This window comes from Saccostrea cucullata, unplaced genomic scaffold, assembly GCF_032062105.1.
Source record: "Saccostrea cucullata isolate Sc308-1 unplaced genomic scaffold, CSIRO_AGI_Scuc_v1 ctg321, whole genome shotgun sequence".
Classification (NCBI taxonomy): domain Eukaryota; kingdom Metazoa; phylum Mollusca; class Bivalvia; order Ostreida; family Ostreidae; genus Saccostrea; species Saccostrea cuccullata.
Genome location: NW_026931624.1, coordinates 325,940 through 398,028, shown reverse-complemented (window position 1 = coordinate 398,028; position 72,089 = coordinate 325,940). Strand labels below are relative to the sequence as shown.

At 34.4% G+C, this 72,089-nt stretch overlaps 1 protein-coding gene and 1 long non-coding RNA gene across 2 annotated transcripts; both read right to left on the bottom strand.

Moving 5' to 3' along the window:
- Positions 1 to 5,402: 5,402 nt before the first annotated feature.
- LOC134233158 (uncharacterized) lies at positions 5,403 to 6,851 on the bottom strand. The gene is made up of 3 exons (XR_009984926.1): positions 5,820 to 6,851; positions 5,602 to 5,673; positions 5,403 to 5,459 (listed from the first exon to the last, which is right to left on the bottom strand). It is a non-coding gene; the product is annotated as an uncharacterized LOC134233158 (long non-coding RNA).
- Positions 6,852 to 15,367: 8,516 nt separating this feature from the next.
- LOC134233152 (fibrinogen beta chain-like) lies at positions 15,368 to 48,549 on the bottom strand. Its single transcript, XM_062715147.1, has 9 exons — positions 48,435 to 48,549; positions 46,934 to 47,101; positions 44,400 to 44,570; positions 25,454 to 25,567; positions 21,371 to 21,471; positions 20,917 to 21,042; positions 17,386 to 17,527; positions 16,901 to 17,062; positions 15,368 to 15,703 (listed from the first exon to the last, which is right to left on the bottom strand). The coding sequence occupies exons 1-9, from the start codon at positions 48,547 to 48,549 to the stop codon at positions 15,540 to 15,542; spliced, it is 1,263 nt and encodes a 420-aa protein (XP_062571131.1). The 3' UTR covers positions 15,368 to 15,539.
- Between the last annotated feature and the right edge of the window lie 23,540 nt (positions 48,550 to 72,089).

Below are 72,089 nucleotides of genomic sequence, written 5' to 3'. Positions count from 1 at the left end.
TTTTAAATAATAGATTAATCACAGCTCGTTATCTTCTCTCTTTTCATTACAAATTAAGAGGAAATTCGAACAATAATTGTTTCATTTCTTTCAGTGCATTGTGTAGATTGTATCTACATGTATATCTAAAATGATAAAACATGTAAGAAAGGAGTTTTTTAATTTATGCCGTTAGTGCTAAATATCTTTTCTTATTTATTCTATTCGATTTCGTTATCACTTTTGTTGTTGGAGAGGGGGTCTTCCGATTACGGCAAATTGATTTTCTGTGTACCTATACCCAACTTCAGATCGACTGATGATGCGGCATTTTGGACATTCTTAAAATCTACAGCTGAAATTTTGAATTTAAAAAAGGAGAAAATTGTCGGTCTTAGCTGCTACAGAAACTTCTTCCCTCTCCTGATCAAAGTCCCAGTTACGGAAGAGAGAAAGGGCTCTAAAAACCGCTATTTCTTAATCGAAAACTCTACAGTTTTAATATCTTGGACGTTATATCGCTTACAAGTACTAAACAGCCGTGGAGAAATCAATTACTTCTTTAAAAATAAATTTGCCCGCTAATATAACAGTGACTTGATAATAATTTTTAATTTTCATTAACCACTGTGTATACATAGCAACTTCTACGCGGTACATGAAAGCGCTTGACGCAGACCAGGTAAATGTTGCAAATTCATATTATTTGGTAGCACAGGTAGGTGGCCTGTCAATCAAATCAGAAGCTATAGTTTTTTGTAATGATTGACAGGCGGTATATTTTTAATCTTGTGTCAGGTAAAATTTGGGGGCGTTAACGTAAAATTGGGTGTTTAAGAGAGAGAGAGAGAGAGAGAGAGAGAGAGAGAGAGAGAGAGATTTGTGTTTGTTTTTAAATCGATGTCAAACAATTAATGTGAAAACTGTCAGTCAGTATTTCACTTGCATGGATTGTATTTGCTGACAGGGTCATTATAGCGAACATAGAACTTCCTTACGAAATAATGGTCGCCTGCGTGGTGCAGTGGTTATAGCGTATGCTCTAGAGTCGCAAAGTAAGGAGTTAATCCTTACGTCAAGGATTCGAATTCGACTGTGGGACGTGGAGACCGGTCCTTTGGATGAGACTGTATAAACCGAGGTCCCGTAATGCAATAGAAGCTGGCACGATAAAGATCCCTCCCTGCTCGGTGGCCCCGAGTGCTGAGTATAGGAAACAATTTGCAGCTCTCCACCGGCAAATGGTGGCGTCTCCATATGAGTGACAAATTCTCGACAGAGATGTTAAATAACATACAAACAAACGAAATAATGATTTCAAAATACCGGTAGGCTGTTGCGATCCTTGTTTTATTTACTTCATGGTCAATAGCTTACACCTCTTAAAAATGATCATGCGTAACATATGCCCAACATTAATTAATAAGACTTCACGTATATTGCTACATAAGTAAGGAAAGTCGACGACAGAAAATTTAAAATCTTTATGCTTATTATTGATTTATTTTGTTTAGGTCTTTTAGTAAAATATTCAAATATGAAACAGATGTGCGAGACTCTGTGGTGTCTGTTATTCTAGAATCATTGGAATATATCGAATCGAAATAAGAATAAAGTGAACAAAACTTCATTGGTAATATGTAGTCAAAATATCTCAGTTGGCCTTGAACACAAAAAAGCTTTTTTTTCCATTTTCACACGTATGAGATGCTTTATTATTTTTATCTTTACAAGATTTTTTTTAAATGAGTATGTTTATAAAAAAAGGCGCAAGTTGCATCTATCAAAATTAAGATAGATGCAATTCTTGGAATACCTGATTCTCAATTCAAATATTGCACAACAGAATGTCTTTGATCCTCTTTTACAGCAATAAATTCATTTGTAATCAATCTAGAAAAAAAAATAAAGTATATGGAAATAAACATATCCAATGCTTCTTTAATTCAATAGGCGACAGTATGTTAAATACAGGGGATCCTAACAAAGACCTATCCGGTATGTTCTTTAGTACACCGGAGCGAGACAATGACCCTGTTAGGTATATAAACTGTGCCGCTCTCAGAAGAGGAGGATGGTGGTTCAATACGTGCAACCGAGCCTTTCTCAATGGTCCCTGGGATGGAGGAGTCGCCTGGATGGCTCCATGGTATCCGCTGCTCACTGGGTCGAATGTAAAGGCTACGATGATGATGGTAAAACGTGTCTAGGACATACAATTTTCTATTCTATCTGGTATAGATGTGATGCGGAAGTTGATGATTTAAGTTTTCGTTCATGAATTTTTTTTAAAGAGACAGATGAGTTAGGATATGGATGAGATATTTGTGAAAGAGATATAAAATGATCAAGCTATATGATAATTTATTCTGTATTCTAAGGGATTTCTTTAAGGAATAATTGTCTTATTTTTCGATTTCACGAAGTGATCAATCGATTGGCCATATCATAGCCGAGTCATTGAATCAAACTATTACAAATATTTCTTCTTAATATATTTTTCGCTGGGACTGCTTCATGTAAAAGCAGCAATTTGAATTCAATTATTATTTTATATTCATATGTTGATACTTTAAAATATCTAAAACATTTTTTTTTCTGCTGGGGTATAATCATGTTACTTTGTCACAGCTAGCTTCAGTCAGCTTTTTGAGCATTATTGTATTTCATGATTCATATTACATTTTTTTTTAAACTGACGTAATTTTATTCTTATCAATGTCATTATTAAGTATGTTCCATAAGTGAAAATTGTACACAGTGCACATGTACCATGTACCTGACCCGTTTTTCATTGCACCTAGCTATAGATCTATTTTTTCTTCAAAAACGGGTTTGTCATGAACATGTATAATATCATATTATCATTATTTTGTTCATATTTCCGGAGAAGCATAAAAACCTTGCATCTATTTTTTTTTTGGTGAGTTAGGTGTAGAATTGTGTTCTTGACAAGTTTGATGTAAATTTTAACAACTTTTTACGTTCGATTTGTTAAATAAAATGTAAATTGCCCATCAGCATCTCTTTTTTAATTTGAAAACATTTACGTAAGCTTCATTTACAATAATTGATAAACATCAACTCATAAAATAGATTCTTTGGTTATTAATTAAAATTCAATATTACAATTGCACATTATGGTTAAAATAAAAAAAAATAATTATCGTTTATATTTTGAAAGGGCATCTGTTCTGATTATTATCATTAATAGAATAAATTACTCTATAATAACTTAAAGAACGAGTGCACTTATGGGCCCCGGTAAAATGTGAAAAAATAAACAATCAAATCAAGCAAAAATTTTCATCTCAAATCATTACTTGATATCTAAACCATACGATTCAACAAATTTTACCGCTGAAATCCACGAATATACAAAAAACAAAACTATACAATGTGGTAGGGGTCAGACGACATTGGCGATTTTCTATAGTAAATCGAGAACGGTCATTCATTTCAAAGCCTTCGTTAACTATGAGCCTAACGTTGTGCAAACTTGTGCGAATAACAAAAGACGCATATTACATATATAAAACTTGTGTGAAAGTATGAAATTTGCACACGATTAGGCTCGTACTTAAAATATTAAAAATGTATAAAAAGTACAATGTTTTTCCTATAGCAAGTGAGAGCTATTTACCTGTATGACCCATGCTGAACCCACGTGTGGAATAAATTATTTAAAATACTGATAGTCACGTGAGTTCTTCCCAGGTAAGCATTCCTCAAAAGTGCTCATTGTAAAACATAGGCAGGTTTTGTTTCAGTAATCAAAGTCGTGCCGCTTAGAGATGTTTGTATGTATATGTTTTTAAGAACACGGGAGGGTAAGGAGACCTAAGTTTCGTTCACAAAGTGTCAAATATTTTTAACCTTCATGCAAGACAATGAAACAGGTATTAAAAGCCGCCTATAACACTCCTTTTCAATTTCAAATTCAATGAAACTATTATTGTAATTTTTCAAATGCAAGAGTACCAATTTCTTAGTTTATTCATTTTAGATACAGGCAATTACACAACTTAATTCCATATTTTTAAAAACAGGTTTGGCGCAAGAAATATCATTCCGCAAACGCGCCCGACTTTGATCCACCATCAGCTTGTTCAAGTATCGATTTAATTATCTATTCTATTGATTTACATAAACGACACTAAAAGAAGGTACGGTACGACTTTTCCGGATTTAGGGTATCCATAGGCCTATCAAAATATTCTATTGTTTCAAATCCATGCTGATTTAAGCGGCGCTTAACATGCTTTTTGATTAGAAATATCCAGTACTATCTAACTATTACCAATAGAGAACGATTTGGAAATATATATTGAAGTAAAATGGCACATAAAGGGCCCATTAAGTATTGCTTAAGTGCACTTGTCCTTTAAATAATAATTTATCCACTGATGTTATTGTGAATGGGATTTGACAGCAGGCTTAGCCTATTTTAGCGTTCTCCTTGATTTTTGGGATGGAAATCTTTAGCAACATTTTCACAATAAGGGGTGTCAATTTAATATATATTTTAATATGTTGCCTTAGGATCAAGATAAAATTATTTCCGAACGCATTTCTAAAGAATAACCCAGATAGCATGAGGACATTGGCCCAACGTTGGCCCAAAAATGTCGGTTATGTTGGGCCAATGTTGGCAGTTTTACGTTGGCCCAATGTCTTACTGCTCATTGGCGCGCCGTTGGCCCAACATGTTCGGCCAATGTTGGTACAATACTGTTTGTTCATTTGTCAACGTTCGTACAACGTTATTCCAACATACCAATGCCAACGCAATATTTTTTAACGTTGGCCCAACGTTGGACCTCGGTTCAAAATATAATCATGACATTGGTCCGACGTTGGTCCAACGTTGGTACAACGCTTTTGTTGAAATGCCAACGTTGGTACAACGCTATTCCAACGTACGGATGCTAACCAAATATTTTGTAACGTTGGCCCTACATTGGACCTCAGTTCAAAATATAGTTATTACGTTGGTTCAACGTTGATACAAAGCTGTTTCTTGAAATATCAATGACACAATTATTCCTCAATACAAATATCTTACAAAATTAATTAAATTATGTAATTTTTATTTCCCAGATTATACGACACAATTAATTTCACCATGTTTGGTCAAATACTTTTTTCCTCCTAAAATGTATCACAATATATTCTTTGCCACTTTCACTTTCATTAAAGTATTCCATGAAATGTAACTAAAAGAGGGAAGAGGTAGAAAGTTCAATGTTTCTCAAGTACACTCCACATCACTATGTCCACTACTAAATATCACTTTGATATAAGAGTCTTCAAGTTCTAACTGTAGAGTTTTGAAAGGTCATATTTGCATCACTTATCACTTTTTCTGTTGTTTATCTGTTCTTAGAATCCATGAACACATATAAATCAGAGCCTTCCATATACAGAAATGCCACATCAATAGTTTCAGAGTGAAGAGGGTTTTTCCATCCCGGCAATTCCTGCAAACGTTAAGATTGTCATCAATTAAAATAGTATTTTCAAATGTTAATCAGCATCACACATATTTTTAAACTAAAGCAATCCTTAAAATTGAATTTCACATTAGTAATTATTAATAACAAATACAAAATAGTTACTTACATTTCACTGGTTAACATTCTTGCGTTCACTTACAGATCCGGACATATCTGCTCTGTTCAAGCCCGCCAATTCCTATAAAAGTTAAGGTCGTCATCAATTACAATTGTTTAATCAGCTACCTGGTACCAATAATTTGAAAGCTTACATGCAGGCCATTACAATGTTGTGTATTTCACATTATTAATTATTTCAATAACAAAAACAAAAGCTATACTTACATTGAAAGGATTAAAATTCTTGCTTTCACTTAAAAAGACACATACGCTTTGGATTGTTAAAGTGCGCGGTTAAAAAAAACTGATTTAAAGATGACGGTTTCCTTGGAGACCTATGAGTCACCTGCCGAGCCAGTGAATTTCACCAGTGACCTATTTATTTTGGAGCCCAAAACTTGCAAAACACAGCACTTTAAATTTGATTCAATGATGCTAAATATAGAATCTACCAAGATATAAAATTACTATATGTATTTCACAGACTTATAAGGATTGTCTCATAATTTCCATTCAATATATAATATAGATCACATGTTTATAATGAGTTGCTTATTACATTACCATCGATTTACAATAGATAAATCTAAATTGATGAATACTTTTCGCAACATTGGGCCAACGTTGGACCAGCATTTCATCTCAAACATTACAGGCTACCTGTACATGTACTAGTAATCCCAGTATTCCTACTATTGGACCAACTCCAGTTCAGTCAAGCACGCCCAACACAGAGCAATGCATCATTATATTGTCAACATTTATTAAGCTGGGCCAACGTTGGGCCAACATTGAATAACCAACAATAAGTGGCAATGTTTTGCCACTAACGTGTACTCAGTTAGACCTACGTTGGGCCAACATTTCATATTTAACACACAAAGGTCTTAATCCATGTCAACATTTACTCGGTTGGACCTATGTTGGGCCAACATCTTAATGTCCAACACCAAATCGCGTACCTTGTCAACATGTAACTACAATGGGCCAATATTGGGCCAACATCACATGCCCAACACCGTTGGTTTAGCTTTCATGCCAACGTAAATGAATGTTGGACCAACGTTGGGCCAATATCACATGCCCAACACCGTTGGTTTAGCTTTCATGCCAACGTAAATGAACGTTGGACCAACGTTTGGCCAATATCACATGTCCGACACCGTTGGTTTAGCTTTCATGCCAACGTAAATGAACGTTGGACCAACGTTGGGCCTACATCTGTTCCCCAACGCCAACACTCCACCAACCATACAACCAAAAGCCAACGTTGGCCCAACGAAGTCATGCTATCTGGGAATCCCCCCTCCCCTGTAAGCGTAATGAGCTTTGCATGTTCACATCTTTGGAGGTCAGTGTTTTCTCTGCGCTTTATCTATGATCATACACTTGAGAGAAAAATCTAAATATTTTTTTTTATAAAATGAAAAGGGGATTTAACTTAATACATTGTTATTTTGTTGCCCTAAAATCACTTCTTACTAGTACAAAAATGTATTGACTAAGTAGTGTAACTTTGTTGATCACATAACAAAAACAAGTATGAATTGCTTAATGTTGCACTAGAGAAAATAGAATCATTTTTAAATTACTAATAATAAAGAAAATGTTTTTAGCAATTTATACAAAATGGGATAAAATACATAAATGTACCGTCCCTCAGTGAAATGCAATCAGAGGTCACACGTCTCTAGAAGATAGAGTTATCGTCGATTTATAACTATAAATCACTAGTGCTTGGCATATATAAATGTATATACGATTTCGGAATCCTAACTTCATTATAATATATATGTGCTCAAAAAGTGTTGACATTCTTATCATTATTTTTCCGATTATTTGAATATCGGAAACGGGAAAGGAATATCAATATTAAATTTCAAATAGTCAGCATCAGAACACCACTTTGATGAAGCTGGAATAAACAACAAGAGGCCCAGGAATCACGACGCTCACTTAAGAAACCGGCTAGGTAAAAGCAAAAATATTTTCAGCTTCTAAAATTTTAATATATACTGAAACGCAAAAGAAACGCAACATCCTTTTTTGGGAGAAATAATGATACATAGTAATGAATTCTGATTCTTAAAAGTATTCATATCATCTATTTTATAATGATCGGTAATTTTACGGTTGAACGATTTTCATACAATAACTGGAAGTAAAGTTTGAGTCTGCTTAACAGAAATAAAAATCTGCATGTTTAACAAAACATTCGACAATATCATAGAGTTTAAGCCTTAGGATTTTTAACTGTTCATCATAAGTATTCAAGTAATGTTTCTTAAAATAAACGCTCCTTTCGATTCCTGTGGCAATGCTAAGGCTTCCTGAATATGACGTAAGTACGCAGAATAAAGGTGATGGAGAGTTGCCGATTCAGAAATACAATGCATAACACCTCAGCAAGCTCTAATTACGTATCAAGTAATTAAATTAAATGACATTCCCAGGACCATAAGTTCAAGTGTTTCTCCAGAGCGCTAGGTTAGAGAAAATCCCTCCTTATCATCTGAAAAACAGGCACTTAAAAATGCCAAAGAATCTTACCTTTGCTAAGAACTCTCTATATTGATGAACCTATTGCATCGGAGAAATTAAGCTGCAGTTGTTGTGTAGGACAGCCATGCACGCCTTAATTGAATGTCTTGAAGGGGGTGTTTTAACAGTCATATTGTACTTTTTAATGTCAAAATATAATTATTTAACATTTTTTATCAAATTTTTCATGATTTGAAAAGATAGTTAAGCCTTACTGAATTCATTTTATAAAATAATTAGATAAAAATCAAACATTTGTAGATTACTGCATGTTGCGTTTCTTTTGCGTTTCAGTATAATAGTAAAAATAGGTTGAGGAGATAACGGAGGGAGTGGGGATTTGAACAAACTTAATCTATATTTCCTACGGAATCCTTTAAATAAACATGATATTAAACGGCTTTGCTGTTTATAAGATGCAAATTTATTGATGTAGCCTTTATAAACCTTTGTATTACTATGATCTACTTTAATGTCTCCTCTATTCCCCTAGTTGTTCATAATTTGAACACATTTAAATTTACATTACCTTTTCCGATGCTGTTCTCGAGAAGATTTTTAAAGACTTTTTCTATGTAATCTTTTTAAAACTTTGATAACCCATTATGGCCCACCCTTGCCCCAGGGGTCATAATTTGAACAAACTTGAATCTACACTATTAGAGGATACTTCCATTTAAGTATGACCAATCCTGAATTTGTTGTTATTGAGAAGATTTTTGAAGATTTTTCTATGTATTCCTATGTGAAACGTTGATCTCCCATCACTGCTCCACCACACCCCGGGGATCATGTTTTGTACAAAATTGAATCTATGCTACCTTAGGATGCTTTCCTATAACTATGATGAATCATGGTTTTGCTGTTCTTGAAAAGAATATTTTATAAGATTTTTCCTATGCATTCCTATTTACTTTGATCCCCAATTGTGGCTGACACTATCACCAGGGGGTCATGGTTTGAACACACTGGAATCTACACTACAAGAGGATACTTCCATTTAACTATGACCAATCAAGTCTTTGCTGTTCTTGAGAAGAAAATTTGAAAAAAAAAAATCCTATTTATTCCTATGTAAAATTTTAAACCCCAATTGTGGCCCCATCCTACCCCAAGGGGTCATGAATTAAACAACATTGAATCTTTACTACCAAACGATACTTCCATTTAACTACAACCAATTATGGATTTGCTATTCTTTAGAAGATTTTAAAAGATTTGTTCTATATATTCCTATGTTAAAACTTGATACCCAGCTGTGGCCCCACCCTACCCCCGGGGGTCATGATTTGAAAAAACTTGAATCTTCATTACCTGAGGATGTTTATAAATGAGTCTTATCTTTCCTAACCCAGTGGTTTTAGAGAAGACGATTTTGAAAATATGCCATTGATGTTTCTACAGATTCATAATTATCTTCCCTTAGAATAAGGTCAGGCCTTTCATTTGAAAAAAATTGCATCCCCTACACCTTAAATAACTTTTTGGCAAGTTTGATTGAAATTGACCCAATGGTTCTTGAGAAGAAGATGAAAACCTGTAGAGTTTACAACTACAACGACAACGACGACAGACAACGGAAATACTTTGTTTAGAAAAGCAAGCTCACTTGAGCCTTCGGCTAAGGTGAGCTTATAGAATACACATAAATTTACTTTAAATGCTATAAGTTCGTCATATTTAGGCTACTTATTAAGAAATAAACAAAGTTATTCAGTTAATGTGACGTAATATATAGCAGTTGCTCTGGTGGCATACTCTATGATGGGCTCAATCTAATCTTGGAAAAATATCCTAGCATGGCTTTTACGATTTATAATGCAGTGATCACTGAATAATTGTTATTTATGACTTTTATTTGCATTCTTCCCTGTAGAAATTCTGACTTAAATAAGAAAATGGCCGATTGTCTCCAGTGAAGAAAAGCACCCTACCATGAAATCAGTAGATCTAATTAATGCATTTTTTTCCTAATAAATCACAATTTGTTAAATATTTTCCTCTCAGTCATAGTAAGTATCTGAATTAAAAACTGCACCATCTTTACATTACTTTAATATATCTTCTAATGAAGTTGAGACGTCATCATTCAAAGTAACCCTTTGGGGAACCAATAGTTAGACAGTTAGACAAAGAAAGAGAATGCTTCACTTTTGGTTATGAGCCAAAGATGTCTTTCCATGATTTGTGAAGTCCTTAAATATATTTCTTTAAGTTAAAAGCGTTTTTGAAATAAATACCCAAGCGTGAAAAGTTATTTTTCTTTTAAAACATATACGTCAATATTAGTAGAAAATAAAAAAAAAATGATTTTTCAATTAGTAAAAAAAAAATTTATTATGCGATTAAATACTCTGCCCAAAATTATTGATTTTAAAGCAAAAAATCAAAAATTCTTCTTATTTTGAACTGTTTTATATTAAAAACTAAGATTAGTTCATTTTCCAAAAAAATGAGACCTCTAAACGCCTTAGAGAGCAATGTTGTGTAGCTTGTACAATGCGAGTGTGGAAAATGAATTTGCACTCATAGCAGGCGAATTTATGTCTTTTGTCCTATGAATGAGATTGTTTAGTGCAGGCCTAACGCTGGGGAAAACAGAGAGAATGCAAATATAGTAGCGAGTATTGGAACTCTAAAATTGTGGAACTCTTTTAAAAAGAAGTCACAAAAAAGACATGTAATTTGGGCTACCTTTGTAGACAAATCGGATGGGTTATTTAATCTGATCAATGTCTCGGGGGCACGCACAAAGTAAAGGCCGATTTCTTCCGATATACATGTTTATTATTGATTTGTAAAAATAAAATCTACTTGATATGAAAAATGCCAATATCCCTCAATCACTTTAAAATTAAATTACAATTCCACATAGAATCTATAGATATGTTCTTGATCGATAGGGAAAGGAAAAAAAATCAAAGTGAGATAAACTAGTCCAACAGAAGTTACTGAAGATCTAAAGCAACAAACAAAACGACCGATCTCAAGGTAGAGAATGTAATGTAGTGAACTAATCTGTTGTTAATGAACAATTTTATACAGGTATACGTATCAGCACGGTACCCTTTGGTTGCTGTAGGGACATAGGGTCTCCACAATAGTCCTCCATTATATCAATTTTGAGCAGTACTTTTCAAATGTCCCCAGCTTTGCCCACATGTATATGTAACCATGCAAAAATTCTTTTGAAAAGTTAGAATTGTAAAAATATCTGAAACAAGTGGTTTAATTTTGCTTATTTTTACACAGTTTATTTTGGAACATATTTGAAGCATTCTGTTGACTTTTTTCATAAATAAGAAAAATGAATCGTTCATTTTCATTTAGGAAGACTTAAAGTGTAGCATATTCAATATGAAATTTCAATTCTGACGCTATGCATATTCTTAATTTTTTTTACATAATATTTAATTCAAACTTATAAGAATCAATATAGCTTACTGAATTGAACAGATTATGAAAAAACGTAAACTGACTCAAATCAGGTTGTACAATTATACAACCAATGTAACAGACGATGGAAAAACGAGGGGAGGTAATAACAGATGCATGACGAATCATAATTTTGCTGTTCTTGAAAAGAAGATTTTATAAGAATTTTCCTATGCATTCCTATGTTCTTTGATTCCCCATTGTGGCCGACACTACTACCAGGGGGTCTTGATTTGGAAATGATGAGATTGCATGAATACCGATGATTCAGCTTGTTGTAAAGGGGGGGGGGACATGCCAAACCATAATCATGATCCAACCTCTGATGTTTCCGAGGTCGGTGTTTGCTCTGCTCCTATTTTGTATTGTTTAATGGACTTTGAGATTGAATACTGTTCGTTATCTCCATATCATTATATGAATAAATAACTTGCTAATCTTATTTTTGGAAAATGAGATTCTAACAAACAAACAAAATTAAATTATTTATTGTCAATGATGCTTACGTAAATGTTAAATCTATTAGAATATTAAAAAAAATGTTGATGCGAAGTTCATATTCTTTCTGAAACTGAATGTCAAAACTTAAATCAAACTTGTCAAGAACACAATAAATTCCATACTAAAACACCAAAAAAAAAAAAATGAAAGAAAAAGAGTTTCAATCCTGTGTGCTCCCCACAATACAAACAAAATAATGATAAAATACTATTATGCATGTTCATAATAAAACCGTATTTAATGAAAAATAGGTGAACAATGCAAAAGGGTTTTATGCATTGTGCACTATTTTTAATTCATGTACCATCCTTAACAAAAGGGTGATAAATTTTATTTTGTATCAGTATATAAATGTTATATTTCTGACAAATATTTCATTAAAAAAAAAAATTAAATATTTCACCTTCTCTGTCTCCTGAAATTTGTTGAAGATAATGTTGATTCAGAGCTTTCCGACTATTATTCCAAAGGCTGCAGGCCGATCCCGACAAAAAATTATAATCTCTTTTCCGTAAAATAATGTTATCGATTTCTATCTGCATAAAATAGATATAAAGCAACAAAGACAACAATTTTAAGAGAGCTGACCAAAGCTAGATAGATGTGACATTGCAACATAATCACCCAAGGAGATCAAAAATGTTTTAATATTTGAAAGTGCCAACATGTGAAAATATAATAGGATCCATATTGCTGCTTTTGATTCCTTGCAGCAGTTCAATCAGACCAAACATGCTAAGAAAAAATAATAAATTAATATTTTAAATCTACGGTCAATGACCTGACTACAAAAATGTCTGTCAGCACTTACAACTCTTCCTTCATACATTTAATTTAGAATGAAAAACAGGGTCATCACGAAATGTTGCTAGCAACCGCTTAGTGGACGTTGATTCTCGCAGCCAATGTATGATGCAATACTTTTTCTTCTTTTTTATATCAAGACGTGCATTGCTGGAGATGCCTATTTACACATATACTAATTTCTCGTTATTTCGTTATTATGCCCCCGTAAACGAAATTTAGTTTACAGTATAGAGTTTTTGTCTTGTCTATCCATCTGTCTGTCTGTTTGTTTGTCTAGCTGTATGTCTGTCTGTTTGCCGTCAAAAACTTTAACCTTGCCCATAACTTTTGATTTAGTTCAAATATGACTTTCATATTTCATACGTGCATTCCATCTGACAAGACCTTTGAATACTACAAAACTTCCCATTTTGACCTTGATTTTGGAGTTTGACCCACTTTTACACAGAAAATCAAAATTTTACGTTTGCCATATCTTTTGAACAGTAGATAACAGGACTATGCTACTTTAGGTATGTATTTTTTGTGTACAACCAAGAAATTTGACCTTTTGATCTTCACCTTCATCTTGGATATTACTATACTTACTAAAAAAAACTTAAATCTCGGCATAACTTTTTAGCGTTTAGGGCTAGGGCTTTCATTCTTCACTTGTGTAGTCCTTGTGAGAAGACGCTTTATCGGATACCAGAAACTTTGACTATTTATCCGTGACCTTGGAGCAACTTTTAAAATACCAACCTTGCCATAAAGAATTATTGCACTTCGTGTTCAGTAATTGGCCCCGGTAAATTGCGCAAAAATAAAGTACAAAAAGTAGCATAATGAGATTGATACAGCAATTCTTTTAGGTCCTAATCGCAACTTTGCAAAATTACAGGAATTAAAAGTAAGAAAGAGGAAAGTAGGCGGCTGTGTTTTGTAAGAGGGGTCATGCATTTCAATTGTTATTCAAAGTTATTCCGATCTTTAAAGCTGGAATATATTATGAGCGCATTCTTGCCCTGGCTAAATTTCTCAAAAGGACAGAAGGTGAAGAACTGTTGGAAAAACAACATATTTAAAGGATAATTTTGGGCAAGCCTTCGCTCGGGGTAAACTTTTTGAAAAAAGGTACAAAACGTCGCCCGTTTTCTTCGCTATTTACGGGTGTTTACATGTCATTGACCTCATTGTGACCTGTTTAGTATTCCAATATATCACGTGATTTGTAAACTCAGGTAACTTTGTGAATACAAAAAATCAATAAATCACGTGGCTGTAGCTCCGATGATAACATTGCATCGAAAAGCGACCATCTTAGTTATACCGTTACATGCATGTACATTTTCAATTAATTAACATCGAATTTTTGCGGCTTAGTATTTTTATTATATCTTAATACGTGTTAAGTAAAATTTACGGTACTTTTAAAAGTACGGAGAGAGAGAGAGAGAGAGATGTAATATATTCGATACGACATTAATCTTTTAGAAAATACAAAAGAAGTTTTTTTCTTTAATGGGATTTTATTTGGTTTTTATTTACAAACTTGTAGGCTTCCTTTATCAGTTTATTTTAAGTGTTAAATTTTCAAGTAAAGACAACTAGAAATTGAGGGGAATATCTAGATTTAGGGAGGGAGTACATGTACATCCCTGCGCAAGATCCCACAGCGCCTCCCCCCCCCCCAAAAAAAAGAAACTGGCGTGAAGAAGTTGTTTGTGTTTACTTTTTTGTATAATATATAACTGGCTATTATACATGTTTTCAATCGATCGATAAACAGCCCCGCCTACTCCGAATATTAATGTGACACAATTAAAACCCAACTCGGACAAGTGCAACATTCCGGAATTAACATCCACTAGAGGGCTTTTTTAATTACCTCAAATAAAACTAAAGCGACTTTTTTCTATGAAATTTTTTTGGAAGTATACTAATTATGAAAATTTGAGTTAATTAGATAAAGTCCGAAAAAGGAGCCACGGCACTATGCTTAAGTTGAAACATTCTTTTGAAGGATTATGACTAGGGCTTTAATATATTACATTTTTAATGTATGTGAAAATTAAGCCTTTTCATTTGTTTGTAATAACCTTAAACTTTGACCTTGACCTTAAAATTTGACCAACTTTTACACAAAACTCCAAATCTTCGCCGATTATTACAAAAGTTGGTTACTTAATTATCTTATTTAAAATTGAAGCAAATGACACAGTTGAAATAGAATTTATTTTTATATACTGATACACACTAAGTCTAAATCATATATAACAAAAAAGTCAAAAATACCCCTGGTTTTTTCATCTTTTGCTTTATTTTCTTTAGATAGGATCTAAAATAAAAACATATAATTTCTCTGAATACAATGACCGATCATTTAGATGAAAAAAATATCCGTGGACATGACTAACAACATTGCCCAACATATAAATGTACATAAACCCCTTAAAAACAAGTTATATGTTTTATCTTTATCATTGTTGTATGTTTCAAAGGTATCATCTATCACTTAAAAATGTTTTACAAATTAAATGGGCAGCTTTGCTCCCCTCACATCTGTACCACTAAGTATAAACAACTGTTTTGTCTCTACACACGTTTGACCATCATCGTAGTAGCTAATAAACTTAGCCCATTCTGAATTGGCGGATACCATGGATTAGACCAAGAAACACCTCAAACGCCATTTTGGAAGGCTCTATGGCAGTCGTTATACCACCACCCCCCTCCATTATCACGTCCACAGTCACCACTCGAATTGTCATTGTTTCTATCTGGAGTACTAAAGTACATACCAGATAGGTCAAATTGAGCGTTCCCTGTATCTAACATTCTGTCACCTATCAATTTAAACACATATTGATTTTATGTCATAACAATCTTTTTACCATTCAACTATATTTGAAATATCATTGCAGGCGGATACATTTGCAGAAAACATATATATCATTTACAAAAGAATTAAATACAGTAAAGGAGGATGTACAACAACCTGTTTTCAACATTTCGAGATTTTAACGATCTATCGGAATTGCAATGGTTACAAATTGCTCCCCCTTATCAACATACTCATTTTGTATTTTTATATAAAGCAGATTTTATACGAAATCTTAAACTTGTGAAGAAGAAAATGCTTGCCTATCGTCAAATTAACTGATATATTTATTAGCGACGTTTTATCAGTGAATTATATTCATTTGCCTATTCCATATATCCAAGTGTATTTGAAAATAAAGAAATCATAGAGACTTATAAACGTCAGTCAGCTTTTGACTTAATAATAAATTATATTTTTACAGTGTCATTGCATCGATCGTTAAACTTACAATTTGATGACTTCAAACACGACTGGTGATATTCTTGTCTTATCAACTTGTTTGTAAAATAGCTTACCTCGTCTTTGAAATTGTTTATATAGCGTATCAATAAACTAAGAAATAAATATATACATAATTACCAATGTCATTAAGGTAATTACTGCATAAGTTAGGGAAGTTGACGTTCAAAATTCCGTCTTTTTCTGATAAAATAGTGAAATAGGAAGCTGATATGACAAACTCTGTGTTGTCTTTTATTCCAAGCTCATTGCATGCACTCATGAAAAATCACAATCAAGCCCCTTTTCCAATTTTTCTTTTATAATAGATACATCAGGATAGTACATGTATAGCTTGATATTTTGACGCTTTAATTTTACGTTAAATTTGACATTGCGCATAACGTTTAATTGAATTTGCAGTACTTATCTCACCCATTAAGACACAATTTTATAGTAAAAGGGTCATATTTAATGTTTTAAAACGGCAAAAGAAACATTCTGACCCAAATATTTTGGGTTTTTTTTATTGTTTTCAATTACATCATCTGTGTATATACTAAACCTTTATTTGTCAAAATCAAAAGAATTTCGATAGCAGGAACAAACACTTAAAAAAAAATAAAGAAGGAAAACAAATATAAACACATGCACAATGAAATGTATATTGTATTATCTCTCTCTCTTTCTCTCTCTATCTCTTACGTTATTGATCACTTACCTAATGTGCCTGTTGCAGGACCGGACAGAAAGAGTCTGTATTTATCAGTTTCATCAGAAACAGAGAACCGATCATACATTTCATAAAACGTCGTGGCTAGAGTGATGGACACATAGAGAGATGAGTCATTTCCCTTTGTCAATTGATTGATCACGTCATTTCCTGTTATGAAGCATATTTAGAATCAATGAGAAGTGCTGCAATACAGAAGCATTTTTTCATGCTCAATGGGATATCAAATTGTGTGTAGAATTGGAAAAAAATATATCAAAATTTATATTTATGTGTGACAATATTTCAGTAACCTTTCCTAAAAAGGAAAAGTTCTATCATTTCACTTGCAATTACCTTTTTTCCTTCATCTAACTTAACTTTTATTTATCTAAAATTGTCTATATAAAAATTCAATAAGAATCATGAATAAAACTTTTTACTCAGAGATAAAAATAAGTATGTCAACCTTTTATATATTGTTTATAATTTACCTATCCTGGTGTCCCCTGTTGGTGTTCCGAAACCGTTTTTATATTCCTCCCATGTTCTTTCAAAGCTAAGGTTTTCATCTCGATTTCTTTTCTGGATAACCTTTAAAAGACGAGCTCTTCCGAATTTGTAAAGGATATTTACCTGATAAATGCCTTATGTGTTTTCTTTAAATTCATTCAAAGAAAGGAAAATTATTTAGACACTTACATATATGAATGATTAAAAAAAATGTTATTTATTTATTTTGACAGTCCAATCCTTTTACCCGGCACTGTGTTTCTTGGAACTTCATCTTCAGAAATAATGTGACAAAATAATATAAATAAAATTAAATTAAAATGTCTAGAAATTACGCCTGATGCATCTTACTGCAAGAAGGAAAAGAAGATAACGCAAATTATTCAATATTGAAGTCCATAAAACAAAACAATATACGAGCAGAGCAATGGCGAACCTCCGAAACACATGAGGTGGTAGTGAGCATCCGCTGCTGACCGGTCACACCCTCACATACTCTATGATAAATTGTATCTGCTGACAAGGTCATTGTATCGACCATAAAACTTACAAAATGATGACTCTCAATGAGCGCTTGCGTATCGAATTAACTGAGATATATACAGTCCGTATGCAGGTGATGAAGGTATATTGCTGCATAAGTAAGGGACGTTGATGATAGAAAAAATAAAGTCATCAGGTTTAACATTTAACTTGGTTATTAAATTACCATTAACGTCTTTTTAAGCAAATTATCCAAGTATGAAACAGATGTGTTAGTATCTTTTATCTCAAGCTCACCAGGATATATCGTATCGATATAAAAATGGAAATTACTATTGTTAGTTGACAGTACATCCTCGATATATCTAAGTGTCGAGTTGAAGGCCACAGCAAGTGTTTTCTTCTTTTCACGTATAAGATTTTGCACAAATTCTGATTTATATAAATACTAAAATAGGTCTCTTATAACACACCGCAATTGGAACCCATGGGTATTCCCATAGATTGTTGGAATACCTGGTCTCTAAAAACCACGTAGATGTTGTAAATTAGAAACTCAAGCACTTTTTGGATGTTAACTTCAGAGTACTTGTGTGTGCAATCAGAACGTGATTTTACAAAACAATTTTGCAAATGACCAATGGCCAGGTACGTAAATTTTTATTGCAACACAAACAATTGAGAAATAAAAGTCATAGGTATCCAGGCTTTTCAAGAAAATCGCACAGTTTGTTTTTCTTTCGTTACTCCTCACTAAGATATTGACTGTAGAGAAGGATAACTTCAGGAGTACTATGGAACAATATATTCAATAAGTGATGTGAATCAGATGTGGATGCACAAAAATTCCAAAGAAATTTTGGACAATTTGAAATAACAAGATTTTACCAAAATCAACAGCTGAAGCCTTTTATTTAGAAAAATTCCCCACGATAAATAAAAGTCAAGGCTTTTTGATATCATTGACAGCTGTTTATTTTAATGAAACTCCTAAATTTACTTACCTGGTCATTGGTCATCATTCGCAAATTATTTTGTTAAAACACATTCTGATTGCACACACAAGTACTCTGAAGTTTACATCAAAGAGATGCTTGAGTTTCTGATTGACAATATCTATGTAATTGTTGGAGACCAGATATTCCAACAATCTATTAGAATTCCCATGGGTTCCAATTGTGCTCCATTATCAGCGGACCTATTTTAATATTCATATGAAGCAGAACTTGTGCAAAATCTTATGCGTAAAAAGAAAAAAAGAAGAAAACACTTGTTGTAGCCTTGAACTCGACATTTAGATACATCGACGACGTATTGTCAATTATCAATGCCAATTTCCATTTTTACACCGATATGATATATCCTAGTGAGCTTGAGATTGAAGATTCCACAGAGTATGTCACATCTGTTTCATATTTGGATATTTACTTGAATAAGAAGTTAATGGTAATCTAATAACCAAGCTTTATGATAAATGTGATGACTTTTACTTTTCTATCGACAACTTCCTTCACTTATGCAGCAACATACCTTCATCACCTACATACGGAGTGCATATACATGTATCTCTGTTGATTCCATACGCAGGAGCTTGCTCTACGTATGAACAATTTCTAAAACAAGGTAAATTATTAAAAAGCAAAATGATGAAACGAGAATATCAGCAGTCTCGTTTAAAGTCATCATAAAGTCGTAAGTTCTATGGTCGATACATTGACCATTCCAGCAAATACAATTCATCATTGAGTCAAATGCTGACTGACGTGTTTTATACTCACGCATTACTGTTAAGGCTTCCATAGCTGTAAATTGGTTATAAATAAACATATTTGTTACGATATCACATGACCTCGTTGATCACGTGACAGTCATTTTTTTTTTTACAATTTTGAAGTGCTTTACACAAATCGCTTCGGCGCAGCTCTATAACACAATTATTTATAATTTTTTGGTCATGTAAATAAACTCGTTGCATCCTTGAGAACCCGAAATTTGCTTGGGAAAAGTTACACTATTACTCTGGTACAAAATATTTGACATAAACTCCAACTTACCGACAGATCTAAGGGTATTTTCCGCTCAATATCGACATCTGTTTTAAAACAAAGAGATCTTACATTTTTCCCAAGCAAGATTCAGTTAAAGGGGAGACTCCTCTTACAGATTTTCACAAAACATCTCAAATTATTCCTTATCAATGACCTGCGCCAGGCTCTTTAATACACATTGTATGAATTCTGCCTCTATCCACGAGTATTAGAAAGGGTAAATGTCAAACGTATATTTTCGTATGTATTTTGATCACGCTGACATTTACACAAGAGTAGTAAAACAAAGTTATCTAAATTATTCGGATATATTATATTTTAAGACAAAAGATTATGACACTCTCCCCGGCATTACAGCTCAAGTTTCCAATGACTTGACGTCATTTTTAAGTATGACGTCGCACATTTGAAGTTCAGAGAAGTGTATGCACAGAGTACACTGCAATATTCTATGGGAAGCCTCATCGAACCTGTATATTGTTATTCAATATTTAAGAATGAATTGACGACGGATTTTTGCTGTTATTTTCTGATCATGACAAGGAGCAAACGGCGGGTGTGACCGGTCAACAGGGGATGCTCACTCCTCCATGGCACCTGATCCCACCTCTGATGTTTTGGAGGTTCGTGTTTGCTCTGCTCTTATTTTGTATTGTTTGATAGACTTTGAGATTGAATACTGTTCGTTATCTCCATATCCTTCTTTATATATTTTCAAACAAAACATTCAGTATACAATAAAACATACTGAATATTTAAGAGGGTAACATTGAAAATTTTCACATCTCGAGAATTATTATCTCTGCGCCGCAATCTTTAGTTTGAAAACTACCCTCAAGTACATGACTTTGTACATTCAGTATTAGATATTGCATGTAGTTGAGTGTGCCTCGGTCGACAATGGTTTTTGATTGTCATTATATATATTGTTTATATTCAGAAGACATTTCTAAAATTACAAGCAACAAACTAATTACTTACTGTCCAGCCCCCACCCTGTGTTTCCATGTCACACAGGGCGCTGACGGGATTTAAAATGGTGCCATTAGGATAGATTGTGTACACGCCTGATTGATCATTCCCAATGTCAAAGATATCCTTACAATCCTTAGGAAGAAAAGATTGCAGGAATTACACTTTTTAACAAAGAAAAAAAATCTAAACATAAAGACCTTCGAAGGAACTAGGGACGGCCTGAGGGAAAAATAATATTATTTTTGAAATAAAATTCGCAATTTATTGATGATTTCTAAGCTATATTAAGAAAGTTCAGAGTTCACATTCCTGGTACATCGTATTGGAATTTAATTGTGACGTCATGGAAAATTTAACAAGCGACAAAAACTAAATTAACGACATGATGATGCGTAAATGTTAACTTGAATTCATTTATTTTGATATAAATTATTTATAAAGTCTTGTAAAATGGCGATACTTGATAGCAGTACAGTCTAGTAATAGAAGAAAGTCGTTCGTCAAATATGACGTCATCAGCTTTGACATAACGCAGCACGGGTGATTCAAAGACTAGATTCACTGTTTTGACAATTACAAGAATGCTTTAATAAATATGATATCATCTCTAGATTTTTAAACCTACTCACTAAAACTAAAAGAAAATGATTTATTAAATGCAATTTATATAGAATATGAATTTATCTACATGTAGTAGCACTGGAACTGTAAAGGGAAAGGAATGTAGAGAATATCGCTAAAACGATAACATTATTTTTTATTTTTAGCAGAATTTAAGTGAAGCAGAAATTCTTTGCTATTATTAGCATTTTCGGATTTTTTTTTACCATTTTCCAAAAGCACAGACTGGCTCCCAGCACTTTTTTGGAAGAGGAAATATTCAGCTTAGCAATTCTATTTTTATATAAGTCACATGACAAACAACTGATACATGTGATATAACTGGTAGTAACTACGGCCCAGTCCTATCCATTATGAATAGCTATATTACATGTTCTACAGATATTCAGTTGCTTTGTTACCATTTTTTAAAAGAAGTACTACATAATAAAACGGTGCTAAGGTAACATTTTCCAAATCGGTCCTTAACATAACTGAGTTTGAATGTTTATATAATTATGATGTGGCATATAAAAATACATATTCAATGAGTCAGGGAAGGGGATAGTTTGGGCTATGATAGGATAAATGCAATTCTTTGATACATGTAAGTATACATAATTATCTTAGTTGGAAAACATTTTATGTTACATAATTAGCCCCCTTTTCAATTAATTAAAAACATATTTACCCAACCACAGGTCACATTAAATTTTTTATCTCAAACACTAAATTTCACATTTTGCACACTTTTTGTAATCATTCTCATCTGTTAATATGATTCGTCCATATTCGTAAATCTATTGATATATTAACAAATAATTTTAAAGTGTAAATCATGCAAGAACATAAAATTGGTTACTGAGTTCATGTTTCTTAAGTAATACGAATTTCGTTGGCATTATATTGCGTTGATTTGTCATGAAGAAAGGTTCCGTGGACATAAAACTTCGTTGTTTTAAAATTTTACCCATGCAACCAAAAAAAGTCGTATAAAAATTTCGTGTAGGATTAATTTTCACTGATGAATGTTATCAACGAAACAAACGAAATTTTATCTTCCATGAATAGTTCTGCTTCTACAGTAAGCCAGTTTGCTTTTTGATTTCCTAAATTAGTATTTTAGAAAGAAAAGGTAAAAAATGTATTAAAATTAGTCAATTTTAACGTTATGACCCTGGATGTGTTTTTTTGGGGGGGAAATATGGAAAATACATGTATTTCATTCACCAAGTCAAAGAAGAAATAAATCCGAGATTTATAAACTGTTATGAAATTTAGACATGATATCAAGTATTCTCCATCAAATTGTTTTATAATGCATCTGATCAACATATTAATGGTATGCACCTAATTGTCTTTTAATCAAGAACAAAAATTAAGCATGTCCCAAAATTGAAAGCTGTTTACCTTCGCAATTGATCCCGACAATGCCAGTGGTACATGTACAGCTGTAACCGCGTTCACTAGACTGGTCTGTCTGACAAGTAGCTACATTTTGACAACCATGACTGTCACAGACACCAACTTCAAAATCAACATAATTTAAAAAAAAAAGAAAAGAAGAAGAGGCTTAAATGCAAAAGCGTTACAAGCTACAAAACAAGAAACCTGTAAATCTGATTCATAAATTCCCGATATGAAAAACATATTTTTGAAACGAAGGTTGTTTAGACCTTTTATACTGGCCTCGTCGAGAGGCAAATGTTCTATCTTGTTTGTAATTACATAAACTCTTGACAATATGCTAGGAGATTTTCTCATTATCATAACAATGTTCCATGCAAGGTTTATCCGATAATCATCTAAGAAAAGCGTTTAGTATGTGTTCCGATCTACAATTCACAGCCTATGTTTATTCATCATATTGGAATAGAGTTTTCTTTAATGTAGATGAAAATAAACATGTTATTATTCTTAACATTTCATAACATGCAGATCTCTATTGCCTAGAATAAGTTTATAAATACAGATTTCATTAAAGAATACGCAAGTATTTTTTTGAATTAATATAATTAATGTAAACACAATTTTTTTTTAATGCACGATGTATTATTTCGTCATTTGGAAAAATTCAGAGCTTTGATAAATTTCGTGCACTTTTCAGAGAATTTTTTTATGAGAAAGGGATAAACAAAGCACACGATAATGGCGACATTTGATGACGTAAAGGCTACATGAGAGCGCTAGAGCTGACCCCGAGCAAACCCGGAGCGCACCCAAAGCCAACCCGTAACGAACCCAGAGAGGGAACCCAAAATTCAGTAGCGGTCCCACAGAGCGAACGCGCGTTCGGTATTTCTTTACAGAGCTGTCAATCAGTATAAGCGATTAACCAATCAGCGCGACAACCAATAGAACAACATATTGATCTGTCGATTGGGATTAAAGATAAAACGTGGTGATTTTCAATATAAATCCAAACATTGTACATACAAGCAAAACGTGTAAAGTTGCAGTGTAAATCTATTTTGATAGTTAAAATATTATTTTATATTTATTTATTTGAATTGTCCTTGTTGTATTTAATATTTGTATATTTATTTTTTTTTTTTTTATTAAAGCAATTAAATATATATTTATGTGAATTTTCCTCTTAAAATCATACATGAGTACGTACTTATTTTTTTAAGTTCTTTATACCAGTATTTAAAGCCCATGGGTAAATAAATTGTGTAAATACATCAGTCAAAGTGTAAAAAAGGAATCAATAATTATGTTCCCCAAACGAAGATTGTGAAGACAAGATGATATGGTCATTACGCACATGCATTCGCATGCGCACGCGTGCAATGCTAAAATTTGAATGAACTTGGTACCCTTCTGGGTAAACGTTGTTAAAGTCTCAAATGCATAAAGTTGTCTTATTTAATGAAGCTTACAGGTAATATGGCACCAAAAGGGAGATGGGGAGCGTTTGGGGAACATCTGTAACGGTCCCCGTTACAATTAGCACTAGTTGGTATTACAATTCTACTGCAAAAAAGTTCGTCTTTGACAATTATTGTAAAATTCCATCATCTCCAAATACTAACAGTACAACAATATTTACCTGGCCATTATTCAATAATTTTATTTTCATTTTCTCTATTTACGAGTTTGTTAAATTATTAAAAATATCACATCAAATTAAAATTTTTATTTTTTGATTGCGCATGAAAAAAATAACATGTACAGGTACGTCTTCCTGTATATTTAGAAAAAAGGTTGTCACATGAGTTTTAATTTTTCCTGGTCTAGTGGTTCTTCAGTAGAAGATTTTAAAAAAAGCCATTAATTTCTCACTTATTCATAATTATCTCCCCTTGGAAGAGGGCATGGCCGTTCATTTGAACAAATTTGAATCCCTTTACCCAAGGATACTTTGTAGCAAGTTTGGTTTAAATTTGCCCAATGGTTCTTAAGAAGATGAAAATGTTAAAAGTTTACAACTACAACGGCCACATCAACGACTATGACAGACAGACAAAGGACACATTTTGATCAGAAAAGTTCTCTTGAGCTTTCGACTCAGGTGAGATAACAAATACATATCCAAACTACCTAAAAATCTATATTTTCCAATTTTCGATTTATTGATTGAAGATTTGTAACAAAATATCGCCAATGATAGTATTATTGTACATGTGTCACTTTTCACACGGTTACCAAATATACCAACTAACGGTAATACATAGGTATGTGCATTCAAGGTAGATATTCTCGCCGACAATAAACATGTACGAAACGACAACATGCACCGTCACAGCCATTAATCTGCGATGTGGGTTTGAATTCTTACTGTCGTAGCTGTCAAAACATCGACCAATGATAAAAAAAATTGCTGGCATAACAACTCATAAACAAAGTAAGGATAGTCTACAATGTATAAAAACAATCTCTACTATAAGAAATGCTCGTTGCCTAGAGCCGTTTTATTAAATAAGAACTAAAGGCAGTTTACCTTCACAATTGTCCCCGCTATAACCAGGAAAACAGCTGCACCTGTACCCTCGTTTGTTACAACTGTCTACTAAACAGGTTCCACTCTGACAATCATTATTCTCACACACCTTCACTAGGGAAACAAAATATTATGAGGAATTCTTTGATGTATCACAGGTTTTTATTCGCATTTCAGGACCTTAAAAATATGATATAGAAAATGGATTACTGTTCAATTGTAGACGACATCATCAAATTTTATTTGTTGATAATAAATTTAAAAGTTGTTAATAAATGAGATTTTCAAATTATTGTACAATTATAAGATTTATGAAATGCCATAGAATTGGATTAGAAGGTACCAAATAGCATTTACATGTATATTAACATGAGGATTATCCTAGAAATAAGGGCATAGAAGAAGTGAGGGCTTATTTGCGATTTTGTTTTTTTTTAATTTAAGTCTCAAGCAATTGTTTTTTAACATTATCGTTGATGGTAGACTTTTTTAGTTTATGCTTATCTTACATCACTACTGAACGAAAAAAGTGCTGAGAATCCCAAATTTTATTGATAATGTTTGATAATTATTGATACGGTGCTGTTCTTGCTGATAATTACTGATATTTACTGTTATTATTACTGTTGTTGCTGATAATTTTAGTTGTTGCTGAGAAATACTGATAATTAGTGTCGTCTTTACTGTTGAGTCTGATAAATACTGATAAATACTGTTGATTGTGCTGTCGTTGCTGAAATTTACTGATAATTACTGTGGCCACAGGGAAAGAGCTAAAACAGAATTAAGGGCTATAGAAACCTTCATTTATTACCTTCTTTTATTTATATAATCATGACGACATTTCCTTATTTCTTTTTAAATGTTCTACTAATGACATGTATTGAATGTGAATTCAAAAGGTTAAGTTAAGAGTAAAATAATGATGTGTACAAAAAACAGTTGATTTAAATAGGAATATTTCAGTGACTTTTGCATTAAGGAAAAAAAAAAGATTTAGATAAACTAGATAGATGTTTGTATAGAAAGTATTTGCTGGAATAATTTTGCAAAACAAGCTTAAAACATATGTCAATGATATGTTAGTTTTATAAAATAAACGTTTGGAATGAAAATTATTTAATAAAACGCCATAATGGATAATTAAAATTGTGACACACCCTGGTCTTACGGGGAATGCAAAACAGCAAGGGAATAAGACAATTCACAAAGTGAATTTAAAAAAGAAGTAAACGATTCAAAATAAAGATAATACAAATAAACTAGCAAACAATGCAATAATCAATGGATAACTGCTTGAAGGGTTATGGAAATAAATTGTGAGCACTTGCCCAATTATGATAGACCACTCTTTTTATCAATTACTAAATGATAATATTTAGCATCTAAAAAGAAGAGGCAATGACGCATGTTATGTACGAGATATTTTTATTGTGTAATGAACATTTAATATCAAAAGAATTTTCATACATTTTAAGATAGGCAGTCAAATTTTGATATCTATACTGGCATTGCATTTGCTATTGTATACAATTCAATAAATCTGCGAATTTCTGGAAAGGGAGGAGGATTCGATACTTTATCGGAGCATGCTCTTCTTATTTTTCTTCAACAGGGACACACATTCTCAGAATTAGCTTGTTATTGACTTATTCAGCGCAGGGCCTTAATTGAATTCAAGACCATTCCATACGGAGAAGGTGTTCTATCGAGCTTCTTAAAAAAATAATTTCGGGATAGTTCGACATTGTCATAACTTTTCGTTATCTAACATATTAAAACAAATCAGCCTATACTTACATGAATAAATAAATATTTATTTTCTTGTATGCGTTTATTTTTATAATAGCTACATACTAGTTTTTTACATAGTTCACCAAACAAATATAACATCATTATGTTGATTACATTTCCTATGTAATTTCTAATAAATAATTCTTAAAAAATTGGGAAGGAAAGATATGTATTAGAATTAAAATGATTGTCCTTTTTTTCTTAATTTTTTTCCAGAAGTCTTACTTGATTTGCATGGCTTGTTTGAGCGTATTCGTAATGACACTGATGTTGGAGGTGCAATACACACAACTATGACGTAGACAATAAAAATCTGAAATTTAAGAATAGCTATAGATTCAAATGTAGGAAAAATTTTGCATCATTTGAAGCAATGTTATTTACCAATTATAAAAGTTTCATAACAAATCACATAGAGTTTCTTCTTGAACGAACACCTACTTAGATGTCCGGCATTTCTGAGGTTTATTTCATTAATATACATGCATATCCGGTAGACATATGGTGCAAAAGTGACTGTCAGATATTCATTAACCTACATGTATGTGCAATATCCTGCATAACCTAAATACATTAAGCCAACATTTTCCGCATACCATTGAGCAGGCAACATGCCAAAGAAGAACAGTTTGGGCTTTATTGTGCCCTGAAATTTAATGTTTTTAAAAATTTGCTTGATCAAGAGAATTTAATAATTCATTTAAAAAATGACATGAATGACCTGAAGGATCGAGGACCGTTTTGGAATTATGACGTCATTAATTTGGAACATTTCTAATATTAATGCAAAAATGTTTTAGAATGACTCATTTCTGTGCTTCCTCTGCAAAAATTAAACTGCCTCCCGAATACAAATTAAATTTGAACAAAGACCACTAAAAATTAAAGAAAATGGCATATAAATCTGTCATTTTGCTTTCTCATTTCTTGGCTCTTCTCAGACATATGCTGTTTATGTCAAGTACATCTTAATGTACATTGTGTTTCGAGGGTTTTAAGGGATGGATTCAAATTTCATTAAGTGTTTGAATTTCAAACAAACATGGATAGCTACAATTACTGATATTTCAAAATAAGTGTTGATATATTCTTACAAACTGTCGTTTTCACTCTTTTTTTCGATACACATGGTGACCAGTGAGAACTAAGCTATATTTTACTGCCAAACGTTTTTAAAACAGTGTGAAATACTCCCAAAATGATGTCTATCAAATATGCTATATGTCTTAAAGTCAACCATACATCACCAGTTATTATTCAATGAAATATAGCAAACAATACATTAGTTCTTACAAATTTTGTTAGCAAGGACAGTATCCATTTTTGATGCCCACTATATAATTTTTTTTATCATTAAAATACACCTGTTCATTTGTCTATAAAACAGACATTTAGTTGCCGTAAATTTTACAAATTTCAGTGAAAATTTCTTTCGGATTCTCAACGAGTTAAACAGCAGCTTTTGTGAGGACTTTAATTTCACTCTAGTATACTGATTCGTTTTATTCAATTTTTATAGAGTGGCTCGAATTTCTCTTGTTTCTCACATTCTCACAATAAAATTATGTGATGAAAAGGAGATACATAGTTATTTATAAAACTCATTAAAGATTCAATAGTGGAAAAAGTCAAGTTTCATGTCAAATGATACCTGTATTGTATGTCATACAGTTTTGGACATTTATTATTGAACAGCCCTTTTTTTACTGAAAATTGATGTCTTATGCAACTTTTAAGATACGATGCAAAAACCCAAAACATAATAAAAATCATTTTGGAGTTCATATGAGGATTACGATTTGAGCATTCTTTCTGCATATAATTCATATAAATCCGATAGGATGATTTTTAATTTCTTATATCATTATTGTATTTTAGCAAATACAGGGTTTAATTTGTATTTGTATTTGTACCTTATTCCTTTATACCCACCAAGTAAACCTGCTAAACGGTATATGATAGCGCTAATTACTTAAAAAAAATATAACTAATACATGTGATTCATCGGAGTTTCCTTAACAAACATTACTATACCTGATTAAAGAGCACTACACACGATGCTCTGACCTCATTTATGGTTGGGCGCTGTCAAGTTATAATTATTGGACCTGACTCCATGAAGGTTATAACATCGTGAAAATTCGGTCATACCCAGTGATATTCTTTTTCCCCTTTACTCATAAATTGCGTGGCTTTGCTTTTTTGGTATGTTTCTCTTTTTTTAATTATTTGTTTGTATATTTTTTTGTATAAATAATACGACGTGTTTCCCTTGAAATAATATTTTTGCAAAATTCAAAGATAAAAACTGATATACATGTAAGAATGCAATATCTTGTACACGAGAGAGAGAGAGAGAGAGAGAGAGAGAGAGAGAGAGAGAGAGAGAGAGAGAGCTGTAAAGACGTTTTGGGAAATTAACATGAGCTGATCTAGATAGACAAATGTTGTACGACTAGGCTTTTGACAATCAAGGTTTATAAATTATTTTCTAGTTCATTCATAAGATGAACGTAAAAAAATATTCATTGGTCTTCCCTGGAAATTGATTATCATAAATAAAATTGCTTGCGTGTTTTAAGAGAGTCGAGTGGAGGACTAATCCTTCCCATTTATAAGTGAAACTTATAAGTGAAACTTAGAACTTACCCCACCTACTATTTTTTTCACATTTAACGAAATTATCCATTTTCCCTCTTGACAATTCGTTTAAAATGATTACACTATGATTTTTGTGCAAATTTCCTAAAAAAAAAATTAAGGAAACCTTGTGCATAGTTTCAATATTAATACAAGTAGATGTCCAGCAGATGACTGATTTTTCTAATACCACCAAACCTAGTGACTTGTTTTAATTTCTATTTCAACTTTTTTTTCGGCGTTTATTACAGTAAGATTTATTATAAACCAAACAATTTCCTTGTTTATGTTTTGTACAGAGTTTGATCCCGATTCTCCGGGTTACCATACTGTGGTTTTTTGAATCCTTATCTCCATTTATCTAGTCACATATTTACATGCCAGACATATAGCTCAAGACCATGCATTAAAAAGGCAAAAAGAGGCAGTCGTCTTTTGCTGTTCCTTTACATAATAAGAAAGGCCAATGTGAATCGTAATTAAAATCAGATAAAGGCAACTGAAGAGCATTTTTTAAATATATATATTTTGTTATTTTACGGTACTGAAGTATAACATGATGCATATACAGTGTAGTAAAATAAGACAAATAATTCAACTATTGTGCATATTATCTCGGTATGAATTAATTTCTTACATATTTAACACGAAAATTTGGTTTGGTTTAAATTATTTTTGCAGTTAATAGTTGTTTTATTAAAACACTACACAATGAATACAAAGTATTATATAAAACGTCGAACAAAAAGGTTTTGAATAATTCAGCACTACGGGCGTAAAGCCATAAGCGAATTAACCAAATGTAATTTATAATGAAATAATAAAGTACATACACGTAACGAAAAACGTTAAACCATTGGCGTCCTCTCAGCTTTAATCAATTTGAGCGATTTTATCGAACAATTCAAAATTGTCTATAGAAATCATACAAAAATCCTAATGTAACATTTCTGTGTAAATTATCCTACCTCAAATGTTTTCATAGTGGCTTAGCGTCGAAAAATGCGTTTTCAGAGGAAAATGATGCTTGCTTCTATTTAAAAACAAATTGATGAGAATATAGATAATGCCTAGTATTGTGATTGGTTGTGTATTTTGTGGGTGACACCAGACAAATTTACATGCAAACATGGCTACTACCGGGGTTGATTCAAAAGTAATGCCACTGTGGGTGCATGCACTATATTTTCATTGGTACAAATATCGACTTGCCATTGGCTTGTCTGTAGCATAAATGTTAAACAATAGTACAATTGCTCATTTAAACTGTGAACACGCAGTATGTAACATATGCCTATAAAATTGCGTCGTAAGGTGAAGATCTAGAAAATGAAAGGTGCCTTCAGATTCATTATATTCAAGAAATAAATTCTTTTAATACTGCTCCATATCTTTAGTTTGGTAAGATTTAAGGAATAACTGTCTTATTTTTCGAATTCATGAAGTGATCAATGGATTGGCTTGTGTGATAATTTGCATAAACACCGAAGGCGTTTATGAATAAAATTATCACACAAGCCAATCCATTGATCATCTTCATGAATTCGAAAAATCTGACAGTTATTTCTTATATTTACATGCTTTGATTCCGCCAATCCACGGGCTCCAATCCTGCTTCTCTCTAGGTGTTGTCCCGCTTGCACGTGATTTTTTTTGGAACCGCGCCAAAACATTAATGAGGAAATAAATTACATTTACAATTGGTAATTTTATCTCGGACAAAGACATTGGAAATGTAAATATTCTGAGATCAAGAACAAAATTCAATACCATAGTCTATAAAACAATACAAAAAATGGAGTAGAGCAAACGCCGAAACATCAGAGGTGGAATCACTTGCCATTTACATTTAATCCATTCTGACAAGGTGTCAACATCTTTTTCATATCTGTCCCATCGTCTTGCATAATTTTCAACAGAATCCATGATATTTATGAAATTCCGGCGCCAGTTGAAGAATCGTGATTCCCTTTATTTAGGATCTTTCAAAATAAGTGATCTGAGGTCCTCAATATGATTTAATGAGGTATTATTTTTTCATTTCTGACAAAGAAAGATGTCCGGGTTAACTACAGTCTCTCAGAAAATGGTAATGTGTATGTTCTTGGCCTTTTCTTTCCATTAATATCAAATTTATTAAAGGTATCGGAACGACTTTTCATGTGATATAGAGTTGAATTCGGTATGTAAATTGTGAAATCAGACATTCTGCGAAAGAATAAATATTATGATTTTAATATCAATAGACTTTTTTGCAAATTTTTGTGATGGAATTTATAAAGAGGACTCTTAAATTACTTAAATTCAGTCATTTATATCGATTCTGGTAAGTTTAACTGAAATATGGTGTAAAATATACATAACGTCGGAATTGACAATCTTTATGTGAAAACGCTATACTTTAAGTTTTTATTAAAGAGGAATTCATTATTCCGTTTTTTTCATCAATACAATGATTCAAATACGAGTAGGTACAAAAGTTAAATGTGCAAAAATAAGAAAAATAAAATCCACAAGTTTCGGATATTTTTGCGATTGTGATTTTTTTAGAATTGTTTCGCTCTGTTACATCTACCTGTATTGAATTTGCATTAACCACGGGTTGGTAAACTTCAATATCCAGAACATGTTATGCACTAGGGTAGACTGTTTACATGTAGTTGCTGTCTTCGATCGTCAGTAACATCTATTTTGTAATTTATCATACCCTGAATCATGACCTTTTATTAACATGTAATTTCATATGGATCAAAAGAATATATATAGTTATAGATTCTGTGTGGAGAACCACATACGTTTGTACTTTGCAATGGTTTAATTTCGGCATGATAAGCAAGGAAATTGCACATCACTGAAAATTAATACTGTTTTATTTATAATCAATTTCACTTCATTTGTTGGTATTTTGGATTTAATCGCTTCAATTGTATTTTTGCTTTGCGTCTTGTTAAAATTTTCATAAATAATACATTTTTTCAGTGATTTTGAAATATAATATATTACGTATTACATAGAATAAGTACTCTAAAATTCATAATATGTGCAGGATGAAATTGGTCTTTACTTTTCACGTGCCGTTGATACATTTAACACATTAGACTACCATTCCGACTACTTTACAATGGTTGCCTAAATGCGTGTCATTTTCATCTTTTTTAAGGTCCATAGACATAGATTCGAAAGTAATATTTCTCAAATTTTCTGTATGAATTCATTTCTTTATAATTTCATGCTAATATATCATAAAAATCGTGTCTAGAAGTTATTAAAATTTTATATTTCTAGACGTGTTTGATTGATACATCCTCAAACTTTCACAACTTTCTATGCATCCTTAATACGGAAGAAAAGTAGCAATTTTGTTTTTTTTTATTAATGAAAAATATTAAAACTATAATCCTTAAAATTCAGAGGAGACATATGCAAGAAAATAACCATTCCCTTACAATATCAGCATGTGTTAAATGTTGTGTTCATAGTTTAACAAATTGGATGAACCCCTGAAACGAGCGCAGTTTTTGTAGACAGGACACGAGCTGTATTGTTCTTTGTACAGGGCGTGTTCAACTGTTAAACTCAGCACACACCAATGAGCACGGACTGAAAAATAACTGATATATTTTTTTTTAGTTTTTGCCCATTTACACTGTGTCTCTGTAATTTCAGGATTATACTTTAATATTTTTTTTTCATTTATGTACGACACATATGGTACATTTTAAATATGAAGGATACATTTTCAATTGTGGAGGTGCGTGTCAATCAAACCCGTCTAGAAATTCAAAGTTTCAATAACGTCCAGAAAAATTAAGATTTTTAATATTTTGTCGTAAATTTTAAAGCAACATATAAATTATGAAATTGTACTGAAAAATTGAGAAAAAAAAATAAAATCTGCGTTTAAGCATCTTTAATGAGATCCACAATTTAAGATTTCCGATAATCGCTAATATACATGTAGGTGTATTTGCATCCCTTCTGCTTTCTTCAACTTTGAACCCGCTCTCATCAGTTGTGTTCATAGGACTATAGACGCAACTTCCTTTGCTTTGATTAAAAATTGTTTTTCATGCTTGTATACATGTAGGTCAAGCTAAACGACATTCCTATCTAGTGTGTTCAGGGATACATATATCATATATGAAATGATGTGCAAAAATGATGGAACAAATACTAGTTATCATTACTAAGAAATTCTAAATAATACGAATTGATGATTTGTGTCTTTCTGAACAAAAGTTTTTAAGCAGTGTATTGGATTGTACTCAAATAAAACTTTTAAACAAATTAAAAATGGAAAACATCCGTCATTTTTTTATCTGTTCATATTTATGTAAGTCATAGAAATACAGAGAAAAACAGGTTATATCCTCCAAGTCTTAACTCATCATTTTATTTCAGTTGACAGTTATGTCAGTTGGGCCGTGTGTCGGGTTCGGGCAGTGGCGTAATGATGGAATTACGGAATGTATTTCGACCGATTTCTTCCCGATGGATTAGTGGTTACATCGAGATACTGGCAACAGAAATCGCCGGATTGTATTATATTGTCGATTTTAAATCTAAAAAGTAACGGATAAAACGTGCAAAATATCCTTGTATATACACGATAAATATCGTGTTTATTAATTCATTTATTTTCAAGCACTGTCAGTATTTGGTGGTATGACCTTTTTCCACTGATCAGGCTTCCAGTTGGTGCCACCATTAGCGCCAAACACATAACATTATGGAAAATGTGGTACGACCTGTCACCTTACGAGCTGGTTTCCAGTTGGAGCCACATCCGCACAACTCTAGGTAAACATGTGAATATCTATTTATTTATTTATCTAAATTATGTATTTATTAATAAGATAAAGAAGAAGAGTCTTAATAGTAGATGCCTCCACGTGGCAAGAGTTGGGCAACAGTTTTACTTGCAGAACGTTCCTAGAATATACTTTGAGTCCTCCGACAATCTAGCTAATTTCAATGTTTCTCAACTAACAATAGTCACATGATTTTTTATCAATATAAACGCGTATTAACTTTAAGAACTTTGAGTTTGATCAATGCACTAAATTTAAAAAGAATACTAGATTGAAAAACAGGGCGAGGCACATTGAAAGCCTCCATAAAATTAAATTGGCAGAAATCTTCTAGAATTAAAGTACATGTGTGTGTAATATTATTTATTTCTTTTTAATTCATGTTTGTTTTCAGCAAGACACCTCTCCCCCATTCCAAACAAAATGCTATGAAAATTAACTTAATGTTGTTTGATATTAAAACGCTTATTATTTTAGGTACACTGAATGCTTTAAATATATCTTAATCATGAAAAAAGCTCAGTTTTATTCAAAACTAAGGACGTTTGGAAGTACTGTTACAGTGATTACTGATAATAATCGATATTGGGACAGGCTTTGTATCAAGACAGCGATCTTTTTGTCTCTCTCAGTTCCCTACAATCAATAAATTGGATGCTTTAAGAGCAAATATAGCTTTACGTTCCTGAGAGGCTAGTTGCCCCTTGGTCACCAAGAATTATCCGTTAAAATTTAAGAGTAACCCAAGATACATAAAATGATCCATCACCTCTATCTCTTTACCATTAAATGACCATGTTTCATTACAACCAATTTTCCCTCCGTTTCTGAATACAACAATTTTAGTTTTTTCGACATTACTTTCCAGATCCCATTCTGTACAATAGTAAGATAGGGTATTTAGCATATTCTGAAATTCATTAGCTGTCTCTGCACAAATTACCATATCATCAGCGTACATAAGTATAAAAACATACAAAGTATATAGTTCTAAAGGGATATTACCTTCATTAATAAATACATTTTCCAGATCATTTACATAAAGTGTAAAGAGCATGGGAGACAACACTTCTCCCTGTAATAAACCAACAAAACTTTCAAAAAAAAGTTAAACGTTGCCTGATGATTGTACACAGGTTTTTTTATCACTATACATAAATTTAATTATTTTAAGTAATTTTCCTTGTATTCCATAATATTTAATTTTCATCCATTACTTACTTCTACCAAGCGAATCGAATGCTTTTTTATAATCAACAAAACAACAATATAATTTTTTTTGGAATTTGCATGTATTTAGTTATTAAACTATGTAAAGCAAAAATTGCATCAACCGCACTCAATTTTGGCTGGAATCCATATTCTAGCAGTAATGATTAAATAGTTTTGTAGTAATTTTTAACTCCAGGCATATTTCATGATGAGTTTTTTTTCAGGCATTATTTATAACCAATTACCCATGTATTATTGACACGGTAATCTATTTCAAAGTCCAATCAATATAACTTCGAAAAATTCCTTCTATTTTTAAATTATACATAATAGCTATTTTTTTTAAATTCGATAACTGCATTGGTATAAGGTGACAAAAAGAGAATCATAACTTAATTACCTAATTACATAATTTGCCTCCAGTTTGTTATAAATTAGTGTAATATTATTTTATAGCTAACATGAGAGTCGCCATATTCGATTCCTTCCTCCTAAGTGAAGCGAGCTTCAAGCTTTACAGACTTTGTCATACCATATGAAGTTGGTTTTGACTTGGTGGGATGGCGGCTTCTCAGACTTGTTCAAATATCATCTCCAAGATATTGAGGTACAACCCGGACATCGTTGAAGTGTGCTAAGGGGGAAACGACATTTCCAGTGGAGCCGATGCGTCTACAGTCATTGACTGTCTGACAAACTTTTTCGACCAAATTAAAGACTTGAGTCCCTGCTGCCGACAACCTGAGATTTTCTTCCCAGAGATTGTTTCTAGAGGAAGATTTCGATTTTCTCTGCAGCGTGAGGAGTTTGATGCAAGGCGTAGGACTGTTAACAATAAAATGAAGAAAATCCTTGGCAAAACCTATATCAGAATAGATGTCAAATTTCCCCTGGCAGACATTTCTTTCCCGATGAGACCCACTTCGACGAGGCTGTAACAGTCCTCTCCTTGCTTTCAATAAGCAAGACCATGAAGTGTCGCTCCTAAGAGCTGACAATAAACGACCCTTTCAAGGGGCATTCAATTATTCGAAAAGATACCAATGAATACAGACGTAGAAACGTCGCACTTGACGTATATTATTAGTTCACAGTCAGTTAGTGACCTAATACGGATTCATACAGGGTGTGAAATGGAAATCTGTATTGGGCGAGGCGAAGCAAAGTCCCAATACGGATTTCCATTTCACACCCTGCATGAATCCGTATTAGGTCACTAACTGACTGTGTTACAAATTTATCCCGCTGAAGACCTTTATCGATATAAAAAAATATTTGTGCATATTATGAAAATATTAAGTTTTAATCCAATAACAATCAACATAAATATCGTTACAGTAACAAGAAATTTAACTAAACTACCTACGTAAACCGTTTCTAAGAAACTTAGCCGCCATTTTTATTTACAATAACAACGCTGCGAACTGAATCGCGTGTCCGATTTTCATATTATGCCTCGACGGAGACGTAATACTGAAAATTCTAGGGCGTCAGGTGATCAGCTTTTATCCAATCAGCAATCTACAAATTTGTCTGAAGCGGGATAAACCCATTTATTTTACCGAACTTTTCGGTAAATGAAAAAGAAATACGTAATACCTATGAAAATACATGTACACATTAAGTATATAATACACACGTATAACTTATGTTGTCATAATTCCCGGAAATTTCGGCACAAGTGATACATGTAGTTGCACAAACTTCTGTTTAAACTCGTCATATCTACACAAAACATTTCAATTAGGTTTTTAAAACAAGAAACATTTTGACTCAAGCGGCAAAAAAAGTATGTTCCTGTTAAGGTCCAACAAACTGAAATTACTTGATCTGTTATTAATAAAAATATATCATCAAAACATATAAATATATCACATTAAAACAGTGCAATCCATGCAATTTTGCAGGCGCGTATTTTATTTGAACCAATTTTTTTTTCATACATGGATTTTATTAGTAGCCTATCACGAGACAATTACCGGAGCATAGATTAGAACACAACGAATTTTTGGAATCTCTTTCACTCTCTCTAGCATATCCAAAAGGTGGTGTTGAAACACCCCCCCCCCCTCCATCCCATCCAGATGTTAAATTGCATTTCTTTATTTTATTTTGGCACACTATTAAAACGTGCTTTATTCTTGACTGCTGCTGCAAAAATTTCGTATTTATGAGAAATTTAAATTTTACATACCGGTATAATGAAAAATTTTAAGAAATGTATTTAAATACATGTACCTTCATATAAATAGAGAATAATACTTACCATTTTCCATATCACATCCTGTATCAGCCCGAAACACTAATATCAGCCAGAGCACCGAAGGCTGCAGCGGCAGACGTAGTTTGACGATTTTTCCGAAAAAGAGGCGCACAGTACATTTCGTGACGGCGGACAAAACGTGACTGAACACACATATACAAAACACTAGCATCTATTTGTGCATACAGAAGAAAAGTATATTTGAAGGGAACTATATACTAGTTTATAGGTCCCAAGTATTGGTTATTTGAAAGTTGGCTTTTTAAGGGTCGGGTTTGGTTGACACATCAAGTGTAGTATATAAAAGGTCGGGTTTGTTATTCACATTCCTTTCTCCGGAACCTTTCGAAGGTAAAGACGCATAACAAATGCTTGCAATAAAATACATGAAATGTTGTTTTATAACTTTAAAAAACCACCCTCCAACTACCTTTTTTAGAATGTTCCATTTTCGCAAAGTTAAGAATTATATTCTGCTGCTTGGTTTTTTGCTTCATTTTGCAGTGAAACAGCTTTGATCTGCACGTCCGAGATGAATATCCTATACCATTGAAAAATATCCTGGTGCTGTCCAAGGAAAAGTTGAAGTGAAGAATCTACCACATGATGCCTACATCAAGTCCATTGCAAGCATTAAGGATTGTGCTAAGCATGCATTAAACTGTCTCTGTGAAATATGTGTACCGAAAAAGGGTTGCAAAATTGTGGAACTATCTATCGTTAATAAAATTGAATCGGTAGCATATATCGATCATAGGAATGATATTTTGAACTAAAAGAAACCGTCGTTGCACTTTTTTCAAGGAGAAGTGATTAGTGTGAAGCGTCTGCGCACAACAAGTCAACTGATAACAGTAATATACCCCGGTATACTGTAGAACTGTATTACATTGGACAGATTTTGAAATATGAAAAATGTTGATCTATGAAGTTTGAGATATTAATGAAATATGATATACAGGAATTGATAAAATAAGTTGATATGCTTGATATTTTGAATTTGAGATATGACTTATTGATTGATTGATTGATTGATTGATTTGAACACTTTGTATGTGTGCTGACCCTCTGCGGTTAACCCGGGACGGTTAGAAAAAAGAAACACACATTGTTGATGTTTGAATTTGGTGGGTTCGCCCAATTGAAGTGGTCGCCCAATTGAAATGGCGTCCCACAATTTTGTATTGTGCCACGGCCAATACTCGGCACTATAAATAAGTATAAATTTTATATTAAGTTTGTATTATTTTTCTCTGTATAAATAATTATTTTTTTTATTTTCAAGGGAAAATTAAAAACCCAGAATTTGAAAAAAAAAAATCTGGATTTTATTATAAAATTTAAATTTCTAAAAGGAAACATATTGAATGGTCTATGGCTTAGAAACTTTTAAATAATTTTGGTAAACAGATAGCAGAATTCAACTTTTGCACATCAGACTGAATTGTAATCATTATGTAAGCAAATGGGATAAAAAGGTTGCAAAACATTAAATCTATTCTTGAAACATATTGTTATGATGTTATTGTTATGAGATCAATGACAAAACAATTATTTTAAAGGTACTTGGACACAGATTTGAAGTTAATATTTTCTGTATAATATCACGAATTTTACATTTTAATAGCAGTTCACACAGAAATTAATTAAAAATCTTATTTCATTTAAAACTTCTTCAAACTTCAATTTTTTTGGTTTGATTGACACATCATTACACTTTCACTCATTTTAACTTTATTTTTAATCCTTCTGAAAAGTGGAAATATTGTTGTGTGTAAATGAGAAAATGTTATAAGTTTAATTCAGAAAAATAATTTTATTCGGAGTAGAAATGTTAGAAAGCAAAACTCCTTCACAAATCACAAGTATCGATTCCGAGCATAGTTTACATCACAAGGAGGGTCAGAGCTAGCCATATAATTATGTACATCGCTAGGGAGGCCAGAGGTCACCTTATAAGTACATCAATGGGGGACCAGAGGTCACCTTGTATGTACATGTACATCAACAGGGAATTGGTGGTCACCTGATTTGTACATCAAAAGGGGGACTAGGAGTCACATTATATTGTACTTAGAATAAAAGCTGTTTTTTTTTATATATTCAGCAGTAGGTAGCCAGCGGTCACCTAATTTTATTCAACACAAAAGGGGGGGGGCAGATGTCATCTTATATTTAAGGGATGAATTAAATAGCAACCCAAATTATCCTGATTGGGGCAGTTTACGATTTATAAACCGCGAAGCGGTTTGAAAAAACCTACTAAACTGCTCCTACCAAGGTTATAGCAGTATAATTTGGGTTGCTTTATAATTCATTCCTTACAAGTTAATTTTCAATCATTAAGTATATAAAACAAGACAATTTCTCTCTTTAAAACACCTTCAAATTGTTCATATTTCAAACGTAATGTCAAGCGGATTGATACGATTTTGACAAAAGTCATTGTGATGTTGGGAAACCAGATCATACAATTTAGATTAATTTTTTATCTATTCCAATGACGCAATACAACCAAAAACTTTATAGACATTAATAGATGGTCCATATGTCACCTTATATTGTACATTCATAAGAACCAGAGGTCACCTTATATGAACATCAATAGGGGACCAGTGGTCAACCTATATTTACATCAAAATGGGGGACCAGAGGTCCACCTTATATTGTAAATCAATAGGTAGACCAGGTGTCACTTATTGCATGGTATATAAATAGGGAGAATAGCAGTCGCATAAAGTTTATATAAATATGGATTTCAGAGCTAACCTTATTTTGTAAATCATAATATAATCCAGAGGCAAGTCACATGGTGTTTTCTAAAGAGAAGAATCCAGAGGTCTCCATATACTATACATCATTTGGGATAACAGCGGTCACATAAGGTTGTGTAATAGAATACGAAGACCTGGGGTTCCCTGTGTTTGAACATCATTAGAGAGACCAGAGGTCTATCAATAATATATAAGTATTATATAAAAATTTATTGTGTCCTTTGGTCTCCCTAATGTTGTACCTTATGAAGGGACCTCTGGTCATATACATATATGTATGTGATTACGGAGACCCGTGGTCCCTTTAAATTTGAGTACATAATGAGACCAGAGGTACAGAGTGTATCCTTAATGATGTACATTCTAATCAAGTTTATGTAATATTTTGTCTTCCTAATAATGTACGTTATAAGCTTTAGTGGTACCCTTAGTCTCCGAATTCGTGATCTCTTGTCTCCCTTGTGACGTACAATTTTGGGGGATGGCTTAAGTGTCTGTATATATATGAATATGAAGATGACAGGTCTCACAAAATGCTAAGGTTTCTCTAAAATATGATCTCATGTAGATCATAAGAAGAGAGACCAGAAATCATATATAAATGCATATTCACGAGATGGTCCAGAGTATTCCTTAAAACCACATGCACTAGTTTCATTTCTTTTTATTTGAAGTCATATGTATCCAATTAGGTAGAAATAGTTTTAAAAATCCAAAAAATTGTTTTGATTATTTATAAAATACCACGATTTTTTTCAAGACTTTTCCAGATTTTAAAAATGCAAAATTCGGATAGCGGAGAAGGTCAAAATTTAGTAAGTTACGATCAAAACACGAAATAATGTTTGTCTTTTACAATCTTAATAGCCCAACCTAACACCATGACATCTTTTTGAAAAAAATACGCCCTTCTTCATCATAAACATATAGATTATTTGTTCAATATCCAGGAGCAGAAAAGATTTTTTTAAAAATGATTTATTTTCACTATCTAATTTTTATAGCCCTACTCTAACTCCAGAATCCCTGACTCTGGGGCAGTGGATTTCACATTTTGGTAGAAGAGTCAATGCTAATAACAATTATGATAAATCTCAAAAAATGAAAGGAAAGCGTGTGATGAATTAAGCGTAAATACAATGCACGAATATGAAATGGCTGTTAATTATATGAAAAATTACAAAAAAGCAACAATTATGCCAACAGTTTATATAATTGTTATAAGCCGAAAACTGTCCATTATGTCAGATATTAGACGATCCCAGGTACGTTAGCGCTGAGGAGAGTCTAATATCTGACATAATGGTCAGTTTGAGGCTTATAACTTACTTAAAACATTTTACCATTGTCGAACACTTCCATTGTTAACACATTAGACAGCCACAGGTAAAATCTTGTTTTGCTTGGATGACTACCTGGCACTGTTCATGAGGTTAGGCCAAAGAAAACCAGTTTTGGTTTTTTTTCTGTCTTTATTAATAGTAGGATTCATTGAGAGGTCTTTTATATTAATAAATATGAACATTAACTTTGTTTAGTCTTATTTATCCGCATTGCGACATTTTTTATTTATACTACGCATGCGTAAAAGTCAGTTCTACTAAATTCTTTACAATTTATTCATTTTACAACACAAAGACCACGGATGAAGACGTACATTTTAATTTCGAAAGAAAAAGACCTTCAGAATCGGGTATTTTGACGATGCCATTTATCGATTACACCAAGATGCCACAGTTCAGTTTTTTTTTACTGTGTAATCCGAATACATTTTTATATTCTTGTGTTTCGGAATTTGCAAAAAAAAGTTCACATTAAAAGGTTATATTTGTAAAGCAATAGTATTTGAAGGATTTTACTCAAACAACTGTTTATTAAGAATTTTTATGAAACTGGGAGGTTATTCCTTATTGTATTTTTTTGAAAATGCAATTATTTTTGTCAGCAGGTTTCGAACTCGGAAGGATTTTACTCTAGCAACTCCTTAAAACGACGGATACTCGCTTAAACGACGCAGGGCTAAGTGGACAAATGGTCATAAATCACCGGTCGAAATTACAGATTCTGTTAGAATTGTTTGAGCTCAATTTTGTGCTAAATGCTGAAAATTGGATATTTTATAAACAAAAAGCCCAAGGTTGTATGTAAGAAAACACATGCTTCTCATTCATCTTTTGTGTCGATTGGACTCTATATGTTCCGTGGATCAATCATTGTGAAATGAATCTGTTATATAGCAACGAACGGTGAATTTAGGAAAATTATGATCAGAGCCACGGATGCGTTTACAATAATAAATCTGAGACATTCAATTTACTGGATTATTTGTGCCATTTTCAATAGGATTTTATGCGAAATATTAACATTTAACGCTACTAATTTCCTACATTGTTCATATTAAAGTGTTTGATTTGTCATTGCCTTTGAAGTGGTGTTTACTTATTTGCCTCGCCCTTTATTCTCATTTTAACGTAACCTGTACCTTTCTAATAAGTTGAATCTTATTACAAATATAGATAACTTATTGGACGTTTAGAATGTCATAGTCCCTGTCCCACACCATGGGTGTAGACGGTTGAGGCAAAACTACTACAATTACTTAAAACATTTTTCCCATGGTGTGGGACAGGGACTATGACATTCTAAACGTTTTCTCCCCCTTCACCCATGGATGCTTAATGCCAATATTGGTCAAAAATAGTTGAGGGATTGCAGAGAAAAAAACTGACAATGCTCAAATGTTTACGCACAATGCAAAGAGCACGATACACGACGATGGACAAAACAGATAGCAATAACTGGGTTAACTCAGGTGATTACATAAGGCAACCTCTGGTCTCCCTATTTATTTAAAATATTTGGTGTTTTCTGGTCTCCCTATTTACTTACAAAATGAGGAGCCTTCTGGTCCCCATATTGACGTGCAATATAAGGTGACTTCTGTTTCTCCTGATGGTGTACAATATGAGGCGAACTCTAGTCCCCCTGATGATATACAATATAAGGTGTCCTTTGGTCACCCTAATATCTTTATAATATAAGGTAACCGCTGGTCCAATTCTTATGTACAGCATAAGGTTTTCTTGAGACAGGTTCTAAACATACTCTGTTGAGTAAAAAAACAAATAATGTCTCTGAATACAGTGCCTCGTCATTTAGATACATAAAATAATCTTTGACCGTTGCCCCCACACACATGCATATGTACATATAACCCTTTAAGTTTAAAACATGGTATATTTTCTATCTTTATCATTGTTGTTTATTTCCAAATGTCTCATCCATCACTTTAAAAAAAGTTTTAAAAATTCAAAAGGTTTAGCTCCCCTCACATCTGTACCACTATGTATGCACACTGTTTTGTCTCTACACACGTTTGACCATCATTGTAGTAGCTAATACATTTCTCCCAAATTCAATCGGTGGATACCAAGGATAAAGCCAGGCAGTACTTGCTTCCCAACGACCATTGAGGAAGGCGTTATGGCAGTCGTTATACCACCACCCTCCTTTATTACCACTTCCACAGTGAGCAACTGAATTGTCATTGTCTCTATCAGGAGTACTAAAGTACGCCCCAGATAGGTTTAATCGAGCACGCCCTGTATTTAACATTCTGTCACCTATCAAATTAAAGAAAACATTAATTTATTTTATTTCATGACATTTCATGTCTTTTTACATTTCAACAAAATTATTTACGAAATAATTTTAGACAGTAAGGGAGGATGTACAACCACCTGTTTTGGAGATCATGTACATGTTTTACAACGATCTATCGGAGTTCCAATGGTTACAGATTCCTCCCTTTTATCAACATACTTATCTTTATATGAAGCCGAATTTATACAAAATTTAAACACGTGAAGAAGAAATGCTTGCTTGTCGTCAACTAGACTTTTAAACTGATAAGCGACGTACGATGGATGATCAAAAAGTTAGTGAACTCATTTAATCACTCCCATAAAAGAAACAATATTTGGATTAATTTTTGTTTGTATTTAAAATTAGTCTCCTCTAATTTTAATGCATATCTGCCACCGTTGTGCACAGCGCGAATCACGTGATGTAGGTGGTAACGCGACTCCCTCCGTAGTGTTCGGTCACAAATGCCAAAAGATTTTTCAGAGTTTTATAGTTCTCTCCATGTAAGTTAATTTTTATAACAAGAACAGTTCATTTGTCAGCAATGGTCAAATCTCGGCAACAAAATGAGTGGATGAGAATATCGTTTCCAAAAATAAGCATGGCAACTAATGAAACCCAAATCTTCTGTCTCGGAGGAGACGTTTATTCAAGGTGAATAGAGAATGGTTGTCTTCTTTTTATCATATGTAATATGTTTTAAATCCAAAGTAAACAATATCTCGGTTATTTAATAATTATAATATTGTAAAAATATTCAACTATTTTCCAAAGTGTAAATTGGAAGTCTTTGATAGCAAATTGCTTAATTAAAAACACATCTTTTTTTTAAAACTTGCTTTCGCTGGGCATCTTACATGTAACAAGTATCATTTTTAACCATCTGTCTTCCTTTACTAAAACGACCAATCCAATCATTGATTGAATTTATAGGACGTCATTTGTCTTTATAAACTGTGTACAAATTATTATACACTACTTATAAGGGATTTCTAAGATATACAATAAATTTTGCAGTCCTTTTGTCCCCCCAAAACACGTTGCCATCCTGGGGTTTTTTTATTTAAGGGTAGGAAAACTTTTTTCCGGATTTTTTTTTTTTTTTTTTTTTGACGATTAAAACTTCAGACTCCTGTGATTTCCCAGAGAACATTTTCAACATTGTTGTTTATTTTTTAAAAGAAAAACAAACATTTCTTACATGGCGAATGCATAATAATATTTAAAAAAAATGAATCATAATGCTATGTGCTCATTGTACAGATAAAAAATAAATGTTGCACTTAAATATCTAATACGATATACAAATGATATTAAATTAATAAATTTAAGGCATACACTTTCATGAATTATTTTTAATTTAGTTGATGGGTTTCATTATAAAATACTGTAGAAGTACTATTTTCCGCATGGGACTAATTTACGCTATGCACGCGGGCACAAATTTTCCGAGGAAATTTGTCCAAGCGTACTTGATGTAAATCATGTGATAAATGTAAGGCATACAGTTAGAATCTAGGAAATCCGCGTAATTTTTTACATGCGTATTCAGCAGAAAATGAGATTCCGTGGAATTATGACCCCGTGGAAAAAAAATAGTACGCCTACGGTAATATAATTATTGATAGAAGAAAAGGAATACATTGTACTAAAAGAATTCACAATCAAGTCCATTATCCATTTTTCTTTGATAAAAAATACAACAGGAACCTATTGCTCGTCTTAATTAACACTTAATTAGACGTCAAGTAGAACGTTCAAATGAATTCGCAATAGTGATATCTCCTCCGAGTATGTCTTTTAAAAACATTTTCTAAAAAGGTCATATTGACTGTATCATAGCTCAAAAAAATATATTGACCAATATACGTTTTGCTTTCAATTACGTCGATCCCGTGAGAATCCAGGTTAGAATGGGTCCTTAGTACCCCCTTGCTTGTCGTAAAAGGCGACTAAATGGGGCAGTCCTTCGGATGAGACCGTATAAACCGAGGCCCCGTGTCACAGCAGATGTGGCACGGTAAAGATCCCTCCCTGCTCAAAGGCCCTGAGTGCCGAGCATAGCCCTAAATTTGCAGCCCTTCACTGGCAATGGTGACGTCTCCATATCAGTGAAATATTCTGGAGAGGGACGTTAAACAGTATACAATCAATCATTCAATTACGTTGTTTGTAAAGATACCGATGCTATACTTGTCAAAATATCTAAAGAATTTTGATAACTGAAAAAAGCACGTTAAAAAAATTATGAAAAAGAAAAAAATAAATTAGCACATGTACAATGAACTGTATATCGTATTTTCTCTCTAACACTCTATGTCCTGAGTTAGTTATCACTTACCTAATGTGCCTGTTGCGGGTCCTTCGAGATAGAGGAAGTATTTATCACTTTCATCAGCAACAGAGAACCGATAATACAATTCATACTTTGTTGAGTCATCTTCTTGAGTTATGGACACATACAGAGATGAGTCAAATCGCTTTGTCAATTGATTGATAACGTCATTTCCTGTAAAAAAGTATATTTAGAATCAATGAGAATTGTTGCAATTAAGAAGCATTTTTTCATGTTCTAAGGGACATCAAATTGTTTAAAGAATAGAAAAAAAATCAAAATTCAATATCAATATATGTGTGTGAAAATATCTCAGGTACCTGTTCTAAAAAGGAAACAGTTCTATCATATCACTTACAATAACCAAAATGATTTTTTCCTTCATCTATCTTTACTTTTATTTATTTAATATTTCTTAATAAAAATCAAATAACTATCAACATGAATTAAACTTTTTATTCAGAGAAAATAACATGTAAAATATGTCGACCTACTCAATAATTAGCTTTTGGTAATTAAATATGTAACTATGCATATGCAACATTCAGGTTTTCAGAAGTGGGTGAATTGGAGTTGATCGAAAACAAAAATTTATATCATTGCTTTTTATTTACCTATCCAGACATCTCCTGGTGGTGTTCCGAAACCGTTTTTATATTCTTCCCATGTTCTATCAAAGCTAAGGTTTTCATCTAAAGTTCTTTTCTGGATAACCTTTAAAAGACGAGCTCGGATGAATCGGTAAAAAAAACACTTACATGATAAATGACTGATGTGTTTCCTTTAAATTCTGTAAAGAAAGGAAATTTATTCAGGCACCTATGTATACGATTGATTTAAAAAAAAATTTTTTTTTTTAATTTAATATGACAGTCCAGTTCTTTAACCCACAGTGTTTCTTCAAACATCATCTTCAAAGCTAATAATAGACACAATGATATGACGAAAATTAAATTTAAATAGTTAATCTCAATTTTCTAGGAAAACAGAGCGGGTGTGACCGGTCAACAGGGGATGAACACTCCTCCACGTCATGTGATCCCACCTCTCATGTTTCGAAGGTCCGTGTTGGCTCTGCTCTTATTTTGTATTGTTTTATGGACTTTGAAATTGAGTACTGTTCGTTATCTACATATCCTTCTTGAACTTCATTGTTAGGCATTAAATAAAAATAGTTGATATTATTTTCAAGTCTTATTTTAAGATTTTTGAATAGAATATTTAATTAAAGATTCATCCTTCCTTGCCGAGGATAGGATATCTTTAAGGTCGTCCTATCATTTCTTTATATAAAATCAAAAAATATTAAATTAAATATTTTACTTCAAACTTCTAAGCACTAGATTTCTCAATGACCATTGAGTGAATTTCAATTATTTCCAGGAACGATTGTATAATATTGAAATGAAATGTTGCCTTTTTCACAAACATGAATGATGATGTGGACTTGTTAGAGAACACAGGACATATCTTGTTGATGAAGGATACAGTACCGATCATACCCAACCTGACACCCAAGCATTACCAGAAAGTAGTCCCATGGACTGCTGTAGGACCGTTCTTGGACTGCTGTAGGACTGTTCTGGAACCTCTCTAAAATGCAGACCCAACATTCCAAGCATTCCCAGAAGTCAGTCCCCGGGACTGCTTTCTGTCAATGCTTTGTTCACTCATGCGTGAAAATGGTTCTGAGTGACACTTTAGATCCACTCCTTGTGTATTCTGAATTTGTAGGCTCTTTAATGTTTCGTTTACTTTCAGCAGATAGATTTTAAAATGTTAAAAAAAACAAGAATTTCTGAAAAATTCATAATAAAAAAGGGATTGTTACATTTACATATGTCTTAATGAGTATTAAAATATGAAACTTGATGTATTCTTTAAAGAATTAAAAGAAAATTAAATATATTCAACAGGAAGTCATGAGATGATTTTCCCCCCAAAATTAAACTACAGAGTACAAAAGTATTTTCTAGGCCTTTTTAATTAAGAATTGCTTTAAAATTTTGCAGTACTCATAGTTTGCATTTGCACTTTTAAAAAAATCTTTACAGTAAGATTTAAGATTTTTTTTATTCAAGAAGGTAAAAGTACCAGTACATGTACCATGCAAAACATGGCATTGCATGCAGTCTTCAAATAAAACTAACGATTTATTCAATGACATTGAAATAAAAAAAAATACGCTATCATTCTTCTGTCACAGAAACAGTATGAACAATTATTGGGGGATTTATAAATGAATAAGTTTTCAATAATTAAAAACAAGTTAGTATAAGAGTACATTTCTTAGAAAAAAATAATATTTGGAAATATCGGTAATTTTGATTAATTTCTTGATTGTTTTGCTTGTGTTTACCTGGCCGATCAATGCGTAAAAATTGTGTTACATTTAACACCTGAGGTTTCAATCGCCTTAAGCAATGATAAGCAGACTTTCGGAACATGTTATTTGGGTATCAGTTTTACACATCACTGAACATGTCAGTCAACAATGACACGAATCTCAATCTATGAAATGTCCAAACAAATTAAACTTGCACAATAAAAAAAAATCAGAGACGCATTATTCGTGAAAAGAAAGTTGAGAAAACTTGTAGTAGCTCGAAAAAAAAAACATTCGCGAGGATGAAAAGCATCAGTGTCATGTCGATATCGATATCGTTTAAAATGACAGTAATTTTGTTAAAACAATTACAGGTGATTCAAATAGAGTACGTTCCAAATGTACAGAAAGCCCGTGGGTATACTCAGATGCAGTAAATACAGATATCATTTGAAAATTGCATTAACGATAGGGAAGGTCTGATGTTTTACACGGGACTTGGAACATTTCGAAATACTCTCCCTTGGAGCGCTCTTTGGTTGAGAAGGGAAGCTTTTTTTTTTTGCCACGTACACAGGCATGTGGAACAAATATTTAAATAAATGGATACATTGCATTATGGATATACTGTTTAATCCTAACTTAATGATATTTTAGGATGCACACCTCAACTCGAGAATAACCGAATTAATGTAAAAGCATATTTTTTTTAAAGCAGAAACATAGGAACAAAATAAAATTTTAGTGGATGTGAGACTATTCAGACAAAGAAAGAGATATTGATCTCTGTATCTACATGTAATAAATTCGGTACAAATGCATCTGATCATTGCATATTGGCAATCTAAATGACAAATTAATTCCCTTCTTTATCATAACTTCGAAAAAAAAACATTAATGTACATTTCTAGAAAAAACTTGTAGAGTCAAAAATTCAGAACTTTTTATTAAGACGCTTTCTTTCGCTTTCAAGTATCCTATAATTTAAATATATTTGTAAATATGCATAGTTGTGCTTGATAATACCATCAAATACTGGTTTATCACTGCTTAACATAATTTTCTTTCTATAACATGAAATAAATTTTAAAGGTCATCAACTTTGTTCATTTATTTATGTACGTTTGTATACAGAAACAACCTGTACAACTTCCTTACTGAAATAGATTCTTTTTGCGCCTTTATCGTAGGAGTTACAATCTTGAAACTCGTGTATTACATTTACAATAAAGTGCAAAGGAAAACCAGCTATTTCTAACTCTTATAAAATTGAGACAGCATAAAACTAACTTTGAGATAAGAACGTTTTCAGTTTTAGAAAAAACAATCGTGCAAACAAGTGTCTAACATGAATCAACTTTATGTCCAAACAATGGTTAGAAGTAAATTTTGGTCTTCCAGATTTGGTGATTTTTTTTTTTGTTAACTCCTACATGTATCTCCACAGCACGTCTCATTATCGATTGGACTAAGATTGCAATCAAGAAACCAAAGCCACTAGCTGCCCAAAAATCGACTTTCTCGACTTATAAGAATAGAAATACAAGGAACGTTCTTGTTGACTCGACACCAGGCGGTTTTGTGTATTTTTTCTCTCCAGCCATGGGAGGTTCAGCCAGTTACCGCCAACTAGTGGAAGGCAGCCCCTTGCTGAATATTTGCAAGCCTGGTGATTTCTCAATGTCAGATAAGGGTTTCAACGTACATGGTTTATTTGCCTCAAGAAATGTTTATCGGTGGGATTTATCGGTGCACAGTTTTTTTTAACTCATAAAAATCGTTACAAACAAAGATACATTGCAGGTTCCAGTAAATGTTCAACCAAGCCTCTTTCGTTACTCCTCACTACGATATTGACAGTAGTGAATGAAAACTTCAGGAGTATTGTGAAACAATATATTCAAGAAGTGATGTGAATCAGATGTGGATACTCAAAATTTCAAAGAAATTTTGGACAATTTGAAATCACAAAGATTTTACCAAAATCAACAGATAAAAAACTTACGACTTTTCAACTATATAAACAATTCCCCACGATAAATTAAAGTCAAGGGTTTTTGATATCATTGACAGCTGCTTTTTTGATAAAAATGAAACTCGTAAACTGACTTACCTGGTAATTGTTCATTTATCAAATTATTTTGTTAAAACACATTCTGATTTCACACACTAGTACTTTGAAGTTAACATCAAAGAGATGCTTGAGTTTCTGTTTTACAATTTCTATGTGGTTTTTGGAGACCAGGTATTCAAACAATCTATTGGAATTCCAATGGGTACCAATTGTGCTCCATTATAAGTTGACCTGTTTTTATATTCACCAGCAAAACTTAAGTTATGTCCAAGACACGATGTAGTTACGATATCAACACATTCCTTTTTTATAGTTTTCTATTATATTTCTCTATTCTCGTGTGTTTATTACAATACTTTTTAGTTTTTAGACTATTCCCTTACTGTCAATATCCTCGATATCGTGCCGATATCGAATCATCGTTGTTCCAAAAATTGTGGTTTCAATCTTTAATATTGTGTTTTGAACAACTGTTACTTAAAACTTTCTTTATAAATTTTTCCCTGAAGTGTCGATATCGTCGATATCGACGATATCTTTTCTATCGAACTTCCCTTATTTACCCAGCCCTTGGTAAATACCTTCCCTGTTACTTTGAATGTGTTTATGTTTAATTATTTTACTTTTACGAAGATTTTACCTGCCATCGATATCAATTTCTAAATCGAGGTATATTGTTGACGATATCGAATCATGACTGTTAAAAGCATATTACTTTACCAACCTTCACCGTAAATGCAAAAACTTTATTTTTACAACACTTCTGTTTAATAAGTTTACCTTACTGTCCATATCGACGATATCGTATCGATATCGAATCATCATTGTTTAAACATTTTCAAGAATTGTCAGCAGGGGATGCTCACTCCTCCATGGCACTTAATCCCTCATCTGATGTATTGGAGATCCGTGTTTGCTCTGATCTTATTTTGTATTGTTTTATAGACTTTGAGATTAAATACTGTTCGTTCTTTTCATATCTTTCTTTATGTATTTTTGAATAAAACATTCAGTATACTATAAAACATACTGAATGTTTAAGAGGGTAAGATTGAAAATTTTCACATCTCGAGATGTTTAATCAACCGTCTCTACGCCGCAAGTTTTAGTGTGAAAACTACCCTCAAGTACATGACTTTGTACGTTCAGTATTAGATATTGCATGTAGTTGAGGGTGCTTCGGTTGACAATGATTTTTGATTGTCAATATATATATTGTGTATATTCAGAAGAAATTTCTAAAATTACAAGCAACAAATTAACTACTCACTGTCCAGCCCCCACCCTGTATTTCCATGTCACAAAGGGCGCTGACGGGACTTGAAATGGTGCCATAAGGATAAATTGTGTACACGTCTGATTGATCCTTCCCATTGTCGAGGAGATCCTTACAATCCACAGGAAGAACTGCCAATAAAAGAAAAAATTGCAGGTATTACACATTTTAACATAGAAAAAATCAAAGCATAAAGATCTTCAAAGGGACTAGGTAGGGCATGAGGGAAGAATACTAGTATTTTCGCATTAAATATCGCAATTTAAATGGAATGTTTATATAATTGTGCTGTGGAATATCAAAATATATCCAATGAGTTAGGGACAGGATAGTGGGGTTAAGATAGGATAAATGAAATTATTTGATGTGCACTCATTCATATCTTAGTTGTAAACATTTTATATTACATAAATAGCCTCCTCTGCAATTAACATAAAGCATAATTACTAAGTAGTTACCCAACCATAGGCCACTTTAAAAATTTAATTTCAAGCCCTTAATTACACATTAAGCACACATTTTGAATATTTTTTTTTCATCTGTTTATATGATTACACAATCAGTACGTACTGGTTCCTGCCGACGAAGCAGGTAACAAGATTGTCTTTGTTTGTAAGGCTTATTATATAAATTGCATTCTAGAAGAATTTGGACTTAATTCTACAAGTGGTAATCCTACTTGTACTCATACTTCCCTTTCTAAGGAAGAAATTCTTCAAAATCATCTGTCAGTTTTGAATACTTTTATATATATATTTAATATTTAATATTCCACGGAGCCAAAATGAATTTGAACTACATTATATATATTGGATTCCGAAACTTCATAAGAATCCTTACAAAAAAAAGATACATTGCTGGTTCCAGTAAATGTTCAACCAAGTCTATTTCGTTACTCCTCACTAAGATATTGAGACTAGTGAAGGAAAAACTTCAAGAATACTGTGCAACTATATATTCAAGAAGTGGTGTTAATCAGATGTGGATGCTAAAAAATTATAAAGAACTTTTGGACAATTTAAAATCACAAGATTTGACAAAAATCAACAGCTTAGAAACTTACGACTTTTCAACTTTATACACAACAATTCCCCACGACAAATTAAAATCCGGGCTTTTTGATATCATTGATAGCTGTTTCATCAAAAAAATGAAATTCGTAAATTTACTTACCTCGTCATTGGTCATTTGTAAAATTATTTTGTTAAAACAGATTCTGATTGCACACACAAGTACTCTGAAGTTGACATCAAAAAATTGAGTTTCTGGTTGACAATATCTATGTGGTTTTTGGAAACCAGGTATTTCAACAACCTATTGGAATTCCCATGGGTACAAATTGCGCTCCGTTATTAGCACACTTATTTTTATACTCATATGAGGCAGAATTTATGCAAAACCTTATGTGTGAAAAGAAGAAAACACTTGTTGTGGCCTTCAACTCGACATTTAGATATATCGACGACGTAATGTCAATTAATAATGGTAATCTCTATTCCTACGTCGATACGATATATCCTGGTGAGCATGAGATAAAAGATACCACAGAGTCCGACACTTCTGCTTCATACTTTGATATTTTACTTGGAAAAGACACTAATGGTAATCTAACATCCAAGCTATATGATAAACGTGAGGACTTTTACTTTTCTATCGTCAACTTCCCTTACTTATTCAGCAATATGCCTTCATCACCTGCATACGGTGTGTATATATCTCAGTTGATTCGATACGCAAGAGCATGCTCTACGTATGAACAATTTCTAAAACGAGGTAAACTATTGACAAGCAAGTTGATGAAACAAGAATATCAGCAGTCTCGTTTAAAGTCATCAAATCGTAAGTTCTATGGTCGATACAATGACCTTGTCAGAAAACACATTTTATAATTTCAAGAGTCAAATCCTGACTGACGTTTTTCATACCAATTGTAAGTCCATTATTTATACACTGAATTGACGACGGATTTTTTTCCGTCATTTCTTGATCATGACAAGGAGCACACGGCGGGTGTGACCGGTCGGCAGAGAATGCTCACTCCTCCATGGCACCTGATCCCACCTCTGATGTTTCCGGTGTCCTTGTTTGCTCTGCTCTTATTTTGTATTGTTTTGTGAACTTTAAAATTGAATACTGTTCGTTATCTTCATATCCTTCATTCTTCCATATTCGTAAATCTATAGATATATTAACAATTATTTTCAAAGTGTAATTCTTTCCATGCAAGAATATAAAACTGTATAAAACTGTTTATTGGGTTTATGTTACTTTAGTAACATAAATTCTCGTGGTCATAAAATTTCACTGATTTGCCATGAAGAAAGGTTCCGTGGATATAAAATTTCGTTGTTTTAAAAATTAACCAATGCAAAATAAAGTGATATAAAATTTCATGTGGGATTTAATTTTATTGATGAACGAAACACACGAAATTTAACCCCCACGAAAAGTTCTGCTTCTACAAAAAATCATTCACTTTTTGCTTTTTTAAAAAAAATACTTTAGAAAGAAAAGAAAAAAATGAATGAAGATTAAACAATTTTATTATGATTACCCTGGTTGTGTGGTTTTTCAGGGATATATAGAAGGTACATGTAATTCATTCACCAAGACAGAAAAGAAATAGATCCGAGATTTATAAACTGTTATAAAATTTTAATATGATATCAAGTAATCTCCATCAAATTATTTTATAATGCATCTGATCATCATGTTATTGGTATACACCTACATGTAATAGTATTTTATTCAAGTACAAAGCTTAAGTATGCCCAAAACTGAAAGCTCTTTACCTTCACAATTAATCCCGACAAAACCAGCGGTGCATGTACAGCTATAACCTCGTTCACTGGACTGGTCTGCCTGACAAGTAGCTCCATTTTGACAATCATGGCTGTCACAGACACCAACTTCAAAAACAACATAGAATTTTTTTTCAAAATAACTTACCTACAAAAGCATTACAAGCTACAAAGCAAGAAACCTGTAAATCTGATTCATAAATTCCCGATTTGAAAAACATTTTTTTTTTAACCGAAGGTTGTTTAGATCTGTAATTCTGGCCTCGTTGAAATGCAAAGGTTCCGTGTTGTTTGTATTTCTATAAACCTCTGATAATATGCTACGAGATTTTCTCATTATCATAACAATGACTTATGCAAGGTTTTTCCGACAATCATCGGAAAGCGAGTTCCTCTCTGAAATTCACAGCCTATGTTTATTAGTCATATTGTGATAGATATTTTTCAATTTAGATGAACATAAAAATGTTATTATCTTAACTTTTCAAAAGATGCAGATCTCAATGGCCTACAATAAGTTGATGAATATAGCTTTCATTAAAGAATACGCAAGTATTATTTCAAATTAAAAATATTGTATGGATTTGATTGAGGTAAACGGTTATGTTATTTTAATTCACGATGTAATATGTTGTCATTTGGAAAATTTTAAATCTTTGATAAATTTCTGGCACTTTTTAACAAAGCACACGATAATGGCGACATTTCATGACGTAACGGCTAACTGGAGAGCAGTTTAAGAATATAATATCAATATAATGATACGGAAAATTTGATTAAATAGCCATTTTTAAATATTTCTATCCTATAAAAACATTAAAAAAGGTAAAGACATGTACTACTTGACAAGAACGATAATTGCATGATACATACATATGAACACATGACTACACAGTACACAAAAACACACAAATGTTTTGTTTAAAAAGCAAATAACCTAGATTCAATCTCATTGCGAGCAACGATTGGAATAAAGTTTTCATTCATTGAATTTCCTTCTTTTGATTTATAAAACAATATCTTGAAATTTTTTTGTTCAATATGGCTTATAAAAACATCCACCTTTTCCAGATATAAAGCGACAAAGATTTAGCCTTCTGGCCCTTTGTGCCCCCTTATTACGTATATTACATTAAGATAAATATCTTTGCTTCAGTAATGTACAGTGTATTACAAAACATTGATTATTAAGTACGGCTCCGTGTAAAATCATGCAGAGGGTAATTCATGGGGGATTTAAGAATTTTTTCAAAATTTGCATGTTGGTAGAGTATGCTAAGATACTCCAAAAACTTAACATTTTTTTTTTAATTCTGTCATTGGTATCCATGGCAACCAATAAACTGTTTTGGATAAAAAATGGCTGAAATTTCCTCTAAAAACAGGCAAAATTATCAATATTGAAGATAAATTTAAAAGAAAATTAAACAATAAAACAAATTTATGTTTATTTCTTATTAAAATACAGCATAAGTAGTTACTTTTCATAACTAGTCAAAATATATTTATTACCAGTAATGAGTTCTAATTTTAAGCTAAACGGGGAGATAATCCATATTTGCAAAAACTGTAAAATATCTATTTTTGAGGATTTTTATCAATCAAAAATTTCTAAAAACCCCACAGCTAATCTAAAAGGCCATGGTAGTTTCAAATTTTTTGTGTGTGTGTGTGTGTGTGTGTGTGTGTGTGTGTGTGTGTGTGTGTGTGTGTGTGTGTGTGTGTGTGTGTGTGTGTGTGTGTGTGTGTGTGTGTGTGTGTGTGTGTGTGTGTGTGTGTGTGTGTGTGTGTGTGTGTGTGTGTGTGTGTGTGTGTGTGTGTGTGTGTGTGTGTGTGTGTGTGTGTGTGTGTGTGTGTGTGTGTGTGTGTGTGTGTGTGTGTGTGTGTGTGTGTGTGTGTGTGTGTGTGTGTGTGTGTGTGTGTGTGTGTGTGTGTGTGTGTGTGTGTGTGTGTGTGTGTGTGTGTGTGTGTGTGTGTGTGTGTGTGTGTGTGTGTGTGTGTGTGTGTGTGTGTGTGTGTGTGTGTGTGTGTGTGTGTGTGTGTGTGTGTGTGTGTGTGTGTGTGTGTGTGTGTGTGTGTGTGTGTGTGTGTGTGTGTGTGTGTGTGTGTGTGTGTGTGTGTGTGTGTGTGTGTGTGTGTGTGTGTGTGTGTGTGTGTGTGTGTGTGTGTGTGTGTGTGTGTGTGTGTGTGTGTGTGTGTGTGTGTGTGTGTGTGTGTGTGTGTGTGTGTGTGTGTGTGTGTGTGTGTGTGTGTGTGTGTGTGTGTGTGTGTGTGTGTGTGTGTGTGTGTGTGTGTGTGTGTGTGTGTGTGTGTGTGTGTGTGTGTGTGTGTGTGTGTGTGTGTGTGTGTGTGTGTGTGTGTGTGTGTGTGTGTGTGTGTGTGTGTGTGTGTGTGTGTGTGTGTGTGTGTGTGTGTGTGTGTGTGTGTGTGTGTGTGTGTGTGTGTGTGTGTGTGTGTGTGTGTGTGTGTGTGTGTGTGTGTGTGTGTGTGTGTGTGTGTGTGTGTGTGTGTGTGTGTGTGTGTGTGTGTGTGTGTGTGTGTGTGTGTGTGTGTGTGTGTGTGTGTGTGTGTGTGTGTGTGTGTGTGTGTGTGTGTGTGTGTGTGTGTGTGTGTGTGTGTGTGTGTGTGTGTGTGTGTGTGTGTGTGTGTGTGTGTGTGTGTGTGTGTGTGTGTGTGTGTGTGTGTGTGTGTGTGTGTGTGTGTGTGTGTGTGTGTGTGTGTGTGTGTGTGTGTGTGTGTGTGTGTGTGTGTGTGTGTGTGTGTGTGTGTGTGTGTGTGTGTGTGTGTGTGTGTGTGTGTGTGTGTGTGTGTGTGTGTGTGTGTGTGTGTGTGTGTGTGTGTGTGTGTGTGTGTGTGTGTGTGTGTGTGTGTGTGTGTGTGTGTGTGTGTGTGTGTGTGTGTGTGTGTGTGTGTGTGTGTGTGTGTGTGTGTGTGTGTGTGTGTGTGTGTGTGTGTGTGTGTGTGTGTGTGTGTGTGTGTGTGTGTGTGTGTGTGTGTGTGTGTGTGTGTGTGTGTGTGTGTGTGTGTGTGTGTGTGTGTGTGTGTGTGTGTGTGTGTGTGTGTGTGTGTGTGTGTGTGTGTGTGTGTGTGTGTGTGTGTGTGTGTGTGTGTGTGTGTGTGTGTGTGTGTGTGTGTGTGTGTGTGTGTGTGTGTGTGTGTGTGTGTGTGTGTGTGTGTGTGTGTGTGTGTGTGTGTGTGTGTGTGTGTGTGTGTGTGTGTGTGTGTGTGTGTGTGTGTGTGTGTGTGTGTGTGTGTGTGTGTGTGTGTGTGTGTGTGTGTGTGTGTGTGTGTGTGTGTGTGTGTGTGTGTGTGTGTGTGTGTGTGTGTGTGTGTGTGTGTGTGTGTGTGTGTGTGTGTGTGTGTGTGTGTGTGTGTGTGTGTGTGTGTGTGTGTGTGTGTGTGTGTGTGTGTGTGTGTGTGTGTGTGTGTGTGTGTGTGTGTGTGTGTGTGTGTGTGTGTGTGTGTGTGTGTGTGTGTGTGTGTGTGTGTGTGTGTGTGTGTGTGTGTGTGTGTGTGTGTGTGTGTGTGTGTGTGTGTGTGTGTGTGTGTGTGTGTGTGTGTGTGTGTGTGTGTGTGTGTGTGTGTGTGTGTGTGTGTGTGTGTGTGTGTGTGTGTGTGTGTGTGTGTGTGTGTGTGTGTGTGTGTGTGTGTGTGTGTGTGTGTGTGTGTGTGTGTGTGTGTGTGTGTGTGTGTGTGTGTGTGTGTGTGTGTGTGTGTGTGTGTGTGTGTGTGTGTGTGTGTGTGTGTGTGTGTGTGTGTGTGTGTGTGTGTGTGTGTGTGTGTGTGTGTGTGTGTGTGTGTGTGTGTGTGTGTGTGTGTGTGTGTGTGTGTGTGTGTGTGTGTGTGTGTGTGTGTGTGTGTGTGTGTGTGTGTGTGTGTGTGTGTGTGTGTGTGTGTGTGTGTGTGTGTGTGTGTGTGTGTGTGTGTGTGTGTGTGTGTGTGTGTGTGTGTGTGTGTGTGTGTGTGTGTGTGTGTGTGTGTGTGTGTGTGTGTGTGTGTGTGTGTGTGTGTGTGTGTGTGTGTGTGTGTGTGTGTGTGTGTGTGTGTGTGTGTGTGTGTGTGTGTGTGTGTGTGTGTGTGTGTGTGTGTGTGTGTGTGTGTGTGTGTGTGTGTGTGTGTGTGTGTGTGTGTGTGTGTGTGTGTGTGTGTGTGTGTGTGTGTGTGTGTGTGTGTGTGTGTGTGTGTGTGTGTGTGTGTGTGTGTGTGTGTGTGTGTGTGTGTGTGTGTGTGTGTGTGTGTGTGTGTGTGTGTGTGTGTGTGTGTGTGTGTGTGTGTGTGTGTGTGTGTGTGTGTGTGTGTGTGTGTGTGTGTGTGTGTGTGTGTGTGTGTGTGTGTGTGTGTGTGTGTGTGTGTGTGTGTGTGTGTGTGTGTGTGTGTGTGTGTGTGTGTGTGTGTGTGTGTGTGTGTGTGTGTGTGTGTGTGTGTGTGTGTGTGTGTGTGTGTGTGTGTGTGTGTGTGTGTGTGTGTGTGTGTGTGTGTGTGTGTGTGTGTGTGTGTGTGTGTGTGTGTGTGTGTGTGTGTGTGTGTGTGTGTGTGTGTGTGTGTGTGTGTGTGTGTGTGTGTGTGTGTGTGTGTGTGTGTGTGTGTGTGTGTGTGTGTGTGTGTGTGTGTGTGTGTGTGTGTGTGTGTGTGTGTGTGTGTGTGTGTGTGTGTGTGTGTGTGTGTGTGTGTGTGTGTGTGTGTGTGTGTGTGTGTGTGTGTGTGTGTGTGTGTGTGTGTGTGTGTGTGTGTGTGTGTGTGTGTGTGTGTGTGTGTGTGTGTGTGTGTGTGTGTGTGTGTGTGTGTGTGTGTGTGTGTGTGTGTGTGTGTGTGTGTGTGTGTGTGTGTGTGTGTGTGTGTGTGTGTGTGTGTGTGTGTGTGTGTGTGTGTGTGTGTGTGTGTGTGTGTGTGTGTGTGTGTGTGTGTGTGTGTGTGTGTGTGTGTGTGTGTGTGTGTGTGTGTGTGTGTGTGTGTGTGTGTGTGTGTGTGTGTGTGTGTGTGTGTGTGTGTGTGTGTGTGTGTGTGTGTGTGTGTGTGTGTGTGTGTGTGTGTGTGTGTGTGTGTGTGTGTGTGTGTGTGTGTGTGTGTGTGTGTGTGTGTGTGTGTGTGTGTGTGTGTGTGTGTGTGTGTGTGTGTGTGTGTGTGTGTGTGTGTGTGTGTGTGTGTGTGTGTGTGTGTGTGTGTGTGTGTGTGTGTGTGTGTGTGTGTGTGTGTGTGTGTGTGTGTGTGTGTGTGTGTGTGTGTGTGTGTGTGTGTGTGTGTGTGTGTGTGTGTGTGTGTGTGTGTGTGTGTGTGTGTGTGTGTGTGTGTGTGTGTGTGTGTGTGTGTGTGTGTGTGTGTGTGTGTGTGTGTGTGTGTGTGTGTGTGTGTGTGTGTGTGTGTGTGTGTGTGTGTGTGTGTGTGTGTGTGTGTGTGTGTGTGTGTGTGTGTGTGTGTGTGTGTGTGTGTGTGTGTGTGTGTGTGTGTGTGGTGTGTGTGTGTGTGTGTGTGTGTGTGTGTGTGTGTGTGTGTGTGTGTGTGTGTGTGTGTGTGTGTGTGTGTGTGTGTGTGTGTGTGTGTGTGTGTGTGTGTGTGTGTGTGTGTGTGTGTGTGTGTGTGTGTGTGTGTGTGTGTGTGTGTGTGTGTGTGTGTGTGTGTGTGTGTGTGTGTGTGTGTGTGTGTGTGTGTGTGTGTGTGTGTGTGTGTGTGTGTGTGTGTGTGTGTGTGTGTGTGTGTGTGTGTGTGTGTGTGTGTGTGTGTGTGTGTGTGTGTGTGTGTGTGTGTGTGTGTGTGTGTGTGTGTGTGTGTGTGTGTGTGTGTGTGTGTGTGTGTGTGTGTGTGTGTGTGTGTGTGTGTGTGTGTGTGTGTGTGTGTGTGTGTGTGTGTGTGTGTGTGTGTGTGTGTGTGTGTGTGTGTGTGTGTGTGTGTGTGTGTGTGTGTGTGTGTGTGTGTGTGTGTGTGTGTGTGTGTGTGTGTGTGTGTGTGTGTGTGTGTGTGTGTGTGTGTGTGTGTGTGTGTGTGTGTGTGTGTGTGTGTGTGTGTGTGTGTGTGTGTGTGTGTGTGTGTGTGTGTGTGTGTGTGTGTGTGTGTGTGTGTGTGTGTGTGTGTGTGTGTGTGTGTGTGTGTGTGTGTGTGTGTGTGTGTGTGTGTGTGTGTGTGTGTGTGTGTGTGTGTGTGTGTGTGTGTGTGTGTGTGTGTGTGTGTGTGTGTGTGTGTGTGTGTGTGTGTGTGTGTGTGTGTGTGTGTGTGTGTGTGTGTGTGTGTGTGTGTGTGTGTGTGTGTGTGTGTGTGTGTGTGTGTGTGTGTGTGTGTGTGTGTGTGTGTGTGTGTGTGTGTGTGTGTGTGTGTGTGTGTGTGTGTGTGTGTGTGTGTGTGTGTGTGTGTGTGTGTGTGTGTGTGTGTGTGTGTGTGTGTGTGTGTGTGTGTGTGTGTGTGTGTGTGTGTGTGTGTGTGTGTGTGTGTGTGTGTGTGTGTGTGTGTGTGTGTGTGTGTGTGTGTGTGTGTGTGTGTGTGTGTGTGTGTGTGTGTGTGTGTGTGTGTGTGTGTGTGTGTGTGTGTGTGTGTGTGTGTGTGTGTGTGTGTGTGTGTGTGTGTGTGTGTGTGTGTGTGTGTGTGTGTGTGTGTGTGTGTGTGTGTGTGTGTGTGTGTGTGTGTGTGTGTGTGTGTGTGTGTGTGTGTGTGTGTGTGTGTGTGTGTGTGTGTGTGTGTGTGTGTGTGTGTGTGTGTGTGTGTGTGTGTGTGTGTGTGTGTGTGTGTGTGTGTGTGTGTGTGTGTGTGTGTGTGTGTGTGTGTGTGTGTGTGTGTGTGTGTGTGTGTGTGTGTGTGTGTGTGTGTGTGTGTGTGTGTGTGTGTGTGTGTGTGTGTGTGTGTGTGTGTGTGTGTGTGTGTGTGTGTGTGTGTGTGTGTGTGTGTGTGTGTGTGTGTGTGTGTGTGTGTGTGTGTGTGTGTGTGTGTGTGTGTGTGTGTGTGTGTGTGTGTGTGTGTGTGTGTGGTGTGTGTGTGTGTGTGTGTGTGTGTGTGTGTGTGTGTGTGTGTGTGTGTGTGTGTGTGTGTGTGTGTGTGTGTGTGTGTGTGTGTGTGTGTGTGTGTGTGTGTGTGTGTGTGTGTGTGTGTGTGTGTGTGTGTGTGTGTGTGTGTGTGTGTGTGTGTGTGTGTGTGTGTGTGTGTGTGTGTGTGTGTGTGTGTGTGTGTGTGTGTGTGTGTGTGTGTGTGTGTGTGTGTGTGTGTGTGTGTGTGTGTGTGTGTGTGTGTGTGTGTGTGTGTGTGTGTGTGTGTGTGTGTGTGTGTGTGTGTGTGTGTGTGTGTGTGTGTGTGTGTGTGTGTGTGTGTGTGTGTGTGTGTGTGTGTGTGTGTGTGTGTGTGTGTGTGTGTGTGTGTGTGTGTGTGTGTGTGTGTGTGTGTGTGTGTGTGTGTGTGTGTGTGTGTGTGTGTGTGTGTGTGTGTGTGTGTGTGTGTGTGTGTGTGTGTGTGTGTGTGTGTGTGTGTGTGTGTGTGTGTGTGTGTGTGTGTGTGTGTGTGTGTGTGTGTGTGTGTGTGTGTGTGTGTGTGTGTGTGTGTGTGTGTGTGTGTGTGTGTGTGTGTGTGTGTGTGTGTGTGTGTGTGTGTGTGTGTGTGTGTGTGTGTGTGTGTGTGTGTGTGTGTGTGTGTGTGTGTGTGTGTGTGTGTGTGTGTGTGTGTGTGTGTGTGTGTGTGTGTGTGTGTGTGTGTGTGTGTGTGTGTGTGTGTGTGTGTGTGTGTGTGTGTGTGTGTGTGTGTGTGTGTGTGTGTGTGTGTGTGTGTGTGTGTGTGTGTGTGTGTGTGTGTGTGTGTGTGTGTGTGTGTGTGTGTGTGTGTGTGTGTGTGTGTGTGTGTGTGTGTGTGTGTGTGTGTGTGTGTGTGTGTGTGTGTGTGTGTGTGTGTGTGTGTGTGTGTGTGTGTGTGTGTGTGTGTGTGTGTGTGTGTGTGTGTGTGTGTGTGTGTGTGTGTGTGTGTGTGTGTGTGTGTGTGTGTGTGTGTGTGTGTGTGTGTGTGTGTGTGTGTGTGTGTGTGTGTGTGTGTGTGTGTGTGTGTGTGTGTGTGTGTGTGTGTGTGTGTGTGTGTGTGTGTGTGTGTGTGTGTGTGTGTGTGTGTGTGTGTGTGTGTGTGTGTGTGTGTGTGTGTGTGTGTGTGTGTGTGTGTGTGTGTGTGTGTGTGTGTGTGTGTGTGTGTGTGTGTGTGTGTGTGTGTGTGTGTGTGTGTGTGTGTGTGTGTGTGTGTGTGTGTGTGTGTGTGTGTGTGTGTGTGTGTGTGTGTGTGTGTGTGTGTGTGTGTGTGTGTGTGTGTGTGTGTGTGTGTGTGTGTGTGTGTGTGTGTGTGTGTGTGTGTGTGTGTGTGTGTGTGTGTGTGTGTGTGTGTGTGTGTGTGTGTGTGTGTGTGTGTGTGTGTGTGTGTGTGTGTGTGTGTGTGTGTGTGTGTGTGTGTGTGTGTGTGTGTGTGTGTGTGTGTGTGTGTGTGTGTGTGTGTGTGTGTGTGTGTGTGTGTGTGTGTGTGTGTGTGTGTGTGTGTGTGTGTGTGTGTGTGTGTGTGTGTGTGTGTGTGTGTGTGTGTGTGTGTGTGTGTGTGTGTGTGTGTGTGTGTGTGTGTGTGTGTGTGTGTGTGTGTGTGTGTGTGTGTGTGTGTGTGTGTGTGTGTGTGTGTGTGTGTGTGTGTGTGTGTGTGTGTGTGTGTGTGTGTGTGTGTGTGTGTGTGTGTGTGTGTGTGTGTGTGTGTGTGTGTGTGTGTGTGTGTGTGTGTGTGTGTGTGTGTGTGTGTGTGTGTGTGTGTGTGTGTGTGTGTGTGTGTGTGTGTGTGTGTGTGTGTGTGTGTGTGTGTGTGTGTGTGTGTGTGTGTGTGTGTGTGTGTGTGTGTGTGTGTGTGTGTGTGTGTGTGTGTGTGTGTGTGTGTGTGTGTGTGTGTGTGTGTGTGTGTGTGTGTGTGTGTGTGTGTGTGTGTGTGTGTGTGTGTGTGTGTGTGTGTGTGTGTGTGTGTGTGTGTGTGTGTGTGTGTGTGTGTGTGTGTGTGTGTGTGTGTGTGTGTGTGTGTGTGTGTGTGTGTGTGTGTGTGTGTGTGTGTGTGTGTGTGTGTGTGTGTGTGTGTGTGTGTGTGTGTGTGTGTGTGTGTGTGTGTGTGTGTGTGTGTGTGTGTGTGTGTGTGTGTGTGTGTGTGTGTGTGTGTGTGTGTGTGTGTGTGTGGTGTGTGTGTGTGTGTGTGTGTGTGTGTGTGTGTGTGTGTGTGTGTGTGTGTGTGTGTGTGTGTGTGTGTGTGTGTGTGTGTGTGTGTGTGTGTGTGTGTGTGTGTGTGTGTGTGTGTGTGTGTGTGTGTGTGTGTGTGTGTGTGTGTGTGTGTGTGTGTGTGTGTGTGTGTGTGTGTGTGTGTGTGTGTGTGTGTGTGTGTGTGTGTGTGTGTGTGTGTGTGTGTGTGTGTGTGTGTGTGTGTGTGTGTGTGTGTGTGTGTGTGTGTGTGTGTGTGTGTGTGTGTGTGTGTGTGTGTGTGTGTGTGTGTGTGTGTGTGTGTGTGTGTGTGTGTGTGTGTGTGTGTGTGTGTGTGTGTGTGTGTGTGTGTGTGTGTGTGTGTGTGTGTGTGTGTGTGTGTGTGTGTGTGTGTGTGTGTGTGTGTGTGTGTGTGTGTGTGTGTGTGTGTGTGTGTGTGTGTGTGTGTGTGTGTGTGTGTGTGTGTGTGTGTGTGTGTGTGTGTGTGTGTGTGTGTGTGTGTGTGTGTGTGTGTGTGTGTGTGTGTGTGTGTGTGTGTGTGTGTGTGTGTGTGTGTGTGTGTGTGTGTGTGTGTGTGTGTGTGTGTGTGTGTGTGTGTGTGTGTGTGTGTGTGTGTGTGTGTGTGTGTGTGTGTGTGTGTGTGTGTGTGTGTGTGTGTGTGTGTGAACACTATATTCTAAAGCAAATAAAATAATAAAAACATTTTTGTGCAAATTATTATTAATTTCTTAAAATAACTGATGAATTTTGTACAAAAAATGGTAATTTCACCCTTTTTGTCACAGTCCAATATATGCCATATATGTTAGCATGTAAAAAAATAAATAGCATTTCAAAACCATTTTTTTTTTATATTTCCAATTTAAAATACAATTAAATCATTTACTTTTCATAATTAATCCAAATATTACCGCGTCCAGTAATAGTTTTTAATTTAAAGCTAAAAAGGGGAGATAATCCATGTTTGCAAAAACTGAAAATATCAAATTTTCCAAAAATTTTAAAAGGATTTACAGCTAAATTCAGCTATATGATAAAAAATTTAAAGAAAAACTACACTACAGCCAAACAGAAAGGCAGCGCTTATTTCATAGACACCATACTTATGGCAAATAAAATAATAAAAAACATTTTTGTGCAAATGATTATTAATTTCCAAAAGTCATTGAAGAGTTTCATACAAAAAATGGGAAATTCAGTTTTTCGTCACTGTTGAATAAATCCCATGTACATGTATATATTCATGCATTTTAAAAAATAAATAACATTTAAAAACAATTTCTTAATAGTTCAAAATCCAAATACAACATAATTATTTATTTTCATTAATCAAATTATATCTATGTACAGTTTTATTTCTAATTTCAAGTTGAAAAGGGGATATAATTCATGTTGACAAAAATTAACAAAATATCAATTTTTGAGGATTTCAGTTATCAAGAAAATAATATATATCTATGATTTAAAAAAAATAGCCAAACAAAAAGGCTGAGTAGGTTTCATAGATACCATTCCCTATGGAAAATTAAAAAAAATCATTTGCACAAAAATCATTGTGATTAATAATTTCACCAAAAAAAAGTAGCATCATCTGTTGTCAGAGTCCAATATATACACCATGTACACAAGCCAGTACATGTTTACATGTAAGAATATCAGTTTACATTTCAAAATAAATTCCTTTACATTTCCAAATTCAAATACAACACACATTATTTTTTTCATTAATGAACAGTAAAATGTTGTGAAAAAAAACATTTGAAAATATTAATCATATTGATATTGATTACTAGATTTATCATATAATCATTGTATATGAATGAAACACAATTTTAAAAGATTTTTGTACATCTCTATCACCTAAAAAATGACTGTCCTTTTTTTATTAACCTCTTCTAAAAGCGCTTAAGATCCTTGGGGGTGAGAATTGCTGCCTGATATACATTATCCAAAGTACTGTCATGGAATCCACTGAGCTCTAATCTTTGCTTTTTGACAGCTTTAAATATTTTATTTTCCATTATTTCTAAAATAATCATTACAATATAAATGTACATGTATTTATCATTCATCAGTTTAGAACTCTTTAGTTTATGCTACATTATTATTAAGGTACTAAATGGTCATTTTGATTTTATAATTTTATAAAATGCAGTAATTTCATTAAAAATCTAAAATGGTTGCATCACATATATTCTCCCACCTTTGGAGTCTTATAAGTTGGTGGTGTTCAATGAATTATGATGTTTTCTTGCTGTCTGTAATAAATAGTGTAACCTTTTCGTTCAAAACCATGATGCAGCCCATCGTGTATATTCTGTGAAATTAAAAATGAAGTATAATTCATTTCAACAAAAATAATACTAATTTATGAAATACAGTAAAACAAAGTTAAAACAAAATCATTATCACCGGAACCTATGAAATTACTTTGCTACATCCGTTACTCCTTATCCATATAAGGAATTTGTTAAATTTATATAGCTGGGGATCTAAAATAACTTTACTATATCCGTGAATTGGCTATATCCGTGTTTGTAGTAAACGAGTTTTGCTGTATGTGAAATATCTTTTCTACTAGTGTATTTTTCATCATTTGCAATATGTCTCCGGTTTTAACTTTAGTACCATTTAAACAGCATTATAAACTTGAATCTACACTACTTGATGCTTCTTCCAATAACTTCCATATCAGTACAATATTAATCATGGCTTTGCTGTTCTAGGGAAGATTCTTTCCTTTAAATTGCACTGTGAAACTTTGATTCCCATTGTGGCCCCATCCTACCCAAAGGGGGGTTTAACTTAACCAATTTATTTATATACTACATCATCAGAGAATGCTTCCATATCATCACTTTGCTGTTCTTGAGAAGATTTTAAAAGATTGTTACTTAACCAATAACCATTCCAAGTTTTCTGTGTAATAGTAAGATCATATGAAGATTTCTTTTCATATGATCTTACTGACTTAGAACAGAACCTCAACCAATCAAACAAATGGATTAAAAATAAAGTCCTCCCATGGCTTTGTCATATATAAGGCTCAACTTGACCGCTCGTTGTACATATCGAGCACGCAATCACAATCGAACACACGCGGTTTAAGAAAGGTCTCAAACCCATTCAGGTTAGCACGGGATTATATGAAATAGCTTGATTCAGGCACGTAGCAACGGGGGTGGGAGAGTGGGAGGGGGGGGGTTCCAGACATAACTCTTACTATCGAAAATGTTCATTTAATGTTCATTGAAAGGCTAACCCCCCTCACTTTTTACAATAGTATATGAATATGAAAGTAATGTAGTTTGTACGGGGGAAAATGGAACTGGAAGAAATTGATATTGAAAAAAGTTCAAAAACGATGCTACGTAAGTGATTTACTGGGAAAATGATATGGGGAAGATATTTAAGCTACTGAACTTATGAATATCCTTGTAACAAGAATCTATATTTTTGAAAAAATTATTTTGTTAAGATGACAAGGCCCTAGTCAGCAGGAATGGGTACCGCTGTCTAGGGTCAAATAAAAATTTGATGAAAATTGTGACTAAATCTGTATTCAAAGACAAGGTTCATCTCTGATATACATGACATTGTATTTTCTGTATGTACCGAAATGTAAAATAAAAAATAAAATTCAGAAAGGCGACAAAGGATTACAGTGGAAAAAAAGTGTAGCAAGGCCTAGAAAGTTTAAATATCATTGTTAACAGCACGTGGCTTTGTATAGTTTCTTTTTGTGTACTGAACAAAACCCAATGAAGACACACCCATATAACTGTCAACTGAATCAATCAGACACAGTTAAATATTTCAGAAATAGAACAATTCTTCACCATGAAGAATCGATTCTTCGCGAGAAATGGAGGCATTTGATTGGCTTAATAAGTAGGTTATGTTCTAACTATTTTTTTAAGATCCATGTGCGCCTTGGTTATGAATCCCAATGAGAAAAGCCCTTTATTTTTCATTCAAAAGTCATGACCAAGGTTAAAGTTTTTGAAAAGTTTTACATGTCCGGTCGGCTGTCAAATCTGTAATCTGTTACAAATCTGTTTAATTTGTGCATCTCAGGCGGTTGAGCATCAGTTATTTCAAACACTGCCTTCACCATATAATCATACTAATTCATGCCTCATTGAACACAGGGGAGTGCACAGTTACATAAACAGGTCTAGATCACAAGATTATCTGACATCAGCTTAAAATTGCATGTAAATTGGCGGTTGAGCATCAGTTATTTCAAACACTGCCTTCACCATATAATCATACTAATTCATGCCTTATTGAACACAGGGGAGTGCAATTACATGCATGTAAATTGGCTATCAGTTTTCCTTACATAGTTTTAGACAGCAGTACAAGGTGCATAATTTTCATTTAACCCCTCAATCAAATATCAAAAGTAGGACATACAAACGTCACAAGATTTGTATGATACGTATTGGAAGCAACTACAGTGGAACCTCATTTTCGGTTCCTAGTCAATTTGTCCAGATATGTGAAGCGCCCGGATACCTGATTTACCAGTTAAACAAGACAAAATAACTTTAAAAATTTCCGTTTCAATGAAAAATAGTCCGGTACTGAAGCATCCGGATATCTGGTGTCCAGATATCTGAAGGTCAACTGTATTTATCATCTAAAACTACATGAACTATTTTAAATGTGAGCATAGAGCAGTGTAAAAATAAACTAATTTGATTCAATTTTGGAGGTATAAATTAAAAAATCAACCTTGTTATTTTTGAGTAATGCAACATAAATAAAGTCATATGACGTCAGTAAACCACCCAAATATCAAGTGTGTTAACTTTTGATTTGTATTAACAAAAAGGATAAAGATATGTCATGCCCTAACGGTCGCACCGTCAACATATTAAAGCTACATAGCTATTTCAAGCTACAAAATTACATTGTCTTAATCAAGAAAATGTTCTGGACCTGATCTTACCTGGTGAAATGTAACTGTCTAAATGTACATCTTCCCTCTCCAAGTCGAGTAAGCTGACAAAATCGGACTGCCACCCCTCTGTGAGAGTTTACCCTTGGACTCTGGTGGATTACCGTAGGAGTTAAACTTCCGAGATATATCACAATGGTGTCAGTAGGCGAGTAGCATTTCGGAAGAACGTCAACATGGTCAATATACTGATCAACACGACACATGGCTATACTTTCGCCCCGAAAACTATGCCTTGTAAAATCCTTTCAACCAATTTATGGCACTTCACACACATTTTTGCCATAAACATCACAGGAACCATCAAAATAACTTTGCAGCGTACAGCAAACCACGGAGGCTGCAATTTTTTTTACTAGCGCCACCTATGTAAACTTGCAAAGGGAGATAACTCATTTGAAGAATCTGAACAAATTTTCGATTTTCAACACCTTGTATCTTTTCAATACTTCGTTTGCACAAAAATATTAAAGTAAATTTTTATTTAGCCTTCCATTTTCACTTTAATCATGTATTAAGTTTTTGTACATCTTTTGGGTGTTAAAGATATTCTTTTCTGAAATAGGCATTATTTGCACACTATCTATACAAAATTACACCTCAAGTACTTTATCCCTGGCTATATGAAAAAAGAAGAATTATAACAAAATCAACTGTTTATAATCATTTTGGACAAAATAAATATATATTAAACCTAATTTTACTAAATTTGAAGATTATCGATGAATCATTTTTTCTATACTATCTGCATGATTTTTACACGGAGCTGTACTTATAGAATTAAAGATGAAAGACTTTTGGCCCTTTTGAGCCCCTAGTTAGAGGAGTGAGCCCTTTTTGATATCAAATGAAAGGTCTTGTGATTTTCAAAACTTTTTGTTCAACCTCTATTCAGAGTTTTCTCTCGTTGTGGAAATATGTGAATGGAAATATTTAGGGGCCACCTATACAAGCCCTTAAAGGAGCCATTTCACAAAAATGTAAAGCGTGCATATTGTTAAGAACATTATTTTGACCACATTTTTATTCAATGTTACTCATCAAAAAATTCTCTCTATTCGAGATATAAAGCGCCAAAGGTATAGCATTATAACCCCTTGTGACCCCTTATTACGTAATATATACATCGTAGAATTTTAATACTACTTGAGAATGCCTTCATATCAATATTGCATATTAACTTTGTTGTTCTTGATAATAAGATTTTTAAAAACATTTTGTTTCTATAGATTACTTCTTTGAATTTGATTCCCCATTGTTTCCCTCCCTACCCTAAAGGGCCATAATTTGAACAAATCTAAATGTTCCATACATGAGAATGCTAATAATTACATGTTCATATGACTAAACAAAGCCTTTTTAGTGATTTTCCCTTTATTTTTCTATGTAAATCTTTGACCTACAATTGTGGTCCCACCCTATCCTTGGGAGTAATGATTAATTTTACACTACTCCAGAATGCATCCACATAAATACTAGTATCAGTAAGCATGGCTTTCCATAGTGGCCCTACCCTATGTCTGAGGGTTATGATTTGAAAAAAAAAACTAGATTCTTCACTTCTGATTATGATTCCATATAAATATTACTATTCATGGCTTTGTAGCACTTGACTATATGATTTTAAAAAAATTCCCTGTATATTCCTAAGTAAAACTTTGAAGGGACATTTTGACCCCAGCCTACCCCCAGGGGACATGATTTGAATAAACTTGAATGTACACTACCTGATGATTTCACAGGAGTTTTATTTTTTCCTGATCTAGTGGCTCTTTAGTAGAATATTTTTTTGAAAAAAAAATGCCATTAATTTCTCACTTATTCATAATTATCACCCCTTGGAAGAGGGCGTGACCCTTCATTTGAACAAACTTGAATCTTTTCACCCAAGGATACTTTTTAACAAATTTGATTGAAAATGACCCAGTGGTTCTTATAAAGAAGATGAAAATGTTTAAAGTTAACAACAACAACGGCAACAATAACGACTACGACAGACAGACAATGGACAAATTTTGATGAGAAAAGCTCGATTGATCCCTTGTCTCAGGTGAGTTAATTATCACAACAAATACATATGCAAAATTACTTTAAAAATCTTTGTTTTCCAATATACGAGGGACGTAATTATCTGTATTGAAGATATGTAACAAAATATCGCCAGAGAGAGTATGATTGTAAATTATGGGTCATTTTCAAAAAAAGTCCACTTTTTTGTCTTTTGATCAGAATAATAGGAAAACGTTTTTTTAGAGTGAATTTTTTTTTTATACATGGTCATACAGCTTATAAGTTATTTTTATGAAAAAGTAAAATTTAACAGTAAAACCATGTCACATTAACAAAAAATTTTTAACGCGCTTATTTAAATGAAAGGGAAAATATTACCCTGTGAAGATATGTACAAATTTTGCACCTCATATTAATTGAATTCATTTACAGATTAATTTAATATGATTGTTTTACTTATGCCGCCCACTAAATACTAGTATTGTGCATTTAACATTCAGGAAGTGACATGTCCTTCCAGTTTATGTCATCCCTGTTACCACAAA

Excerpts from the sequence above, each read along its gene's own strand:
- LOC134233152 (XM_062715147.1), bottom strand. The coding sequence starts at position 48,549 with ATGCTTGGAATGTTGGGTCTGCATTTTAGAGAGGTTCCAGAACAGTCC. Across the intron at positions 44,571-46,933 it reads ACCCGCAACAGGCACATTAG|GTGACAGAATGTTAAATACA; the intron begins GTAAGTGATAAC and ends TTAATTTGATAG. Across the intron at positions 21,472-25,453 it reads TAGCGGGGACAATTGTGAAG|TGAATCTAGTCTTTGAATCA; the intron begins GTAAACTGCCTT and ends TTGTCAAAACAG.